This window comes from Melanotaenia boesemani, chromosome 12 (genome assembly GCF_017639745.1).
Source record: "Melanotaenia boesemani isolate fMelBoe1 chromosome 12, fMelBoe1.pri, whole genome shotgun sequence".
In the NCBI taxonomy this organism is placed as follows: domain Eukaryota; kingdom Metazoa; phylum Chordata; class Actinopteri; order Atheriniformes; family Melanotaeniidae; genus Melanotaenia; species Melanotaenia boesemani.
The window spans coordinates 11,816,594-11,877,541 of NC_055693.1; the positions used below are offsets into that span (position 1 = coordinate 11,816,594).

The following is a 60,948-nucleotide window of genomic DNA, read 5'->3' on the forward strand; positions in this document are numbered from 1 at the left end:
CAACAAACATACCTGAAGCTCACTTATCTATTTTGTTTATTTTGCACAAAGCAAAAAAAAGGCAACATTTTTTATGATGGTGTGCCGAGCCATTTTTTGCACAGAACTAGTTACCAAGCAACAAGCAGACACTTCAGAAAGTTCCCGGACCTGCGAAAAAATAGAGATGGTGCTGGTAGGCAAATTTAGCCACTTTTCTTTTTTAACCTGTAGCTCCCTGTTTCTCCCAATTTCATGCTTTTTTTTTTTTGTTTTTTTTTTTTTCTCTTTTTTGTTGTTGTTGTTTTTGCTAAGCTAAGCTGAATTACTGCTGTACATATATTTACTGATAGTATTTTGTACATACACATACTGATACTATTTTTTTAAGTTCAGTCTCTGCAAGAAAATAACATATTTCATAAAATGTAACTGCTTTAAAGAAGGCCCATTAAGCTTGTTACATAACGTTTTTTGTTCATGATACAGGTCTGCAAAGTTAAAGACTGTAGTTATTATCAAAGTGAGTCATTTGCTTGCAATGAATAAAAATAGCACATGAGTTTTTTAAATTACTAATTTGTGGTAGATCTTTTCTTCCACTATTTTTCCATGACAGCATGTAAATCATCTGTATAAAAGTCACGCTCACCATATCCAGGTGCACGTGTAACTGTTGGAACTATTACCGCAGTTTTTTGTTGTTGTTGTTTTTTTTGTTTGTTTGTTTTGTTTGTTTTGTTTGTTTTTTTTGGAGACCGCAAGACGAGCATGCAACAGGTTATAGTGGCTCAGGACTGTTTCCATTAAAAGAACAGATCATATTCTCTAAATGTTAAGAAAATGAACTTCCTTTATTATCACTTTTAGTATTTGATATTCTAGTTCATCTTTTGAAAGATCACACTCTGGCCTTCTTTGAAATAGCTCTTTTTATATAATTGAAACCACCACTTCGAACGTCTAACTAAAATGTAAGAACTAACAGCACAACATGAGTTGTAGTTGTAGCTGTGATGCTGTAATGCTGAAACAACAACACACTGGGGGAACCTTTAGGCCAATTCGAAACCAAAAAAACAAATAAATCACATCTGGGTGTTGGTTAGTGTGTTTTCAGGTCAGTGCAACAGAGCTGGCTGAGTATTACCTCATGCTGCACAGATGAAAATGATTACAAAGCAAGTAATTTAAAAAAAATGGTAATGCAATGTTTGAAGACATTTTGCTTTGTGTAGTGTTGGCAGAGGTCTCCTCTTTCTCTGTTGGTAACTATCAATGCAAGTGAATCTATTTAAAAGACAACTACAGTATTGTATATTAGACTGATATGGCCTCTTAACTTCTTGGTAGGGATATATAAGTGAAATAACTGCTTGATAATGTAGCTTAAAGGGACAAATACTATTTCTGAGCATAGATTTACCTTAGATCTTCATATATGGGAATTTTTTTGTCTTTATCCATCCATCCATTTTCTATACCACTTAGTCCAACTCAGGGTCTTAGGAAAGCTGGAGTCTATCCCAGCAATTAGCAGGCGAGAAGCTGGATACTGGAGGTTGCCAGTCCATCGTAGTGTTTCTCTTCATGAACACTCATATTATCTCACTTTATGCCATATTAGGAGAGGCACCATGGCTTCATGTCCACACAATGTGATTTTGTGGGTAACATATTTTGATATATAAAAAGAAAGATGGCCAAGTCTATGAAAGTAGATCAAGGTATTACCTTTTTAAACTGTAATAATCATATTTTTATCTGAGGGTAGCCTGTATAATAAGACAAATGGCAACACCCAACTCATTCATAACAAGCTCTAAATGGGTTTGTTATCCAATAAAGGACTGTTGGCTACTCAATAACTCTCACCTCCATGGCAAAGTCGGAGAGAAGCATTTAAAAGCACCATAACTAACTGAATGACTCCCAGAGGAGGCTGCTCTGACTGACGTTATGAGTCTTTGAGGCCTCAGAGATCTAACTGCACGGGGCTGCTGTTCTCCCTTGTCTGCCTGCATGGCCTGTTGGACCCCATACAACGGCTTTCCAGAAAGACCCCCAAGCGATCTTACAAATTCAGCCAGGCTGAGCAGCAAGCTGAAATTAAAGCTGTTTCACTGTGGTTAGTTAAATAGTTGGACAGTGAGAGCATAGGGTGGCCCCGAGTCAAGGCTGAGGCTGTCTGGGCTAGTGAGTGGAAATATCAAAAAAGGCAAAGTATTGAGGAGGGGAGTCAGGAACATGCAAACTAAAAGAGCTGAGGAAACTGTTTACAGTGTCCTGATTAAAAAGTTTCTGTTGAGGACAACTTAAAAAGTAGATATGGGAGTATTCTATAGTGGTGCTATAACATATACTGTCATTGTTCATTGCCTGCTATTGCAGCAGAGTGGAAAGGAATGCATTACATAAGATGATAAGATACTCATTCAACAAGACAAACACAAAAGTTTACTCATCTAAATGTACACATATTTGGCTCACAGATCTTTAAAATAAGATCTGTAAGCCAAAATATGAGACAGATGCTTAACTTTTACCAGTGACTCAATAATTAGTTGGTACTAATACTGAAAATGCTTTTCACTTTGTTTGCTGAGTATTAGGGTGGCCTGAGGCTGCATTTCAGCAACAGAGTTGGACGTGTTTGTTGAATTATGTAACTGTTCAGCATAAATCTGGGCTAAGGAGCACGGGGTGGCTCTACAAGGTCCCGTTACCCCCCATGACTCGTTGAGTTTCACCACATGTCCAGCCCACATTCTTGAGCCTCTGCTCACTGTGTTTTGAGGAGATCTGTATACTTTTCACGAAACATTAAGATACGAATCAAACCACGTCGACCCTGTCAGAAGTTATCTGACATATGATTTCATTCCCAAGACACACACTGAAAGTATCATGCGTGATCGTAATCATAATATTGCTCTAGCTTTTATTTTCTATTTTTATGCTCATTGGATGCTGTACAAAAGAAACATTTTTCCTAATGTTTCCAGGCTGCAGTGAATTGGCTATATATAATGACTGGAATAGAGGAGAGAAAATTCCTTAGCCAAGTTCCTTTAAATCCACAGGGGTTTGTGCAGCGTATGGATCAGCCCTCCAAAAGGGAAAAGGAGCCAAGACATCTGTGTGACTAGCAGGGACTGATCCCTTCAACCAGAACACTGGGAATAGGAAAACCAGGATTATCTGGTCACGTTGCATATCGTGGGCATGTATCTTCTGCACAATTGTGCATGCCCTGCTTCACCGCTATCCAAGTACACTGTGTCAAATTCATAATGCAATTTGAGTAATAGAACCAAATAAGCATACACTGTTAGATATGCACACATGTGTTTGTGAGGTGGAACTTATTGTTGACAGGCTTTTATAATAATGATTATAACTGGTGCTGCACAGGAAAAGGAGTGCTCAGCAACAGAGTGTCTTCCTCTATACTGTACTAATGTACTCTGTGTGGAGGTTCTCATTATCCACTATCCACTGTGTTCCTGTTCAGTGGGGTCTCTGAGCTCAGTTCAGAGTCCCACTTGCCTCAGGGTAAAAGGATGGTGATGGGGATGACAAGAGAGCAGGGCTTAACTGTTTCACTGCATTATGTTTTACACTTGCAATAATGCTGTAAAAGAAGACAACCGTTTCATCACTGCATGATTATGATGTCTGTCGTGCTTGTAGTTTAACACCGCTGGGGGAGGAAATAAAAGAGACACAGCACTGTGATCATCACTTAGAGAGAGAGTTGCTAGTAGACATGGATATTTCATTTAATGTTTTACGTGTACAGTACTGAATAAAGGACAAGTATCCATTACAGGAGATGGTGTTTTACAAGTAGGACTGTCAAGGAATGGACGCTTGTGTTCTCAAATGTGTGACCTCCTGTGTCCTAGAATGTTGCCTCCACCCAACCACACCCCCGTGGTACACACACTCACACAAATGTACAAGTACTCCAACCTAGACAGGCCAGGTTGCCAGAGCTACACAAACTCCCACCCATTAGCGGCAGGATTCCAGGATAACCATGGCAACCAGTCTCTCACCCCCGGGGAGACGAGCAGTAGAACTGAAAGGCTCCATTCAATTTCCACATCCCAGTACAGCACACACAAAAGGACCCACATGCACTCTTTTCACACAGTAACACACACTCACTTACAAGCACACTCACACAGATTCACTCACGCACTCAAACACACAGACATGGACACGTCCAACGCAACCCACTTGCTCTAACAGCCTCGCAGTCACTCCAGCCTTCCCTGCCTGCCTCCGCTGGGGTGAGTGGGAGCTTGTTAGAGAGACCGCACACTACATCCTCTCACCCACGGTTCTCGACAGCACATACACGCAGCACTAGTGAAACATTAATTACACCTCACTCATTGTGATTAGACACACTTTTAGAGGAAGATGACAGACTTTTTTGTATGCATAAGGATGATCTTTCTCTAGCCTGCAGCCATGAAGCATCTTTCCAAGCCCAGTACTGGGTCGTATCATCTGACTGCATCCGGCATGTGCAGGCTTGTCTACCACTTGTGTCACATGGTGGACTCAAGGAGGTGAGGCTGCTGTCATGTGCCAAAAAATTTCACTGACATCTCCAAAGTATCGCTTCAATGCAGAGACATAAAAATCAGGTTGTGAGAGAAACTGCGTCATATTTAACAAAATCTTTTTATTTGATATTAGAGAGCAATGCTGTCAATTCACTGGCTAATAGAAATGTAGATGAGACCTCCATCCCACTTGAATGAACGTTGTATGCTCCCCAAGTCTCCTCTGTATCAAACAGCAGAATGTACTCACTGGGTTTAACCAAGAGGAGAGAGAAAAGGCTAATGACGCACAGTGGGAAATCAACCTGTAAGTGTCACAGATATAGCATCACAGTAAATGATAGAGAGGTATAGGTGTGGAGGAGAATGGGTTGGAACAGGCTTTGTGAGATGTGTGAAAAACAGAAAGAAAAAACGAAAGGAAGGATTGGCACTAGGATACACAGAAACATAAATGACTGACAAAAAAGCTCAGAAACACAGGGTGTTGATTATCCCCTGTTCACATTAGAGCCCACACAGACCATTAGACGTGAGCCCAGCTTGAATCAATTTGAAAATTATCTATTCAAGAAAATCTTGAGTGGCAAGCACTCAGCCTTTTACCAAAGCAACACAGGTTGTTTTCTGCTCTCTCACTGGCAGGAAGTGGGGAGGTGAAGATGTGCAAGAGTGTCTTGTTAAGATGGATGGACAGGTGGGAAGACTCGCAGTGAAATGAGGTCAGAAAATATTATAAAAGGGTGTGGCGTTGTTTTAAAAACAATGTGGGTGGGAGGGAGGGAAAGAGGCACAGAGATCTGGAACATGGGATGGATGGAGGAAGGGATCAGTGAGGCTGGCACTAATGATGGGTGCGCCCAGGGCCACACAAGTACAGCTGTCTCCCCTCCCAACTTCAGCAATGTCAGATTGGCATAATAAAACCCAGTGTGTTGGTCTGTGCTCACAGGAACAGCTGTTTTTTGGTTGGAGGGAAAAAACAAAGAGAACAGGGAGGATAAGAACTCTGCAAGACCAAGTCTTATCATCACTGTATAGAACTTGTTGAGTTTCTTGAACAAATCCATGTTATGCCCAGAGAAACTATTGTTTGTACAAGAGTTAGTGGTGGTGGACACTTTAATTTCTGGCAGACTCTACCCTGAACAAATTTCTTTGCTTTCATTGAGTTTCCACAAGCTGACGTCAGCATGTGTCCAGAGTGCACTGAGTCACTCATATCCAGGCTCTGCCCACCACCGATTCTTTGTGTTTATGTCCTTTGTGGCCTTGTGAAAAGGTAGAACATACTTGCAAAGCATGATGTCAGACCCTCCATCCACATGTCACACCCAGTCCCTTATCACTGATACCATATGCCAAGATCTTACAGGGCTTGACCCTGAACATACAAACAGATAAAGTCAGCTCAAGGACTGTCTGTGCTGTACTTGATCTTCACGTGTAATCTGCACTTTTATTTGATGGACCCACATGTAGGAGGATATCTGCTCATCTGACTCACTCCATGTCTGTCTGACCACCCCCTCCATTCAGCCCAGCCAACACTTTCGTAGTGTCTTTCTCCTCCTCTCTAGCCTGTGTTTTTCTTACTCATTGCTGAGGTGATGTAGGCCAGGCATATAGCCACTGGATAATGCGATTAGAAGGGGCTCAGGCGCAAAGTCTCCACTCTGATCATTTCAGTCACCTGGGAATTTGGTCACATTTGTTGGGGATCCCCAGGTGGAAAAAGCCTCGATTAGATCTTCAGACATGTTACTTATGGTGTGTGAGTTTCGCCTCCCTTTAACCTTGTTTTTGAGCGTCAGTATGTGTGCACCAGCTCGGCTTGAGATGTCAGCCAGCGCGGAGGGCCAAAAGGGAATGGGGAAGTTGGGTGTGGGCATCGTGTCTGTTTATGGCTCAAATTGGACGTGTATGTAGCTACATATAAATCTGTGATTCCCCTGAGTAAAAGGGTACTAAATGTGTTCTTTAGGTCTCCAGAGGCTCCCCAGATGTTGAAGCATTTGATCAGGTAAGCCAGGCGCTATTTCTCAGTATGTGCTGCAGCTAGCCCAGGGGAATTTTTGATAGTGTGTGTGCCAGACCACTGGGGGAGAAGGTGAAGAGAGAAAGAGTGGCTCTTGTCAGAAAAGAGATGAGGAGGGTTTAGACATGACAGGCATGTAATTAAAAGCCAGGCTCTCCAGGCAGTATTTGTGGACCTACCTGCTCTCAGTGGACAGAAGCAAAGGAATGGACTGGACTGACCATGGGAATAGGAGTAGTACATGTACTTTCAGGTCTGTTTCTTCTATGGGTTCATTACTGTTCTATTCCCTCTGTCATTCCTGGCTGTGGCCGTGTACCATCACCCCTTCTGGCAGCTACATCCATGACAGGTACAGACAAAGAAAAACACTCTGTGGGAAGCAAATCTGTCACTGTGCTAACTAAAACATGTCTGTGTGTCTAAGCGCACCAGTGCCTGCGCTGTGCGGATAGCTGATTGGAATTCAGGCTGTTACTGTGGAGTGTTTATTTCATAGTTTCAGAGGATGAGGAGACAATGAAGGAGATTTGAAAGAGCTGGAGCAGCCAGTATATCTGCAGAGTTGGGAAAGATAGGGAGAGAAATCAAAGCACAACTGAACTCTGAGACTCAGTGAAATGTGCCTAAGTCTGTGAGTGTGTGAGTGAGTTCCTGTCCTCATGGGAGTGAGCCTGTCTCTCTGGACTCAACTGAGGCCACCTGAGTCTCTTTGTCCCACCCCTCCAGCTGTTTCCCTCACTAACTACCTCCAAATTTTACCCCAGTTTCCATCCTCCAAATTCACTACCTCTAGATCCTGAATTTGCAAGCCTGGTGCCACTCACACAAGCCCACTGAGGCGAGTTTCTGCAGTGTTGAAATGTTTACCCTTTTGCCTGAGAGCCACATTATTGATTTGAATTATGGATAAACATGCTGGAAAGTTCAAATTGAATTGCTGCAAAGTATTCTATGACCTGTAATACCTTGCACTGACAGCTTTGACCATGTGTTTTCAACTGAATTGACTCCAGCTTTGAGACTGCGCCACAAGCAGAGCAGTATAAATTCCCATATAAGGCAGGAGGACCCTTTCTAACCTCCTTCTTCCTCCTACTCCTCTCTCCCTCTCTCTCTCTCTCTCCTACCCTTTCACTCCTTTATTGCAACTAGCTTATACTGTCAGCTCCCTCTTCTCATTTATTTAAGACTGTGGTCCAATGCCCAAAGAGACACACACACACACACACACACACACACGAACACACACGCCCCATAAAAAGCTGCTTGGGAACAACTTTTTATTTTATGAACTGATGATTTTGTTAATTTTAGTACAGATACAGTTTATTTCTGGAGTATTGTTATAGATCAGTGGTGACATAAATTTCATGGTAATATTTAGCTTAAATTAATCTTTGATTAATCTTTTGATTATTGTTTCACGCATTGTGACCTGGAGTGTCACACACTACTATATTTTTAATAATACTGATACACACCAGGACAAAGTCAAGACAAAGGTTTAACTTCTCAAATGCTTTTTATGTACTGTTTCTATTATTCTGAGAAACAAAGTTTTAGCCTCATGTCTGAGCAGGTTAAAAGAAAGATGATAGTTTGATGTGCAAGTTTTAATTCATTACAGATTCTGGAAATAATGAAAGGGAAAGCATTCCACTTTCACACTACTATTCATTTATTAACTAGTGGTGAAATGTCTTTAACTTCTAATTTGTAATCGAGATATATATATCAAGCAGAATGACAGTCTGGCTGCAGTGTTGAGCTGAACAATTCTGCTTTACCAAAGGGGAGCTTAATGGATATAACAGGAATGAAGATTTGTGGATATAAGGATCCCCTTATTTGTTCTTTATTTTACAATGCTGAATATATTAATGCTGGGCCTGATAGAAGGAACAGCCCTCCTTTTTTCAGACCAGAATAATTTAAAGGAAATATCTAAAGATGTTGATTTTTAGTTTTCATTTAGTTTTGTATTTTGTTTTTGTTGTTGTTATTAAGTTTATTTTTTACTTTCTTTTTTGTGTAAAAAATTAATAAACAAAAGAAGGGGAGTGAGGAGCAGAGAGAAGTAAAAAGTGGAGAAAAAAAAGGCGACACGATACAAAAATAGAAAACAACAACAACGATTGTACAATCAAAACCAAAACAGATAACCAGGTGCAACACCGATAAAAAAAAAAAACTAAACCAAAAACTTCTTATGGCTTCTGTAAGAAAACAAAGTAGAGAATCATCAGGAGCACCTATAAGAGGACAAACTGAGATAAACAAGAACACCAGCAACAAGTAAAGTATATGAAAACATAACTGTAGCTATAGGTGATTAAAGCAAGAAGCTTTTCAGAACCTACACAAAGAGTTTGTTCGAGAGGGAGTATTGTAGATTTACACAGTTAGGAAAACTCAAGTAGCCATTTCCAAACAACTGCCAATATCAAGATCATCAGTTCCAAATATTAAAATGGATTAACAAATTAGTCCGAGATGTAGCAACTCTGTCAAGATCTGGAGGAAGACTAAGACTGCCTCTATCAGCTGAGAGGAAATTGGTTCAGATAGCCAGGAACAAGTCGGGAAGCATCAAGGTACAAGTCTGCTATGAACTGACCAACTGTTGCTACAGAAAGAAGCCCAGCTAAATAATCAACATCTTAAAGCTCAGCTAAGGTGAGTAATAATGTAGGAGGAACACTACATTCTCCATGATAGCTATAAACCATCAGCTAGCAAGTTAAAAACAGTTCAAAAACCTCAAATTTCCATCAAATTCGGCTGACATTCAGTCCTGATTCTATTGATATACAAATTTAAAGCCCAATGGGTTGTGCGATGCATTAGTGTATGTCAAATAATAAGTGGAAGAGTAATTGCCATTAAACAAAATATCTGTCTAGACACCAGCACTTTAGCATTTTTTGCTCGAAGTTGCACAGTGCAGTAATCATACTACCAAAGTATCCAATCAGGCCTTACAAATCCAATAGGAGGGATGAGGAGAGTGGGAAGAAGAGTGGGAGGTAGAGATGGGTTGAAGGATGAAGATAGCAAAGATGGAGAGCAAAAACAACACAAACAGAGCTGATAAGACCTTCGGCAGAGGAAGTGTTGTTCTGGGCCAATTCCCTGTGGACACCCAGTATCCAACTCTTCCCCTGCTGCAGGATGTGTCCTTGTGTGGGAATACACAAGGAATGTGGCCCCTTTTGTTTAGTGTGCGATAGGCTCCTGGTTGGCGGTCATTTGTGTGTCTTATGTGTGACAAGCTCCAGGCTTGGCAGAGGCTGATCAGAGCAACACTCAACAGTCCTTTCTGGGTTAGACCCCTATAGGAAAACAATGACTGAGCTTATGGCTGCTATCTTTCAAAGCCCCTCCTTGGGCCGATGAAACACTTCCTGATCCCCCCTGTGCTTCTTATTTATAAACTACACATTTAGAAAAAGCTTGAGAGGGAATCCGCGTTGGTGCTAGTCTTTGTTGTTCTTTTTTTTTTTTAAGTGTCTCAAAAGCCCAGTCAGATGAAGAGACCTTTTCCTTACACCAACCATCATGTTTGAAATGTGTTCAGGGCAGTTTTATTTACTGTATCACTATCAATTAAATTAACATTATCTGTGTTGCAGTTGTGTCTTCATACAACTCATAGTTTAAATGTCTGTGGAGTTAAGTTAGAGTGAAAATACTACATGCAGTCTCTTTTATGTAGTTTTTATTTATTTACTATTAATTGGTTTAACCATTAATCCATTATTTTTTAATAATATAGTCTGAATGAAATCTCTCATTTTAATTTCCTTAATCGCCGACTTCCCCTTGAGGTACAAACTTTGTAGTCATTGCAACACTTTCACTCTTTTATTTTGTTTTTTTATCCATTGTGTTGTAGATTTGCTGGTGCACTCTTCTAGGGATCATTGTCTTTCTTCATGACCCATCTGTGGTCAAGCATTAGCTATCTCACAGACAACTTCACACTGGCTGTTGTATATGTTGGCATACAGAGGAGTTCATAGTTGACTTAACAACTGCAAGGCAAGAAGCAACTGTGGCTGCAAAAGCTCAAATCCTCACCCTTCTACCACTGTGCTAGATAGTATGATATTTTAAGATACTAACTTTGGGGTAAAGTTGCTGGGATGTCCACTCCTGGAAGGTTTGGCAGCATATCTTGAGTTTTTTACTTCTGAATAATTTTTCTTATTGTGGAATGATGGACTCCTAGTAGTTCAGAAATTATTTATAACCTCAGACTGATGAGCAGCTGATGTCTTTCCTCTGTGACATTTTTTTAACACACACCTGAAGCCTCCAGAGTAGCAAACTGCCAAAACCTCTGCTTTTATAGATCAGATATTAATGATAATCAGTTCATCTAGCAGATATGCAGCACCCAGCTGCTACTCACTGTCTTAACTCCAGTAGAAGCAGTAAGAGTGAACCTGCTGTAGTTTATAACAGGCTGCTCATGCATTCTTGCCTTAGTGTTTGTTAATTTGTTAATAAATGATGGCACAGTGAACTATGTCATGTGTTGTTGTTCATCTGGGGTTAAAAGTAAAAACGTAAAAATCAAGACTATGATTTTTACTTTTGTTCTAATATGTAAAGGTATACTTTCTTTTTCATCTGAAAGTATTTATACAAATGTTTCTTTACCTTTTGATATTATGTTCATTTAAACTTGGAATTTATAGTGCAATGTAGTGAAATACCAGTAAGCTATGGTTTCATAAAATGACCATAACAGTATGCTGCAATAGTATTTCAATTAACTGCTGCATTTTTATGCTATTTATTACAAGCGTTTGGGTAAATTCTTTATTCCATTCACTATATTGTGGGTAATTCAGAAATGTACACAAGGTTTTATGTTTCTTTGCAGAGCAACAGTTTCACTGAGGATTTTTAGTCCAATAGAGACATGTAGTTCACTTTGCCCAAGGCATTAACAAAAGAACAATGTTTTAAAGGCCTTTAAATAGACTCTCTAAAACTGTCGAAGCTTACCTTGGCCTTTTACGCAATAATACGTCTACACAGAACATCTCAGCTTGAGGCTACATCCTACACTTGGAGTGCTAAAGAAACATGATTTCTTTATGAGAGCATACTGGGCTGGAAAGACATTTGGACATGAGTAGACAGAAAACAAGGCAAGGTGATGTTTATTGAAGCATTCATGACAGTTTCTTTGCTTCTGTGTAGCCCTCATTTTAACATTTATAACACAGTGATACAAGCACTACTTAGTAGTCAGGACTCAGAGCACCTGATGTAAAATACCTGACCACAACAATGTGCTTCACACAAAACTTATACCTCAGGTTTATAGAGAAGAAAGGCCTTTTTTTGGCACAAGAAAAAAAAAAAGAGCATTGATGATTTTATAGTGTCTCAAGTTTTTAAAACCAGTATTTGGTAGCTCTTCAAGTTTTTGTCTTTGCAGAAACCTAAACAATGCTGTTAAGATGTAGTGAAAAAAAGCCTTCCCACAATTATAATACAACACATTATTCTGGGTAAATTCATTCCTTAATTTTCTGTGGGGAAAAAAACACATCTTTGCTTCTGCTGATGCGCGAGTGCTGCCATCAAGCAAAATAAAGGCAAAAGCTGCATATTTACTGCATCTGACACGTCTTTCAACAGATTTTAAAATGAGCCATTTGATATGTTTTGCATTGCTGAATCCACACAGTTCAGAGATGACTGTCTGTATAAAAAGTTTGGTGCACACTTTAACAAAAGGACACGTTAATGACCAAAAAAAAAGCTGATTTACCTCAATGGGAAATATCAAGCTGTGAAATAATTGCTGTAACTTAAGTAGACAAGTGCACTGGGAGTGTGCTATGCTGCATGTGATTGCTAAACAAACATACTGCATTGGCTGGATGAGATAATGTCCTCTAGGACTAAAGCTTCTGAATAAAAACTTTACAATAAAATAGTCAAAAATATGTCACTGTGGCTTGTCACTGAGGCCAGGAAGACTGATAAATACTGTTACTTCTTTCATGTGTTTTCTGAAAGAGGAGAAAAGGCCGGGACTGTTTTGCCTTCAATAAAAAGCAATGATGGTGAGTCAGACATGGAGGTGGGATAAAAAATAACTGAGGAGGGAGCCAGGAATACTCTTTGAAGTCATATAAACTGTCTGTCCATATAGTCAGCCAGCTCAGTGCAGTGTGTGTGTGTGTGTGTGTGTGTATGCTGTATTTAATAGCCAGCATCAAGAGAGACTCATCATCACTGAAAGGAAACCTCAAGTGTTTTAAAGCTCCGATTCCCTGTCTCTCTACTCACTTCTTGAGCCAGACAACAACTACTTGTGTTTAGAAACTTCAATAGTAGTGTTGCTAGCTCTGTAAAACCTGACAAAACCAAAATGACCAAACCAGCTTTTTTTTTTTTTTTTTGACAGACGCATGTACATTCAGATCACTTCTCCACCTTACGTCTGTTTATTCTGCACCTCCTGGGGAGTGTGAGCTCCGCCTCAGAGTCTGAAGGTGGTTCTAAAAAAGAGGCGACTACACGGCTAGTCACACAGGAAACTGAAGAGGCAGACAACCTCACATCCTGCCAGAGCTTCGGAAGAAACGCTTCCTTTTCTGAAGAGAAGCAAATGCAAGAACCGAAGATCTTTCATGTGAAGGCAGTGGTGCGATGCTGAGACAAGATATTAAACAGTGTACAGACAAATGTGTGCCTAGATGTCTCTGTGGTGAAAAAAGATAGTCACAATGATCTTTGGAAGGATATTACATTCACAAAAACTTTCAAGTGAATAAAATGTATTTAAAAAGCATTGTAACTAGCTCAAGGCCATGCGTCTATCACAGACCCAAGTTCAAAGAGAATGAAAACTCCACGATCGCAGACACTGGTAAAGGCTGTTGGATGACCCTGAGGTCCAAAGGATTATCTGCCAACAGGCACCTTCTCTTTACTGATTTTTGTGATGCTTTAGATAAGCAGTAACCCCATTAAGGCAGTGCTGTAAAATATTTTCAAAGGCAGACATATTTCTCAAACATACTTGAGTCAATTTTGAAAAAAACCCTGTGACAGGCAAAAGTGATCCATATAGTGAAGGAGGATGTGCATCTTGATCCAACCTTCAAACAGGCAGTGAAACACATGAGACAAACGGAAGCTTTTATGCACAATGGAAAAACTCTTCTGTCTAATATAACTGAAACCGTCCTCCCACTGCTTGATTATCGGCGAAAAAAGAAAATATCACAAAGGTGTTTTCCATACAGTCTGTCTGTCTCACAACATCACAGAATTTACAAAATGCTCTTGCACAGCATCACAGAGCTGCAGCGGAGCTCAGCAGCCTTCCTCTCAGCAGTCTTCATTTGTCAACTTTAGTATCTGCCCATGCGCCTGCCCACCACAGCCAGCCCCTTGTTTACCATCAAGGCTTCTTGGCTGCAGTTTTGGCTTTCCCATTGGGTCCTGTTTTGATCTGGGTCATCTCCACATCTGTCAGGGCGTCAGGGGGAAGGCACGAGCGCATGCGTTCAATGGTTCTCTGGTAAGATGCCCTCTCCTGCTCCAGGGAGCGAATCATGTGCTTCATTTTGCTCTCCCGAGAGAGGAAGTTCTCCACACTCGTCTCCAGGGTCTGAATCTTCTGCCGTGCAGCCTGGAGGAAAGAATTATCAAGCCCCCAGTAAATACAGATACAAAACACACACTGGCATGTGTGTTACAGAGTAAACAAAAAACACATAAGTTATAAAGTGAGATAACAGAACTCTTGACAATATGACATTGCAACATGTGTGATCAAATATGATTAGATTTCATACACAATCCAGGTTTTGTGAGAATCTCTTAATAGGGAAATTGACATATTGTTTTTCTTTGTCCCATTAAACATGACAGCATCTCAATAACTTTTAAACCTACACTAAAATAAGCCTTATCAGTTGTGACTTTAACAGCCCTCCTCCATAGATTCACACTTCAATAAAATGATAAGAAGTTTCTGGAGAATATAGAGCATTTGTGTAGTTACCATTTCCTTTTTTCTCATTGTGATGTTAACTGGTGTTTTAGCGCCATCTATGGACAATCTAAGATACTGCCACAGAACAATGGTGCAAAATTTTTAATTCCACAGTTTCTCATTGGTTCCCCACATTACATAAAGGATAGTAACACAAATCATGCCTAACATTTGTTGTGGTATCTTTAAATCATTTAAAGTAATCATAGAAGTTAAAAATGTGAGTCTGCCCCTTCTCTTCCTTACTTGAAGTTTTTCCAGCAGATCTATATTCTGTTTCTTCAACTGAATGTTTGTCTTCTCTAATTTGTCGAGGCGGTCAGAGTCGTCTGGCAGCGGTCCAGCATCCAACATCTCATCCTGAAGGACGTGGTACTCCACTTCATATGCATGCAGCTGCTTTGATATGTCCATCTCCATGACCTGGCGATCAAAATGCAACACGGTGCCATCAAGAATGTTTTCAAATGACAAGTCATTGCACATTTGTTTATATTGCAACAGCAATGAGTCATTGCAACACAAATTTCTGCATAAAGACTTGTTACATTAAAAAAGCCATCACAACAGCATGTTTTGTGTAACTTCACAGTTTTACTAGATAATTAGAAATATATCATTGAGCTCCAACGTTGCAGCTCCTGCAATAACATGAACAACAATGGTAGCTAAACTGTAACCAGTTATACAAACATTATATAAAATTTAAGTAATGTTTGTTCATACTGTAATGCAGAAATTTGTTTAGTTGTTTTAGATTTTTTTAAGCTTTCATAACTGAAATGGAATAGTATCTTTTGTTACTGTTTTTAAAAAAATGCATTGCAGAAAATAAGCACAATGTGCATGCACTACACCCCCCAAATAGTTAAGAAGAAGGTAACTGGACTTGTTTTAGGTTTACAGACATTTCACTGCATATTCAAACAATATGGCTTCTTCAGTTCTGATTAGTGGGGAGTCACAGAGATCTAAACTCTTCTGGGGTGTTTTTTCCACCTTGACAGTCTTGAGAAGCAGCTGCTTGTATGTGAGGTGAAACATCTTTGAAGAAAACAAATCAGTTCCTTTTATTTTGTTTTAACATTAGTTCTAATCAGATGCTTGATGACTGCCTACCTAAAACAATATTTGAGGACCCTGTTCCCAAAAAAGCTGGGACACAAAGAAAAAAAATTAGGTTAAAATAATTATTTATAAGGCAATTAAACCTGTATTTAATTGAAAATGGGGAGGAAACACATGGAAAGCTCAAGGTATCGTCCTCATTTCAGATACATGCAGAATGTAGTTGAACATTTTTAGCTGATGCAACAAAAGAAAGAGGTCTGGACTGTAGATTTGTTTCTCAAAAACCTGCATAGTCATGTCACTGATGCACTTAATCACCCTTGTGTGAACACTGATAAGAAGCTGGGTGACTCCTCCCCTTCTCAGTTCTCAGGACAGAGCAGCCATGTTTGCAAAAATTTGTTTCAAGGAAAGAAAATTCTTAATGTTTGAAAAATGGTTGTGAATAAAGTTACTTTTTAAAAGACTCAGCTTCTCTGGGAAGCTCTTCATATTCACAATCAATTTAGCAATCTGTTGCTAACTGGCAATTAATCATACTCCAGAGATGTTTTGCTAGATGTTTTCTTATCGATATTTATTTTTCCATTCTTCTGTTGCCCCATTGCAAAAACATAACGTATAAAACATTTATTGCCATTTGATAAACTTGTGCGTAGATTCTCACTTTTAACACTTCACATAATATCTGCAATACTTTCAGTTAAAAAGTTTTGCTTTTAGTTTAGATCTTATTTAGTCTCTGAGACTTTTTTGGAAAGTGCATAGAATTTATGACAGGGCATGAAAATACCAGTATTTTTTATAATAGGAGACCACAGCTCTCCTCCATTAACACACATATACTCAAACATTATTATTTTATTACTTACAATTCAGAAAGTAATGAAAACTGTTCTCATTCTGAGATCAGTTTTACCAGAGTGAGAATATCACCTGACGTTGATAAAATGTCAATAAACAACTAAAATAGTTACTAAGGATGTCCAGATCAAGATGTTTGACCTGATCAGACTCATTTGCCTGATAATCAGCCAATACCCACTTCAGTCCAATACTTGCATTTTCCTACTACATATACTGTAATTTCAAACTATACACCCAAAGTGCATTGAAGTTATTTGAACATATTTAAGGAAATGTGAAAATTAATGCAAAAGTAGAACATCTAAAAACATAAATTCTAAAATAAAACTTTTAAAATAACCATAAAGTATCAACTGTTAATTGCTGAGTGGTGACACTGAATGCACCATTAAATGTATTTCTGGACTACTTTTACACACTCCATTGCAACATTCTGCTCTGTTGCTGTCTCACATTTTTCATTTCATTTGGTAAGTTGCAGCTGCTTTATTCATGTTGTGCATATCATCAGTGCAATATAAGGAAATGACCCCCAAATTGTGTACCTGGATTTATATGATAATCAGCCGTGTGTTAATCACATACATTGGAGGTATCCACAGTCATTTGGAGTTTAGCATACCCTGCTACATTGTACACCTGTCATTCAAAAATGCTTTGATTATTAGCAGAATCCAGTACTTGAAGCTGGATCAAGGTATAAGTAATGGTCAAAAACATGCCTGCTGTCAGCGGTATGAAAGCTGAAAACACAGTTTGAAGTCTCTAATGGACAAGATGTATGATGTCATTAGTAAACCAGAAACTTGTGACTGTATTTCATATGACTTCCCTTTCTGTACCTTGGCAATGGTTTGCTCCATCTGTGCTTGTGTGAGTGTGGGAAGTGTAGTTTTCAGATAGTCCACAATGCTCTCAAAGGTGTCACACTCAACTATCTCCCCCTCATGGCTGCTCAGCAGACAGAGGGCCACCTTAAAGATCACCTCAGTCCCCTGGACAAACACAAAATCTGTAACAACAAAAGAACAGAAACAAATTAGTCTTGTTAGTTGCAATTAGTTCCACATCGTAATCTATTCAAAGCAGAACTACACATTTAAGCATTTGGCTGTGAGCGAATGCAGAAGTCATTATTCTAAAAATCTACCAAAGATGCGGGACACAAATCCGAGAGGGAATTGTGATGAGAAGAGAGTGAGGAACCAGGGTGCTGCGTAGAGGCTTGGACAGATCTCGTGCTCCTCAAAGTGATTGTACAAGTCCCGGTGGTAGTCGTGCAACAGCCTGGAAAGCTGGTACATCTGAATCTGGGATAACGAAACAGATAAAACACGCTCATGTCAAAACATGTCAAACTAACTGGTAAATCTGGATCTGTAAAGGAAAGTGCATCTCAGAATAATCTAAGAATTACTGACAGATCAAGTTTTGTATTAGTGTTATTTAAGGAACTTGTTGAGACAAGCATCAAGGAGCTGTGTTAACGATATGTTACAGAGAAGAACAGCAGACAAAAAAGAGAAGTAGAAGTTAGCTCAGGCTTAAAATAAGCTTGCCATTGCTCTTACAGTTTCCTGACTGTTACAAGGAAAACAAGTAATCCCTTTACCTTGTAATGAACCACGAAGAAAAAAGCACAAACACCTCTCATAAATTCAAACTTTGGATTAGTCTTATGGGAACATAGCGGCAGTGAAGAGAGAACCAGGAGGAAGCTGCTTGGCTGAATGGTTACCTGATATAGATTAAACATTACCACGCCTGCTGGTGCTTCAACTCCAGCAAAGTCAGCTGATGTTTAACTGAAGCTAACAGAGCAGGTGGGGTTTGACAGGGAGGTGGAGAAACTACACTAATGTTTGCTGTTGCTTCCTAATAAAACCCATGAACCATCCTGCAGCACGCAGATGGCTGCTGAAAGGTGAATTTGCATCTCTTACTATCTGGGAAAGTTATTTTTAAACAAAACAAAAATACTGTTTTAAAAAGCTGAGAAGCTGTGTTCAATCATTGCTGACAACGATGATTTAATATCACTTAAATTCTGTAAATAAATAAATACAGAAGTTAAGCAGTGTGTTGCATCATCTTGTTTTGAAACATCATGAAGGTTTGGGGAACTGAGGGGAGCAGGTGCTGTGGTTCCTAACATGAGACAATTTTCTATTTTTGCTCAAAAATATGATTCAAACTGCTTAACAGTATAGAGCCTCCTTTCTTGTGTTTTTATTTTTATTTTATCATTTTTTTTTTATCATAATGCATTTTTTTATCATGTTTTTATCATAATGATTTTTCTCTGAATAACAGGTGTGGACTGCAGGAATGTTAGTTTAGGACCTGACGTCTTTCATGCTGTTGTGATGAGTGCAGAATGTGGCTTTTGAACTCCATGCTGATAACAAACTGCACTGTTCTCTTTTATGGGGAAGACACAGGATCCGCAACTTCTTAAGACTGAGTTCTAATGTGTCTAAAACCTGGACAGTTTTTTTGGAAATCGTTTACATAATCTCTTACTGCGTAACAGAGAATGAACTTTGCCAGTGTGTTCACTTAAAAGTGGTTTTTCATAAGAGTTCCTAAACCCATGCAGTGATTTCGACTTCATGCTCACATGCGTTTTTGATGTGTTGTCCTGAAGACCATGAACATTCAGTATCTGTATTTGATACAAGGCTGTAACAATTATTTTATGATGAATGTTACACAAGAGGGCCTGACGATTAATTGGCAGGCCGATTAAATTGGCCGATATTAGCCCTTTTCAAAAACTGGCAAAACAACGGCCACTGTTTCTTACTTTCTCATAAAACAGTAAATGCTGTTAAGTCATGCAGAATCATGTCCTTGCAGCGTTTGTCCAATAGATGAAGCTCTGACTCCATGCAATACTACAGTCACCCCCCTGTCTTTTCAACAAGGGTAGCTAGCAGCTACAGCCAGGTTACTTTACAGCAGTAGGCTGAGTGGAGCTTGCCAACAGGTACGTTTATAACAATGTTGTGAAATTAAAGACTCAGCATTTCTCCAGTTTCAGTTTAACTCTGTTTGCCATGTGTAATGATGAGTGACGCGTGCTTCGTTGTGTCGGTCAGCTTTTTCTTTAGTTTTACTTTGTCAGAAAATACTAACGTTACACAGGCTGCAACAGCAACTCACTAGGTGTTACAATTAGTGCCAGATCATTATATATAAAATACAACTCTATCAAAGATAAGCGTTAATGAACATTAATGAACCAAAAAGTTAATTTATTCTTTTTTCTTTTTTTTTTATTTTAAATCGGCCGAATAATCAGTAATCAGAAATTTTCTGCCAAATATCAGAATCGGTATCAGCCTCAAAAAGCCATATCAGTCAGGTCCTATTACGCAGATAACAATTTATGATCCCATATGATAAGACACTTTCAAAATTTTACTTATTTAAATGGCCCTTTTAAAGTTTACCAGACATTTATTGAAAGTGAATTCAGAAACATAACATACATGTCTAATATATGTCAAATTTAGAAAAATGATGTGGAAATTTTGTGTTTCTATTAGTTTCATCCAGTCATCATCATATAACTGGATGGAGATAGTTTATAATAATATGGTGACCTGCCTGAAGATAATAATTTCAATTAATTACAATTACAGAATTATCTATTAGTGTTAGCAAACTTACAGTATTTGCACAAGGATGGTCACATCTTTCAGAGTGGTGACAGAAGTTTTCTGTCCCAACTTCATGGAAATATGTCTCATCAAATTCAAAATAATACATTTTGTTTTTACATATTTTTCAAGAAACAACTAAACTGCTCAGTTTCCATATTTGTTGTGTTTTCTTTTAAGTATTTTCAACTAAATAAAGGGTTTAATTGATCGTTTAGTTTGGATTTATATGTTACATAGTTCCATAACTTCTCTGAAGGCAGAGCTGCATCTGGAATCAATAAATGTTTGTAATTTCAATTCATATTATTTTTCATTTACCCTTAACATCCCACACATTCTTATTGTGCATATTCCACAAGGTAGTGTCAAAGCCAGCATCTGGCACACCACCCTTAGCTTTGTTTTGGATTCCTCTACCACACCGACCACGAGGAATTCCTCATTTGAAATGTGCAGGAATTAGGAAAGAACCCACACATCATGGAAGGTCAAACAACTAAAAATAAATTTAACTCAGAAACAAATGGAGAAAAGAATGCATAACCTTTTAAACCACTTTTATTTGACCTGTTGTAGTTAATGCATAACAGTTCGTGCACATCACCATGGATGGCAAAGAGCATGCACAGCTAATGAAGGAATATCTCATGTAGTGATGACAACTGCATATAAAACACAAGTAATTCACAAGTTCAGCAAAACTGATTTGTTTCTAATTTGAGTTTTCTAAATTCAACATTGGTGCAAAAAAAAATAATGTTTGAGTTAGATTAATATTGAAGTTTGCTGTTTCACATCAGTAGTCAGAACCTTTATATTCAAATAACATGTTAAAGTGTATAATTCATGCGTGCACTGACCTGCAGAGAGATCATGTCAGGTCTGTACTGCCGCCTGATGCCAAGGTCATACATCAGGAATTTCAACATGTCAAAAGCCTGTTCTTCGCTCATGTGGAGCAGCAGCACCCCAGCCACAAAGCTGATACCCTGGCAGTAGCCAACCTACGTAGCACAAAAGAGATCACACGCCATGTACAGCCCATTTCATTTACTGATCATCACAGAGTGGCTTCATGAATTGGATTACAGTATGTACCTCTGTATCCAGCAGGGAGTAGGCCTTCAGGAGGTTGTAGAGAGAAAGTTGCCCTGCACCGAGCTGGGCTGAGAAGTACTGATGGGTGGGAAAGGTCCGGCCTAAAGAGGACACAAATCTATAAGCTTTCCTCAAGATAATAAGCTGCATTAAGGAAGAGCTTTGTAAAGGTATTCACTTAAGTTCTTTAGCTGTAGTTAAAGCCAAGGTTAACTAACTGCTTTCATCATTAAAAGACTAAACCCACACTGTTGTTGCAGAAGATAGTCAATCACACCGTCAAAAACGGTCTATCAAAAGGATCTATCATTAGTATGCTGCTGTTCACAATGCACATGAACACAACTCTTTCAAATCAATGCTTCATTGTTTATTTCTTTGCTGACAGAACAGGTAAACATTCCCAGGCTCAACCCCAGCTCAGGCTCTGTTTAGTCTTTCCAATTTACACTCCTTATCCCAAATTACTTTTAAATATGGTAAGACCAGATACACACTACAATCCACCTGTGACTACAACTATCTGTCTTGCCCATGGACAGAAGAAGGTAAGGAAAAAGGACTCAAATACATGATTACTAGGCAGGCAGGTGGAGGAACTGGTATTTAAAGAAACTAAAGGAGCTGCAAAGGCAAGATTAGCAAAGTACCAGAGAGCCAAAACTCATAAAGAACAGCTAAGGTGACACAATGACCATCTAGGACAGGATATTTGAGAATCTGACAACGAACAAAGGAAACCCAAGGACATTTGAAACAGAAATTAAACAGGAGCTAAACCAAAATCTGAGGACGATCACACTATCCTGCTGTTAAACCCACATTACCATCTCAGAGTCATACAGACTCTGAAAACAGGATCAACATATTTAACAAGCTGTTTGTGAGACTTTAATCTCAATGAGGCTGTCCAGATTATTCAAAGATCAAATCAAACGTGCACACCTAAATCCACCAGAATGGCATGCTGCTGTGCAGTGAGCTGCTTGAGTAGGTCATGGTAGGGAGTGTCCGGGGCGTGCTGACGCTGAGGCAGTCTGTGCTGCAGGCGGTACTGATGTGAAAGGAGCAACCAGACCTCGCCACGCCTGCTCTTTGGAACTCCTGGACACAAAGATCAAGTGGATTTTATCAGAAGCACAAAGAACACAAGTTATGTTAAATATTTTAACACCCAAATAATCAAATTTAGCTCCTTTAATTCTCATTTTGTTCTTATTTTTTGCATCAAATAGACATAAGCACATCCTTTACCTTGGCAGAGTGCACGATTTACTTCCTCCTTGTCTTGTAGGGTTGTCATTCTGCCTGGAGCTGTCAATTTTCTCTCCCACAATGCCTGTGCTTCTTTAAGGCATGAGCTCACTTCCTGGTAGTCGAGCTTCATCTTGCGAATGTGCAGCTGGTCTCTGCTTGCTGTAACACATTCATCAAGGTAAAAAACAGACGAGAGAAGAAATCAAACATTGTTTTATCAAGTAAAACTCTCCCGTAGTGCCACAAATTCCAGAGCAACAAAACAGGACCATATATGAATAATAAAAAGGAAAGCAAGTGTGGAAACAGACCCTAAAACCTTTTATCTCAACACACTGTCACCACAGATAGCTTACTATGTAACTGAAACACACAACACCCCACAATGACACCAAATCTCCAACCTTATTATGCTGAAGAAATGGAGAGGCCACATTGACACAATGGTCACAGGTTCACAAAAGGATAAAAGAAACACAAACACAGTGAAGTATGATCATCCCTTAACATGCAAAACAAAAAGTTGAACTGAATCACTGACAGCCAGCCACCAACATCATGCAAAACCTCTGCCTTGATGCCCAAAAGCTCCGTTTTCATTGCTTACCTTCTATGGAAAACAGTTATTCACAGTTAAGTCCTCAGACCAGCATTCATGTCATTGTAGCAAACAAAGGAAAAGAGACGTGTTGGTGTATAGCATGTGTGTCCAAAGGTTCATTTTGCACTGTTCCCATTCGACTTTTCCTGTCAGTGAGTAACGATTTGCATGCATAAAAAAATTTACATTCTGAAACATGTATCTTTTTTTGATTATTAGATGGATAATTGTGAAAAGAATTAGTACTGAAAGGCTTTGGGGCATACACTAAACTACATGCCCCATATAAGGTAAAAATGCACTTTAATAATGCTCCTACTGTTCATTTCCCATGAGGGGAAATTGCTTACATGTACTTTAAATGATCTGTTCTGCACATGCTCCTAAAGCAAAACTCATAAAGTTGTCCTTCAAAAATCTCAAACCAATTTAGCAACATTTGACCATTCAAAAATAAACAGAAATGACAACTTCAAGAGTCACTGCCTTCAAAGCCTCAATCCCTGTCCATGCACGTACAGCTTCAGTAAGTAATTACAAGATTTAAAATGCTGGAGCATGTTTTGAGAACTGAATATAAAACTTCACCCAAAGGTGAAGAAAACTGGAAAGCATTTCAGTTCTTACTGTAATAAATATCTTCACTGGGAGTTTTAACAATAGCCCTTTGTGTGAGCAAAACTCAACAGTAAGTCATATGATTGCATCTAATTACTTCATATGACAGTAACTACACAACTCATCACTGCATACTTCATGCTACAAGGCTGTGGCTCAAATGTTCTCTGTTTGTGTCATCCAAGAAAGGATTTCCTCCACAACAGGAATCACACTTAATTTGCAGCACAGTGTCGATTTATACTGACCCTCAAGTCTTTGATTCTCCTTTTCCATTCGCAGCAGTAGGATCTGCTGGTGGATGGCAGTCTTCCAGAGAGTCCGGTAGTCAGCTCCTGTCCTCTTAGGCCTCTGGTCAGACAGCTGATCATGTGCAACAGGCAAAAGGTGCCTCAAAGGGTCCAGGCTTGAGTCCACGGCATGAGGAGATAGAGGCAGCAGCTCAGCAGCATCAGAGTGGTCTAAAGAAAAAGCAAAAAATCCAAAGTAGACGTCATGTAGGGAGTGTAATAGTCATACTAATAATAATAATAATAAATGTAAGAACAAATTAGATTTTTCTGCAATGGTAAGTCTACAAAGTATTATAGTGCATAGCTCCTTTTTAAAATCTAGCTTTTCTTGTGGTTTAATGTTTTATTACACAAGATTTATGTCTCACTGCTCGTCAGGGCCGCTCACAGCTGCAGCAAACATGTTTCAAGGCAAGTTATTTTATTTTCAGGGAAAATAAATGTTTCAAGGAAAAAGTATTAGTTCACTGGCGAATAAAGGAATGCATTTTGTAGATAAAGAAAAAGAAGATATATATAGATATATATATATATATCTATATATATCTATATATATAAAAACACTGGACTGATGAGACAGAAATACACAGATGAGCCACAAAGAGCTCTGGAACAGCTTGTGAATTATAACAGAGGCCAAGCCCTGACCTGGCCTTCAAACCTCACAGATTCACGTAGGACTGGGCATCGAACCTACATGACCCAGCAAATTCACTGTCAGATGCCTAATTCAAAAGGAGGAGCTAAATAACATTAGATGGTTTTTAATGGCTGTGTGTTGTGTAACTCCTGCAGAGAGTATTTCTTAGAAAACACAACAGTTATCAGAAGCTGATGCTTGTTAGCCTACATGGTATTATTGCCAGCATATAAGCTCCCTAAAGTTTGGAAATATTATCTAAGAGGAAGAGCCATTTCAGCTTCCCTTCAACCCTTCCTGCTCTTTGCATAAATGTATACAATCGGTTCCAGTGACATTTATTCTTGTTTTGAACTCATATCCTGTGCACTTGTGGATTATTTATCAAGCATTATGCTGTGCCTTCCTTCTAAAAGGATCATGTTACCACACCTGTCTGTTGCATGGATGCAGATGGCTTATTCATGGGTGATGCAACCCTCAGGAAAATCTTCTGTCTCCAGGAGACCCTGCGTGGGGTCTGAGGGAGACCTCCACTCAATGAGTCATTGCTGCAACTAGACAGGGTCCTTTTCCTGCCTTCCCCATTGCTATAAGAGAAGACACCAAGTCAAAGACACCTTAAACAGGACTCGGGTGTCAAATTACACAGACACTCTTTTAGCAGTCTTGCACACACATAAATCCTTAATCACGCACGCACGCACACACACACACACTCAGAATTACCCACAAACAGCAAAACTAAGAACTGATGATAAAATGTTAAAGATGAGGAAAACAAACAGCCATACAGTGATTCCTAGAGTCCTTGTTAATAAAGCAGCAGCTCAATCAGTGTATAGACAAGCTGAGTCACATGCATCACTGATCTTAGTAAGAAAGAAGTTGCTTGTTGGTGAAGAATAAAAAAACAGTTGTTAGTGCATATGAACAGCTGCCTTGCATATTTAACACCAGCAGTAAAATTTCATATCAAACAATCTAACAAATGTGGGTTACCAGTAATTGTCATAAGTATCTCCATAAATCTCTCAATACATGCAAATAACAACTTAATAGTGCAACATCATGAGTTTACAAATCAGGAAAATGTCCATATTATTTAAAGACTGGGCTTCACATAGATAAGATTTAATTGTAAATGTAACACAGGCAAACCAATAAAACCATATACATTGCTTCTTATATGTCAATCATGCATCACATGATGCATGTATGCTAAAAATAGTTCTATGCATTTGTTATTTAAGTATTTTGAAACACTGCTACTGCCTGGTTTATTTGATTAGAACACAGTGCTTTGCAGAATTATTTGCTCAGTGTGGGTTTATTTATTTACTTTTGCCATTTTGTTTCTCTATAATTTTTAATTGAAATGTTTGTGTGGTTTGTATCATTTGATCAACACAGGCCCCTCCAAATGGGCAAATATGTGTGTTTATGAAAAGAATAACCTCCAAAGCTTTATTTTCACCCCAGAATCACTCATACTAATCCTTTTTAACACAAACAGCCCCCTGATCTTGCACGCCTCTGACCATTTGTGATAGGATGAAATATGAAATATGAGGCTTGTACCAGCCTGTATCTGGCTCTTGTTTTTGTTACAAGGTGCTGGAGGCTGTTTCTGATGGGTATCTAGTGCTGACTGGAAGAATGTCCCATCAAATGGTTGGACCAGTCTGAGGTCTACAGTGTTTCCTTTGACAATCCAAACATTTTTAATGTATTCGCCTAGAAATATTCATTTGGCACTGAAGCACCTTGAAGCTTAGCCAGCTCATCTTCACAGCAGTGGTATTCCATGTTCTCAAGGCTATAAAGCAGAGTTCCAATACTCATGATTCATTTGAGACATATGCATCAACACCTTGAAGCATGCTCTTAAGCCATGTAAATGGGTGTACAAACTGTTGCATAAATATGCAGTGGACATTGCTGTAGCTCCCAGTTTTTGTTTTTACAAAAAAAGCAACGTTACACTGCATGATGTCTGATTCGGGACCTTACATCTACTTTCTGGTGTCATTATAGCGAGTAAATGTACCTGCAAAGTATGCCATTTTTATAGAAAAGGCATTAGTCAAGAATTAAGAATAATTTCTTTAAAAAGAAAAAAACAGGATACCTCTGTATTAACTCTGTCTAATCTTTATGCTACATCTTAAAACACTATCATCACACAGAGTATCAATAATCCAGTAAATGTGTGTTTTTGTGCATCTGGTTGTCAAAATTTGACAAACTCAAGCTTAGCAAAGATCTCATGCCCCTCCTTTAACTTAGGGATGAACCCCAGGCTGGGAACCACTGCTCTACAAGACATAGACAGGTTTTATGAAAAAGACTTGCCTATATTTAGCACTTCAAAAACATTCCTTCCACCTTGACTAATATACAGGCCCTACTGATGGAAAACAAAACAGAAACATCAAACAAAGCATGATACAGCAACCACTTCTGAGGCTAATTGGCAGCACCGGATCATAGATAGGATAAACTTACAATCCTAAAATACAAAAGTTTGAATTCCATGAAACAACATGTTTCTTTTTGGAGATTGCTTCATTGTGGCAGTTGTTAGCCAGCTTGGTCAGCACACCAGAGGATGTCAGATCATGTGGGCAAAGAAAAACAGGAAGTGACCTTGGATTAAGATAAATGTCACAGAGAGAACGATTTGGCTCTCACAGCTGCTCTCCTTTGACATATTTTCTTATGATTTTTGTTAGTGAAGTCAGAAAAAAACCACTCGGTGAACGTTGTTTTAAATAAACATACTGTGATAATCAGACTTCAATTCTTAGCTGGTTGAGGTTTTTCTGTAAACTAGTCTAAATGTCTAGCTCATAATCAGAGCAGCTGGTGCTAAAATAATCATCTTGCTTCTTTTATTATCAGTGCAGACACTAAAAGTTCTGGCTGTGAAATAAAAATATTCTATTGAAATGATACTGCTGTGCAGCTGAACATTAACAGCAGCATTTAATTATTATAAATATATCATAGAAATGATTAAATTTAAAATAGCATGAACTGCCAGTCAGGAAAATGTTGTAGAACAGAGATGAAATACAGTTAAAATACTTTCAATCCAAGTAAAATATGCAGGAGTTTATTGCGCAAAAAGTTTTAAATGCACATGCAAATGTAAGAGAAGGGTGTTTAAGCATCCCCTTCTACTTCTGTGCAAAACAGGAAAAGGGTTGTTCCAACTGCAAAGCTGACATGAGGAAAAAAAGAAGAAATGGCTGGAAAATATTTTTTTTACGAATAAAAGTTGCTTGTGATTGGCAAGAAAAGATAGGAAGGAACAGGACAATAAAGCTGGGTGTTAAAAGGTTTTGACAGCCCACACAAATACGGCGACTGCCATCCCCAGCAAAAGATCAGTTGGTCCCTCCCACCCATCTCATCCAGGTTTTGTCAAGTCTCTGACTGGTGCATTTGAGTCTAATGCAAGGGGGGTCATCTGAGCACCCCCTCTCACCTCTTGAGGTTCCCACTGTCTGCCAGGGAGCTCAGGGAGCCCAGTGAGCCCTGGTAAAAGCTTTTCAGGAAAGTGGGAGCAGAGAAGGAGGAGGGGAGGCTGAAGGAGGACTCGCTCTCCGAAACACTGCGTGTTCTTGAAACAGGCACAGGACTGGGTGGGCCAAACATGTAACGCCCACAAATAAAAACAAACATTACACAAAGGAAAAAGCTTTTGCTGCGAGTACAAAAATAAAAAGGAAAAAGAAAAAGCACTGAGGAACTCATGAGGGATCAAAACAGTGGCAGGAAACTTGTGATGCTATTGTTTAAGGACAGTCGAGCAGGAGGTGAAGGGATTTTAAAGTGATCAAAGTGCTGCAAATAGATTACATTTTCTGTGCCAAAAATCAAAAGGTCATCTAAATATTTGGTTAGTGTTGAAATGATTGAGAGAAAAGAAACTGTTGGCATTAGTCATATCTTCAAACAAACTCAAAAGCTCACTCCACACGAAATTTCAAATTGCAAAATGACCAAAGGATTAACCCCTGCAACTCCTGCAACAACACTAAAGGGATGCACTTAAAATTCCTTTCTCCAAATCTAGAAATGCACTGACTACTCAGTTAGTTTGTTTTAAGTTACCTGTTCTGCAGCAGCTCTGGGTTAACAGACTGCTGTCTGCGCAGAGGAGCTTGTTTGCTCTGGCTGGTTGACTGGCTCTCAAAAGAGATACGCTTCCTCACCGGTGGATGGCTGAAGGTGTGAGCACGCCGACGGAATTGCATCCCAGTTTCCAGGTCATTGTCGGGGAAGGCAGGAGGGGAACCTGGAGGGGAGTGGCCAGGAGATTCCTCATCCTGCTGAGGTGGACAGAGAGGAAGAAAGATGTCAGGGAATATGTAGAAAGAATCCTTTTAGATTTAGGCACGTATTGTGGGTAACAGAAGCAAATACATAAAAGAGAATAAAAACATGAATCCAAACACAAATCCAGTGACAAATTCGCTTACACCATGCAAGGCAACAAAGACAGTATAAGCAGTCACATGTAATCTGATTCAAAGTCCTTGAAAATTGAGCCCCCACACAGCTTGAAACTCTACTCTAGGCACACAGCTCAAATAAAAACAAAACATTCAATGTCTCAGGTTAAATGTCTCAACTCACCCTATTCAATCAAGCAAGAATTATATCGATCCTCAACTTTGTACTCTACACTCTTGGACTCAGTGTTGCCTCATGCACTGGTGGTACAACTCCCACATCTATTGTATTCTAATAGGCAATGCCCTATGACTCACAGCATCACACACTATTGGTGGGGACCTCATTGGTGCAACACTGCATGAAAATCATCCAATCTCCTCCCATCGTGCGTCCACAGACCTCCCTCTTTAAGTTCTGACATGACTCTAGGCATGCAGTAATAATGGTGTTACTTTTTCCAATGTTCACAGATATGCACGTGCGAGCGCACACACATACACACTCACACACACACATATATATAAAGACAAGCTTCGTCGCTCTATCTCTATTCTGGATGGAAGTGTATAGTCAGCCACACTGTGAAAGGCCCTTTTGTGTGAGTGGTTGAGATCAGACACTCCTGGCTCTTATGGCAGACACAGCTTAACAGACTCATATCTGGACATCCTGAGTGGGGTTTCCTGCATGCTGGGAAATCACATCCGAACAGAATCCTCACCAGACTGTTTATTCATTTAATCACAATGCAAACAAGTTTCCATGACTGCTGAAAATCTATCTAAGGCAGCCGAGACTTGATTTTTCTGTCTACAGAAGGTAATTTTTTAATTTAAATCATTACTTGGAAAAGAACTATTACTTGAACTCCATAAACCATAAACTGTCTGTGTTAAATTTCACTATGACTAATTGATTTTAGCTGACAAATTTGCAGCAGCATTTACTGGTGAACCTGGAGAAAATAGCAGCGATAGCAGCTTAGTAAAATCCCCCATCACTTGAATAATTTTCTTCACTTGGCAGCTCAAGTTTCTTATAAATCTAACATGACAAGTTGGATGGCAAGTAGATCATATAACAGTTTTTAGGAGAGTCTACACAAAGGATTTCTTTTGAGACCCTCCAGACATTCATGAGTAGATTTAGCAGATTAAAGGGACTATATCCCATTTAAGGAGACTGCTGCAAATTGGGAGCTTGAGCTGGAACAATATATAAATGGCAGGACCCATTGCTGAAGCCGATCATTGCAATGCAACAAGATGAGTAGGTTTATTGAATTTTAAAACTCAAGAATGTGAGGGAGACATCTTCTGAGGACAAACTCCACCAACCTCAGACTTCAGTATGTTTATATGTTGGGAAGTACAACTGTATGAACACAAATGTTACCTACACAAAACTACTAAATTAACTCAAGTAATGTCATTTGAGTTTTAAAAAGATTTGAGTTTTAAAAAAAGGAATAAGAAAATGTTGAAGTGGAATTTAAAAGAATTAGCACAGTATCCTACAAATCAACACTAAAGCTGCTCCAAGGCTTCTGTTTGCATAAAACAGCTTAATCTGCAACCAAAAAAGTGAATTGCATGCTGGGTAATGTTGGTATAAGGGTTTAACAAGGGGGTAAAAGTCTGGATGTACTAATTGACTGGGTAATTACTGGAATCTGACAATTCTGAACTTGGGATTGCACAGCAGTGTGGTGGTTTGCATGTTCTCTCTGTGCATGTGTGAGCTCTCTCCAGGTACTACAGCTTCTTCTCACAGTCCAAAGAAGTGATAGATGGAATGGTGTCTGTAAATTCTCACTAGGTGTGAGTGTGAGTATGAATGCCGCCTGTCCAGGGCATACCCTGAATCTTGCCTATTGGCTGCTGGGATTAGTGCCAGCAGCCCACAAACCTAAAGTGGAGTAAGTGCATATAGACAATGGATGGATGGACTCTGAGCTCAGCTAGCTTAGACCTGTAATTTTTTCCCACCGTTTTGTACACAGTACTATAAAATATTTTTTTTTTTTTTTGCTTTATGTCCCTACCAATAAATCCATTCTTGTAAAAACACAGCGGCAGACACTTACCAGCAATCAGCTGATGTTTAAGGGATTGCACTGGCTTTACATTTGTTAATAAAATATTTTTTATGTTCTGGTACATTAATTTTCATTTCCAAAACTATAAATACAGAAGATTTATTAAAAATGCCTTAACTGTTCTCATATGGTTCATCATCTTTTTAATGTAGTTTAAAAACAAAATGCTACAGGAGTTAAATGTTAAATCAAGTCCACTAATCATCATTATTAGTGGCGGAGAGGCAGAAAAACTGCTTCACATACTCACCCCGCATTTTGCACAGCAGTAACAAACTGAAGCCCACAGTCCCAAATGGCTCGCTAACAACTCCAGAAACACATTCCCTGTAGTACAGTTTGGCCTTTTGGCCAAAGCAGCTTCATCATAAAACTATGTGGGAACAATGCAGCACAGATTTACATCTCCATGTGAGAAGAGCCCTGTTGGCAGTGCACAACCACTAACACCGATCAAAGTAAGATATGTCTTTCCTATTCTTGTTTGGCTGAGGGCAGAGTTGAAACATAATATGTATAAAAAGCTGCTGGGCAATAAGTGAGAATTCCCAGAATCCCATGACCGAAGCTCTGGGAATTCTCATGTTCTTTCTCAAGGACACTTACTCTTTCAAAACTGCTGATGCTTCCCATACTTCCCAAGCGACCACGCATTCGGTTGGCACCCTGGTGACAAAGGTAATAATACAATATGAAACAAGTTGTGCAAACAAAAATATACAAATAAAAACGTGACTGAAGCAGTTCTACATAAATACATGTTTGTACTTGGCAAAAAAAAAAAGAACAGGGGGTATTGTTATAGTAAATTCATAAGACATTGACAATAAATAAGAAAATGCTAAATAGCAAGATATAAAAGAAACAGATGCTTCCAGAACTGACAAGATTCACAGTTTCCTTCTTCTAAAGTCTCTTTAATAGTAACAGATGGCAGCAGAGATCTCAGATTGCCTGGATACTTCCACTGAGGAATTATTCTGCTGTCTCACTGGAAGATATGGGTCAATCCAAATCCCCCGGATCATAGAGACACAGAAACGGCAACTGATACAAAGGCTGAGCAGTGAGACAAATAAAGGTACACAGCATGGAGGCTTCTTCAAGTCAGGGGTCAAGAAATACAAGAAAATGATAAACTCAAAAGGAAAAATAGTCATGAGTCAGGAAATTTAACAAAGATAAATCAGGGGGAGATTAGGTAACATGTAGAAAAAAACACAGACAAAAGAAATAACCTCTCTGCTCAGACCTACTCTTGAAAAGATGTTCTCCAGAGAGCTGGTAAGGGATGTGCGAGCTTTATTCTTGAGAATATCGAGTTTGAAGCGACTGCTGGTGGCTGTGCCATCTCCTCCTGATGAGCTATTTGCAGCATTCTGTCGAAAAACAACAATGGACATTAAATATTAAATGAAAGTGCAATGACCGTCACAAAGAAAACCAACAGACCAAATGTCCAAATCTGTAAGAAACAGCATTTGGTTCTGGCTGCTTTAACAACTGCTGTTGGAGTTCAGCCATTTCAGTGATAATATTTAACATATAATCCCTCAGGCTAGATCATTCCACAAAGTAATAATCCACAAACCTGTCATACTTTAAATGCTATGTGTCCCTTGTGTAGGTTATGAAGTCTAACAGTGGTTTATTTGGGGCAACTGGCTGATAAACATTACACACTCAGGTTATCAGTGATGAATTTTAAGTTAACCAAGGCAGCTAAATGAGCTCTTTTAAGAACCTTCCCCAGGGACAAGTGAACTTTGCAGGCTCCTTTCCCTGACTCCTTACTCTTCCACCACAGGGACTAGAGTCTAAATAAAATGCAAAGGAAAATCCAAAAGAACTTTTAATGAATATATTGTAGGTGAGATTTGTGAATGAAATTTTAGTGCATAGTTCTACAAAGTATGCTGCAATGGGTTTCTCACTGACCTGTGCACATCAGAGGATGTGTGGGGTTCATTGATTTGGCCAAGGCCAGGTGAAATGAGAAGAAAGAAGAAAGGGTGGAATTAATGAGAACCAAGCAGAGAAATCGAGAAAAAAAAAGTGGTTAGCCTTTATTGCACAAATAAAAAGTCGCTAAACCTCAACACAACCCTCTAAGAAGGTGTCACATTACTTCAAGTCCTGTTTGTATTTAACAGTTCAGAACTGCTCCTCAGACAAATGCGTAAAAGCAGGGAAATGTCTCAATGGACTTGGAGTTCGCTTAATATTCACAAAAAAGGGGAAAAGATGACAATGTATAAATACATACAACCACATCTAAGGAAGCCTTTAGTTCTTCAGTTTAAGTACTTTTAGTTAAACTTCACTTCTTTTCAGTAAACTTAGCTATTTAAAATGAGGCTGTTTCAGCACAAAAATCAATGAAAGCCTCAGCATAATATTTTACTAAAAAAAATGGTAAGCTCTGAATATTTTACAGAAAAAAAGCCACTGATTTTCCTGAACCTTAAAGGTATGAATGTTTTTTTTCAAGGTTGACAAAAACCCTTGCAAACTATTAAGACAAATACTTGAAATGGCTGTATTTTTAGAATAAAATTCAATCAGTGTAAAACTATGAATATATGAGAAGTTAATCTTTGTTCTTGTGGCCACTACTTTTTTAGCTTCAGACCTTTTTGGACTGTGGTTTCTTTTTCATCTCCTGCAGAATAAAGGAGTTACCTGAGGGGCCTCTCCGATGTGGAGGTGGGATTTTTGTTTGGTTTCACAAAGCTGTCTTAGATGAAGTATCACCAGCTCATTCTCTTCTTGGTCTGACCCAGGCTTTAGTCTCTGCACAAAAACACATACAAAAGGTTTTAAAAAATGAATATGGAACAATTCCAACCGTAAAAAGTAAACAGCTCATAACAATCAACCACCATAGAGACTGTTAATGTGTCACTTGCACTGCCAAAAAAAAAAAAAAAAACATGCTCTGCTTAAGAAATACCAAACCTTACTTGAACTCGCTCAAAAATCTCTGCTTGCTCGTTGTCAGTCAACTGAGAGAGATATTTTTGGATGGTTAGCTTGGCTCTAGGCGGGTAAAGACCTGTAAACAGCGGAGAAACTATGAGAAACAGACCATGCATCTGTATATTCATGAGTAAAGTCAGAGAGAGGCACCGGGTGGGTGGGTGTGTGTGTGTGTGTGACTCAATTCACGTGGCTTACCCTCAATCCTCTCACAGAGTTTGTGCAGGTCATGCATGGGACAGGCTTCGCAGAGCTGGATCGGGGTCTTATTGCTTTGTAAGACTGCTGCGGTAGAGAAGGCCTGCTTCAGGGTCAGCATCACCTCATCAACCTGACACACATCGACAGACAAGCTCTTTGATCTCTTGCGCTTTCAGTTAACAGTCATTTTTCACTTGCATCATCTGTGCCACTCACCAGGGATTCACTGGCACACTGAAACACGTAGCACATATACTGACTGGGACCAGGCTCTGATTGGTCTCGACAGATGAAACCAAAATGGTCAGTCTGCTTTATACCCTGTGAAGCAAAACACAACGGCAACAACAAAGCAGAGTGAGCGTAGAAGAGGGTGAGAATGATTTTAGATCTTCACGCTCAGTTTAGAATTACAAATCAATAATAATACAAGTGCTGCTTAGTGCAACATACGACACCATAATGGCTCCTCACATTTCCCCTTTTTCACGTTATTTGTAAACAACCAACACCACAAGACAGTGCATTATCTTGATGTAAAGTCTGCTGAGAGATTTCTATATAACTGATAAAAAATGTAATTTGCTATCAGTTTAAATTTAAAATCATGCTATATTGTAAAGTTTGGCAATGATGCATTGTATGTCTCAAATGCATAAATTTAGTCTGAGTTTATCCTCCTGCTGGGCCTAGAGCAGACACCCAAGGCTTTCACTGTAAACACAGTGTAAAAATAAACCAACCTGGCAACATGATGAGATATCCTTGAAGTTCTTTTCCAGCACCACTGTTTTGCTGTCAGGACTTATAAGGTTTACTTCAAAACGTCCAACCTGTAGCACACAAAAGATACAGATAAATTAAGGGTACTCATACAAAAACAATGTCTTCCTACTTTTTGGAGAATCTTATTTAGCAGGCATAAACAAACTCATGCATGTTCCAAATCAAGGCCAACAAGTGCACACCAATGATTTTTCCCATAATTGACTGCTGTGCAGAGTATCATATTGAATGTTGTGCTCTAGTTTTTAAAATTAGCCTCATGAGGAAATGGGCACGGTGTGTGAGGAATGGCAGCTGGTTCATGCTGCAGACTGAATGTTTCTGATAAAGGGTCAGCTTTATGTTTTTGCAGGAATGAGTGTCGTCTAAGATCCTACACGAGTTACATTCTTAAATTTCTAAAGAGGTTATGAAAGACCTGCCAGTCACATGAACATAAAAATGATTTGGTGTAAGGTGAAGAGGAGCTGCCTCAGTGCATACAGAGCTTTAACAACTAGCAGTGAAACAGGTGAGCATTTAGTGAAGTACATGGATAAAGGGTATATATTTATACTGAAGTGTACACAGAGATGCTAGTGTTCACTGAGCTGCAGAAACATCAGCACTGCCCATAGACATCAATGTCCCTTTACTCTAATTAAACTCCTCTACCTGGAAGAGCATAGTGCGGTTCTTGTCTGAATCGGACGGCTGAACATTGTTTGGCGCGCTGGCGTGTCTGCGGCGTGTGGGACCCATGATGCCACCTTCTCCCGGTTTCCTCTGCAGACTTCCTGCCAAGCTGCTGCAGCGTGTGCGGAATTCATGTGGCTCCTCAAATCCAGAATCCTCAAGGATGCACTCTGGGAAAGCTCCTCGCAAGCTGCTCTGACTGGCACTGCTAGACAGACCTTTAACTGGACAAGACACAACAAAAACACACTCATTTTACCCATACTGTTCTGTGACCTGAGAGAGAGAGAGCGAGAAAGAGAGGCTTTCACCCTCACCTGTGCTCATGTCCTCCATTCCAAGACTTTCAGGGTCTTCTGCACTCTTATTCAGAGCCAGTGAGAGTGGGTCTCCTTCTCCCCCTGAGAGGAACTCAACAGGGGCATTCTCTGTGGACCCTCGTGGACCATTGAGCAGTCGAAGGCGCTTACGTTCAACCTCATGCTGTCGGAATTTGTCAATGCAGTCATCGATGAGGGTTAACGAAGCCTTCTTGTGGCCGACTGTCACCTGGATTTTTTTTTAAATGACATTAAACTCAACAACATTCATTTAAAGACTTAATCTAATAATATGTTTTTTAGGAATTGATACAGGTACGTACCTTTCCACAGTACAGCACTTCAAACTTTTGTGAGTTGTAGAAGGACTCATCAGCTTCCTGTTTGGGTTTGGCTTCTTCCTTTAGGGCTGATTTGGAAAGTTGCCGAATTCCACTGATTACCTCTGGAACCTGCAAGTCAGACAGTTGAGATAACAGACAAGTAATAACTAAACAACATAAGTATGATCAAAGAGATGCACTGAAAGAAATACAAAAAAAAGTTTAAAGTTTGGACAAAGCTTCTCAGAAAGTAAACACATTCTGCAGTTCGCAGATAATGATCCCTCATATAGAAGCACTGGAGGACTGAAAACATCAGACACTTGAAGGCAAACCTATTTCTTCTACATTGAGTTGGGTAATTTAACTTTTCCATGAACAACGTGTGCATTCATGTTTTGGCTGCATGTACCAAGGAAAAGCAGTACTTTGTAATGTGAAGCCATACCATGCTTCAAGCTCGGAGCATTTTCACAACTAAAACTGACAGCAGAATCCTAAAATCAATAAGCAATGAATTATTTTTGTGGTAAAATTTTTGCACTTTGGCCAACAGCCACAAAGTTCCATCCTCCTTCAAGCTTTGAGCCACAACCATAGCAAAGCCTGGCCAAAGACTGTGTTTAAGACAATGAGTGCTACAGATCAACAGATAAGAGATGCATGCAGACTGATGAACAAGATTATTTCTTATGTACACTGGGGAGGAGCGTTACGTAACGAAACACAGAGATGTGACCAGAATAACAGCATATGAACACTAGGGATGAAAAACAGGAAGGGGATGGTTGGTGAATGCAATAAAACATCCTGACAAAGTCAAACTCTGCTTTACATACAGAGCTCAAACACACGTCTGCTGAATTTCTGCTCAAGCTATTTTAAAGTCCCACTTTTTAGGAGTCTGCCTTCCTAATGGATGAATCGTGTCTAACTAGTGACAGAGATCTGTACTTGGGGAACAGCAGTCGTCTACCAACCGGAAAGTTGATGTTTCGATTCCAGGCTTCCCATGACTACTTGCCAAAGTATCCTTGGGCAAGAAACTGAACCCTAAGTTGCCTCCCATTGTGTCTATCGGGGTATTAATGTGTGTGATAAATAAAAAACACTTAGTATATAACAACAGAAGTGCTGCATGAGTGTATATATAGCACTTTTATTTAGAAAAATGATATATAAGAAAAGACCATTTTCATTTACTGAGACGAAGAAGAGGACAGGTGGTGGGGGCTGAAGGTGATTGGTCAGACATGCTTATTCAGAAATCCCCTCTCAAAAACTAAAAAGTGTAATTATTTTTCCAGCTGTTTTTTACATAGACATACTTGAAAACTTTTGATAATTCTGTGAGATGAAAATTTAAACTATTGAAACTTTTTTCTTTTTTTTTACAAAAGAGTTATTGAAAAAAGATCTTTTCTTTTTTTTTTTTTTTTTAATCATCATTCCTTACCAGGCCAATGCAACTTCAGGTATGTGTTTACACAATACCAATGTCTATAGACATCAGCGATGTTTTTTAGAGAAGCGATTGCTGCTGCCAGTGTCCATTAATCTGGAAAGGGTTATAAAGCCATTTCTAAAGAAATTTGGTCTCTCTTAGATTATTCAACCAGCAAGTTCACCCCCAAAATCAGACCATGTAATTCTCAAAGAAACAGCAAAGAAACCAGTCAGCTCACACTGGACTCTACAGACCTCAGCAATCACAATAAATGTTAAGGTTCATGGGGAAGCATGTGGATCAATTGGTTGAACAGTCGCTGCACATACAAAGGCGTCAACTCCTCGATGCAACTGGGCCAGGTTCAAGTCCCGGCCTGGGACCCTTTACTGCATGTCAACCCCTCCCTTCCCGTCGAGCTACTGTTGAATAAAGGCCACTGGAGCCCAAAAATCCCATTTTAAAAAAGTACAAATTTATGACCAGTTACATTAAATACAACCACAGACAGACTTAAAAAGTATGGCTGGTTTGGAATTGTTGTGAAGAGAAAGTTTCTTTTCTCTATAAAAACACGGATGCACAGTTTGAGCTGTATCTGAGCAAACCACAAGACTTCTAAGAAAATGTCCTTTCGACAGACAAGACCACAGAGAAGATGTCTGGCCATGATGCATATGCTTGGAGAAAAAAAGAAATACACAAACACCGAAACTGCCAAGCACGGTAGTGGAGGGCTAATGGTCTGGACTTGTACAGAAACTGGGCATATTGTAGTCTGTTAGTAAACCATGAAAGTCACTGTTCACCAAAGTATTCTATAGTCAATTGTTGTGCAATTTAGGACGTGTCTGACAGCTAACAAAAGTTGGGTCAAGTAACAGGACAATAATGGCAAGCACTGAAGCAAATCTCCAAAATGAATGGCTAAAAAAACAAAAGAATTGAGGTGTTGCAATGGTCCAGCCAAAGTTCAGACCTCAACCCGACTGAAGAGCTGTGCATAAATGAATGACCACAAACCTCGTTGAAGTGAAGCAACAACTGAAAGATGAGTGGACCAAAGCAGCCAAAGTCGGATAGCATCATAAGGAAAGGAATTACTTCAAGTTATTGTTTCTAAAGGGGGTTCTAATTAATCATGGGGTGTACTTTTTTCACACTGCTTCTGCATTTTGGTTACATTTTCTTAAATAAATTACAACAAAGTGTTACATGTTGTGCTGTTGCTAAACTTAGGTTGTATCTACCCTTTTATGACCTAGTAAAAGCAATTTAAAGATAATGTACTTCCATTGGCAGATGACTGCAGATCAGGTGTGGTGAAAACCCATTTGGAAATTAAATAAAACTGGCAACCTTTGTTAAGAAGACAGTGTTAGCCAAACAGTACCAAGGTAATTCAAAGGCCTTGGTGATGAAGAATCACAGCTGCACCATCTGTTCAACACAGAGGGGAGAAAAAAAATTACTTAACATTTTAAGGAACTGCTTTATTATGGATGAGTAAGATGACGCTACAGCACCATTCAGTCTGATTAATTATTTGTTGTCACTCAATGCAGACAGAGCCGATAAAGGGGCTTTCACCTTGGGAGGAGAAAAGCTCAGACAGACAGAGAGCTGTGGGGCAGTAGAGGAAAGCTAATGGCTGTTTTATTGAAAACCTATTCAAACATATCAACCTCACCAAAACTGCTCTTCAAGCTGGTTGAACTCTTATCCATCTCATCCTGGATTTATCAAATATAATCAGTGACACTGGGTGTGAGCTGGGCTTGTCCACATAAACGCCAGCAGTCAAGCACAGCTTTAGAGCTTATTGGGGAAAGTAAACATTAGGATCTTCCTCTCTGAGTTGGTGGAGTCCTAAGCACTCTCACATAATGTCCCACCTCTCTACAGTAAGTCCTTATAATATTAGATCACTCGCCGTTCTGTTGGCACCATAAAGCTAAACAATGGCAAACCAATGTGGAACGACACACTGGCCCACAGCATCTGAAAATAGGCTAGTTAGACTTCATCTACAGACACAGGCTATGACTGAGTCAATACAAGATAAGAATGGAAACAAACATGGAAGATAATACTCCATGTCAGACTATGAGCAATTGAACAAGACATGCCTCTCTAGATGAAAGCAATCGATACAGGACACTGGAAAAGTAGTCCATGTTTTGCAGAGCCTGAGAGAAGCTGTGCAAGGAAAACACATGCTATGGAAGCTAATGGTGATTTAACACTTGATCCATGGAAAATTCTCAAACCATGTTTTCAGGGAACCTCGTGTCTTATTAAGGTTTTGTGAGCATGAACCATGGCATTGGATGGAAAAAAAACCCTGTTGGGACAGTTCTGTGGAAGTGGTCTGATCTCTTGTGCACAAATGAACTAAAGCAAACAAAATCACAAGAAATGTTCAAATAAAATATGTAAAACAATAAAGACTGCTGTAATGTGCGCTGAATATGGTCAAATATAAACTCTACATGGCCACTTCAGGCTGGTGTAATATTTAACTCACCAAGGCAATAATTTCAAAACGGCACTGGGACACACTTTATGAAAGGTTGGGGTAAATACTGTTACATCTGTGTCTTTATGTGTAAGTAGGAGAAACAGAAGTTCATTAAATAAAAGGTCAAATATTATCTCAGAAGACAAACTGGAAAGCTCAGACTAACAAAGACCATGTACCTTAATTAAACAAAAAGGCCCTCATGTCACCTTAAGATGAGATGGGGGATTACATCACAATGTGCTAGGATAGCTGCAGTATCCTAACACGTTTGTGCACAAGTTCAGCATCAAATAATGTGTAAGTTTAAGTTATGAGTTACAGTTTGGGGAAAAAACTAACAGGAACAGTTTCCCTTTTTCCTCTTTTGGATTGTGTCATTGCACCATTAAATTAATTTAGCATGCAGTTAAAAAAATAAAAAATCTTTGTGCTCATGCTCAATACTTAAAGCAGTTCTAAGCAGTATTATTCAGTGTACAAAGCTACTCTTCATGCTTGAATGTGACATATATAAATTCATGTGTTAACAGATCGGGGCAACCAGATAAGAATTTGTGGTATTTAGTTTCCTGCTTTGCAAGGAATTTGATCAGATTGACAGACAGTGATTGGGCCATTTCACCTCCTCTAGCTGACATGTGCAAAGAAAAAAGTATGATAAAGAACAAGCTTTTCAACATCGCTCAATAGCACATAAAGGAAAAAGTAACGTCCGAATCAGCATTTGAGGAAAAGGTGCATTACTCGGCTCTGATGTGGCTTAAAACTCTGTAAATGAATTCATTTTACTGTCAATGAATGAGGATGAGAGCTGGCAGGATATTAGAGGGTCACCCAGTGAGAGATTCCACAGTGGCCCTGCTCCAAGTCAGAGCAGAGGTTGAAAATAAAAAGAGCCTGTGGCTTGTGCTAGGCAGGCTCACACCACACTGTGTATTGTTGGCTTGATATTGACACTATGGTATTACAGAGTCTCTGTTAAATTTTCACCTGCTGCTTCCAGAGCTTCACTGTCTATCCAAACTCTGGGCATGTCATGGTTCACGGTGTGGTTCCTGGTTCTTGTGTTTGGTTTTTGTCTGTTTTGGTTTGTTCTCGGTTTATTAGTTCTGGTGTTTGTCATGTTTAGTTGCTGTTATGATTATGGTCGAGGTTTTTGTCGTGTTTAGTTCTATCTTGCTCTTAGTTTAAAGTTCTTGGGTTTTGTCATGTTTAGTTTCCGTTATGCTCATGCTTTAGGTTTTCAACTTTGTCATGTTTAGTTCAGTTTTCCTGTTTTCCCTCATGTGCTCGGTTTTCTGTTCCTGGCTCGCTATTTCACCTGGTTTGCTTTCGCATTCACTTCACCTGCTCCTAATTACTCCCTCTGTCTACAAATACCCCATGGTTTTCAGTTTGCTTTGTCAGATCCTTATGTGGTTTATCCCCTGTAATGTGTGTTTCCATGTTTCTGAGTTTTTAGGAAAATAAACCCTTTTGCCTACACCAATTCTGCCTCCTGCCTTATCCGCCTACGTTTGGGTCCTCACCCCCACCAACACACAACAGGGCAGGTAACCGGTTACAATTAAACTCTAAATGATGGTTGTTTGGCCAAATGTCTAACATTTTATTTCATATTATTTAAACCAGATAAGTGAGTATAACTAATTACAACTCTAAATTTTATATATATATATATATATATATATATATATATATGAGGTTTGAAGCTGTTTTTCAAGTTAAGGAGGTCAAACCTGATTGAAGGGACCCAATCTTTTGAATATATTCAGTGAGAAACGTGCCTTCTTAGCAATTCTTTATGTTGGCTTTATTTCTTTTTCCACCCGTACAAAATCCATTAAGCCTTTTCCATCATACCCTTTCACATAATTTTGATACAAGCTCCTTCCTCATGCTTTACACAATGTGCCCCTGTCAGGTCTTCAACTAAAAATAGTTTTGCAAGCGTGCCTGTCAGCTAAAAATAAAAAGCAATATTCACTGTTTGGTTGAACTCAAATGGGACAAACAGACGATTTTCAAGGACCACAACATCTTCAAAATTCAACAGAGTATATATCTGACAAATAATAAAATCCTTAACAAAGACTGCAACAGGGTGTTGTGCTATACATGACAGCACGTGCACTGATAGACTAGCCCATGCATGCCACATGGTCCACCTTTCACATGTCACTGGCTGCCAAACCAGTTCTTGTTGCGTAATGATGGGGACTGAGGTATGTTCAAGATGCTTCTCTAACTGTAGACAGTTGGACTTCAGCTGTGAGGCCAGAGACCTCAACACTTGTTACCTCTCCCACTCTCAGCTTTCAGTATCAGAGTTGAGCACATACCACAGGAAACATGATACAACACAGGCATACTTCAGATCATTGCAAAATATTAACGTATGTGTTTGTGAGCATCATTTGTTGAGGTTTCTTGGGTCACATAAAAAGCAAAAACATAAGCAAGTGTGAGACTTCAGATAAGGTTGCAGGCAGAGAGGAACTATGTCAGTACAACTGACATTCATTCAGATATTTAAAATGTTTTTTTACTACTAATTTACAAATAAAAGAAACAATCACACCCATATGGGCTCAGGAAAGGACTTAAGGCACAGCTCTTTTTTAGTAAAGATCAGAAAGTAAGACTGTGCATCGATTGTCAAGCAATGACCCCCACGATTCTGATAATTGTATACATCATCTTCATTTATTACTTCAAGACGAGTATGCTCTTCAGCTTGTAAATGTGCTGACTCGATAATTTGCCGATTGAATTGTCAGTACGATGACAAAAGACATGTCTGGTCTATGCAAAGAAAATGCTTCTGCAAAGATGACAAATAAATCCTAAAATATGCAACAAACTCTACATTAAGACTATTAAGCAGTCTATGATCATTTTATGTAATTATTTCCATTCGCTGTACTAAAATTAAATGGGATTCATACAGATTTTAACACTTAACAGTGGGCGAATGTTGGGAATTGAAAAGTTCAACTTTCTACCAAAAGTAATGCTAGAAAATGCAACATCATATTCCTGTCACTGTCTTCTCTGGACATGTGCAACCCCTTCTTCTATTGTGCTTTAAATGGCACCACCTGCTTTAAAATCAATCAATAACAGCAGCACAGATAAAGTTGCAAAACCTAACACAGCGTTGTTGAGGGTGTATTTGGTATTTGTGACAAAAAGTTGCCCACAATTATTTTTATTACGTGATTCTGGCAGCACTACCAAATTCTGAATGGTGGTTTTCTGTGTTTGTTCAATGATCATGTTGTGGTACTGATATAACTGTACATGTCTTCTTAAACTCTATTGTGTTGACCTTCACCATTCTGATCCTCTAGAGAAACACACAGGTGGATTAGCTCTGTCCAAAAATCCGGCATGCTCAATTTATCATCCTCGTCAACCAGTGGCCTAAATACTTAATACCAAAGCAAACATGTTTGGGCTATTGACTAAAACAATACTGTGTATGTGTGTGCTTGTTCATATGTGTGTCTGTGTGTGTGTGTGTGTGTGTGTGTGTGATAGAGATTAAATGACATGGCTGTCACCCTAAGGAAATCTCCCAATCCTTTGTCTTGTGTTCACATTTAAAGCTAGACTCATTCCATCATAAATTTTAAACAGATGATCCTCATTGTAAAACTTAACAAAGGCATTAACTAATTGTTGGAAAGCACACTTCAAGTCTTAAGTCTGTTTTCATGTCTATAACAGTGAAAGCAACACATATTATGCGTTATTACACAGCTGATTCCCCTGGTCATGCATTTGAACTCGGCCCACTTTTTGACAAGTGTTGTTATACTTGAACAAGCCTACCTGGTTGGGGTCGGAGGCTTTAAAGACGTGACAGGACATCTCGGACTCCGGGTTGTCCGGCTGGCCCCGCAGCAGATATGCAAAATAAGTGAGGTCATTGCTGTTGTGAATGAAGCGAGAGATGAGCTGTGCTTTGTGCTCGAATATGAAAACCGACGAGTTGTTGCTGTTGGTGGGGACACAACGGACGAAGGGGGGGTAGAACAGCAGCTGAACTTCTCTGGGCTGCATCACTGGGCCGCAGTCGCATTTCTCGCTCCTCCTCCGGATCTCAGCCACGACCCACGGCAGCATGGGTAGGGTGGTCCGGCTGTCCAGGGAGCACCAGCCGATGTAAGTCAGGGCGAAACCCTTGTCCGTTCTCTCCTTCTCATTCTGACTCTCCATGTCGTCCCAGCAGACTTTCGCCTGACACCCGTTGACAGCGACTCGGACTAACACTGGAATTTAGGCTACTGTCGATGTACCATTCCCTGCACCCAAGACTAGACGTACTTGTGGTCACTTTGGAACAGTTTCCATGCACATCCACACTTAAAAAGCTCAATCAACGACGCTCTTTGCTACATACACATGCGCTCACCCTTTCGTTCAGCTGCAGCTATATCCAGTCTAAAAAATCTCTCCGATTGATGTTTTTTCTTAATGTATTTTAAGTAAATATACTTATATGGCCATGTATGTAGCCTGATTTCCTGCTCTGCGTCTGTGTTTGCAAGGACAGAGTCAAACAGCTAAACACTCCTGCACAGTAGGCTGCTGTCCACACCAAGGTTGCCTGCTAAAACGTGGCTTTGGATGGTTCCTGTGTAAACACAAGTCACCCAAGGAGATCTGATTTCTTAGACGCGCTGAACGTCGTTCCAAAGCGCACACAGCGGAGCGCATTTACACCGTCCCAATCCAAAAATCCAAAAACAAATAAGCTTGTCTGGTATTTTTTCTTTCCCGTCAAACTGTAGGATGCATTTATAAATGCTTGTTTATCGTCTTTAAGTGCAGTCTCACATTTGTGATCCTTTCTTCCCCAACGCCTTGGAGGCGGAGCGGCTGTGTGCGCTGACGAACCGCCCAGCAGCCCATGTGCTGAGGAACGGGCGGGGTACGTGACAGGACAAAGCCCCGCCTCCATAGAAAGAGTTTCCCATGACAGTGTGGAAAGCGTTTAGATCCTCTGATGCACAACTCACCCTGTATGGAAGTCCATAACAGCTACTGTGACAAATAAATCAGCTTAAAAAAACTCTTAAAATCTTTGTACACAGAAATGTTACCCCACGTTCTAAACAACATCCATTTGTATCAGTCATTTTTACACAATAATTCAAAGGATTTGTCAGTATTCACAATTTTTTTAGAAAAGGTTCACACAGAAACTGCATTGCCAGCATAGTATCAAACTGGACCATGACTTTCTGAAGTTTGTATTTGGTTAGATTTAAGATTACAGCAGAAAAAAAATGTCAGTCATCTATGGTATTGTCCATGGTGGGTAAAACAAGAACAGCATGTTTTGTCTTTGAAATTTTCCATCATTTTTACCACTGTAAATCCTCAAATTTTACAGCCAGGTCAAATATGGCTCTACACTGCCCTCACAATTTCTAAAGATGTGCACAAACGACACTTCAACCCAGCCACGATGAACACGCATACACGTATTTAAAAGCAAGTAATTTTTTTTGCCTTATTACAAGGATTGTGTGACAATTTGTCAGATAATAGATTTTTATAAAATTAAGAAAAAAAGGATGAAAACTAAAAAAAAAAGGACTGTGTGCAGATGCCTTTATCAATGGGTGCTATGTTGTACTGCCAATATCATCATAGTTTTTATTGAGCCAAGACAATTTCAGGCTCAGTGGGAACATCAGGTCTGTTAGGATGCCTCCTGGTTCCTCCCTTTGGAGGGTTTCCAAACTCATCCTACTGAAAGGAGACCCCAGGGCTGACCCAGGACCCACTGGAAATGATTATAAAATCAGGAAAACCTTACCAATAAATTTATTTAAAGATACCCTTATGGAAGACCAGATGTGAGGGACTACTGGTGAACAGGGCCGCCCTCTCATTCAAACCTAAAATATATCTTCAAGTCATGGTACACACTCTGTAATGCTGAGTAATGTCAATAAAATTCATTAGTGGAACCCACCGAAACTCCTTCCTGTAAAGTTATCATGGCTGCCTCATACATTCTGCGTGTGTTTGAAACGTTGTCTGTGCATGTCCTCAGAAACTAACACTATTTGTTTGCTAGCTGTAATATACAAGTAACCCATAGGGGCATTATAGGGACCAATTTGACCCGATGTAAAGTCACAGGGTTGACAGCAATTAAAATTACAAAGTTTTAAAGACAAGAAACAGTGCACTTGGTTTTGGCTTTACATATGATAACACTGCTGTCTCTCTCTCTCTCTCTCTCTCTCCCATGATCTTGAAAATAACAAAATACTAAGCATGTTTTATGTTTACACCCTACAAATGTGTCAGCTCTGTCCAGTCCAAGTTCTCTAATGTGTCCCCCAGTGGAATCTTCTAGTTTCAAGCATAGTACACAAGTAGTTGTGAACAAGTATTTGAAGTTACGCTCACAACAACGGAGTTGCTTGCTTGAACAAACATGAGGTTAAAAAGCAAGTATTTTCTAGGCCTAAGTGCTACAAAATAGAGCATTCCATGCATAAACATAAAATAAAACACACTAAACCAATAAACAAACTGATGCAATAAAATAACTTTATTTATTTATTTATCCCCATTACACTGGCACCAATAGGCTTCCGTACATCCAAACCTCAGAGCTCATAACTCGGTTGGTAATCCTAATCCCCTAATAAAGTCATGTGGGGCAAAGACAGCTTTTACAAAATACTATGTGTTATAGGCTCGTGTTTAATTCTTCTCTTGGACATTTCACTTCTGTTTACAAGCAGACTGTCATAGTATTAAATCACAGTATTAGCTGTAAACACATTTGATGCTTTATGTACCAGGGAACTTCCCACCTACTAACTCCACCTATCCCAAAAATAGTACCTTTGCTATATATAACCTCATCACTGAGTTAGTAGATCCTGAGGCTCTTCAGACTACAGATCCTCACATTACTGTTGTGTATTTCTTTTGACTGTAAAGAACTAATACTGCAGGATCTTCACTTAATAGATACATAATAGATGTTTATTTAATTACATATTGTGGTGTGTTTCAGTTGGAGCTGAGAGATTAAATTATACATGACAATGAAAATGTTATAACCTAAATCTGTGGTTATAAATGGCATAATTATAACCACGTGTTTAAAAGATTGCTCAGAGTTAATGATCATTTGAACTCTCAGTTGAATGCTTTCAGATCCAATGACAATAAATCACTTGATACTACAGGATACTATAGAACTGTCCACAATTAGGTCCTAATTAATCCTGTGATCACTCCTAATTTAAAAGGATTATATTGATTAAATCTACATCCAAGTAATTGCTCTGACTTGTAAAACGTAGATCAAATGGAAATGTAATTAAGGTTTACACTTACTTAATCACTGCAGTGGTGGGGATATAAGCTCTGTTACTTATTTACAAGGTCTGTCAGTACAATGATCTAACACATAGCTATGTTTAAAATCAGTTTTAAGTAAAAGTACATAAGAAAAAATAGAGAAATATGTGTAGAAGTTTCAAAAGTAAGATTATTCAACATTTTCAAGCTTATTTGCATAAATGTAGTTATAAATCTTTTGTAAACACCAGAATTTTCTCAGTTTTTGATATATCAGCCATGTTTATTTCCATGTTTTGCATGTTCGCTCCACATAGAGGAAAACTGTCGGAGGAAGTGAAAAACACAACTTTTTGTGAGTCTTCACAAAGATGAACAAGGACAGAAAATTTGTTGACCAACTTAGAAATATTCTGAATACTGCTGTTGTAGGCATCTGGCAGCGAAGAATAAGCAATGCTATGATAACAGCGGCTTCCACTCCAGTACTGTTCAATCTAGCTTGACCAAACAGATGGGTGAGTGAATCTGATGTAGAACAGGGTTTATCAGGAGAAATCTAAGGTTTTGCTACAGTTCAGACAGTGAAGAACATCCTCTATGCAGGTTGCAGATTTAAGAAAATGCCTTTAATTGAGCATAAGGCTCCACTAAAAAAGAAAAAAAGAAGTGTAATTTCATAAAAATCAAATAATTGCAGCAAATTCTGTTAGATTTTCTTAAAGGATGATATTAAGATACAGATTTCCAGCTTAGTTGGAGTCCAGAATGTTTTTATTATATTATTATTTGGCCAAGACCCTGACAGTAAGCATAGCATCCTGGCAGAAAAAAAAAAAAAAAAAAAAAGAGGGGGAGAAGGGTGATGTCAGGCTAAATAAATTAAAAAAGGCATTGATACCATCATGAATATCTCCGTATATGCGAAGATTACACCCAAACTCCAGAAACTTAAGGAAAATACTGAAGTAATTGCGATGACAAACATGAACCCAGCTGGCTGAATCCATCTGAATATTTATTTAGACAGAGCACAACAGCTCCTGTACAAGTTAACCCTAACGTTGATGCAATAATTGAGGAGCCAGAATTTGAAAATATTACAAGCGTTATTTCACAGGGATATATTCACTTCTACAGCAGTTTTACAAAGTGAATTTGAGAGAATAAAAGTGGAACATGACAGCGTGGTGTTAGCGCTGATGCTTCAGTGGTTCCTGGTTCCAATCTTGGCTGGAGCCTCTGTGTGGATTTTACAGGCTCTCCCTCCCCTTTAAAATAAGTATTCATTCAGTAAGAATTTGACTGAAAAATTAACTAGTTTTTGTTAGATAAATGCAGTAAAGTGAAAAATAAAATATGTGGTGGGTTGTAGAATATAAGGAAAAAGTGTCTAACAGAACTACAGATTTACTGTATGTAAAGTGCACAAAGATGGATTATGTACATTGTTCCAATATATAGATTTTTTTTTACATAAGATGAATAACCAGGCAACAAGAAGCTCAAAATGCTAACATGGACCACTTTTCTTTACAATCTTTCCAAACATCTTATTGGAAAGCTATTATGGGTAGGGTGCGAAAGGTTTATCAATTTTTTAATCAATCTGTGAAAATAAAGCAACAAGATTTATATTTTCATTCTGTACAGATCCAAAAGCAAAATAAAAAAGAAATTTAACACAAAAAGTAATTTATCAGACCATTTTACAGAAATTTTCTAACAATTTTGGTTCAATTAACCATTTTACTCAAGATCCTGTGTTGTTAGTATAAATATAAACCACAAAATGCTGTTATTAAATACCTTATTCAGGCTTAAGAAAAGGAAGACAACCTTTAAAAAATAATTTTAAAAAAGCTATTTTAACAGCATGAAGTCCTGAAAGTAAACCATGTAAGAACTTATGTAACTCAAGTCACACTGACATTTCAAAACACACACCACACACTTGTGTCAAGCTGTTCCTTCGGTCAATTTCATACAAACTCGGGTATAATGGTAACAAGCACTTAGGCATGCTAACCATCATAGAGTCTCCATAACAGCCGCTATTTCCTTGAACTGTTTGTGAAAGTTCTGCAGGAGAAAAAGAAAACAAGAGATGGTTTAAATCAAGCCAAAAATAAACCGCAGCAACATTCATGTCAACAAATACAAACCTGGAACTGTGGAACGCTCATCTCAAAAGACCTCTGGCAAATCTGTCCGGAGGGCTCAACAATCTTCAGCCGTAGAGTTACATACGGTGAGTTGAGAGATCGACAGCTGTCCGAGCTCACCGACATCCCCAGCTTCCACTCCATGTCCACCAGCTACGACAAAACCAGCAACGTCAGCTCAACAATTTTACTGAACTGGTTTAAAAATAAATGCCACTGCTCTAAAACGTTAAATGTGAACATGCCTGCCCGATGCTGAGCATGGCGCGGGCTTCTTGCTGGGCGTGGACAACTGCACCGTGTTCACTCCACAACCTGTGCAGCACCTGAAGGGAAGCTTTAGACCACTTGTTACTGCTTTCTTCCAGTTTTGTCACAAGATCGTCTGCAGAGAGGTTGCTCTTCCCACCTGACCTGGTGATATAAATTATTACCGTTAAACATCACAGCAGTGCAGTTTTATTCTTCGTGTCCTTTTATGATTTGGCATTGTGTTTGGCTGAATCATAAATACACAATTATCAAGTTAAAACTGCTTTTAGAAAAATGACAAAAGATACCTGAAAGTCACCATAAGAAATCTAATGATCTCTTCTAGAGCTTCATGATCTAGTCTTACTCCAGCCCTCTGCAATATCTGAACAGATGAAAAACAAAACAAGGAGTTTTTAGAAAGGCAGAGATCTGTTGGTGGATTGCCCCTATCAAATCTTAAGCATTACTACTGGGCTGCTAATATACATAAAATGACTTAATGGATTCAGGAACCAGAATTAAATTGGTGTGACCTCGAAGCCAAATCTTGTTGTACCACTTTGGATCTGGTTCTTTTCACATCTGCATTTTCTATGCAGCCATAGGAATCATAGTCTCAAAATAACCATCTTTCTCTTCCTCCATGCACTGATGGGGCATTTTCCATGTCAGACATCACGCCTGGTCAGATTAAGGGATCTTTACATTAACAATGTCTTTGCCAGTTTTACTCATTCATGTACTAAACATAATCTACCAAAATCCCATTTATTTCGATAATTGCAGGCTGACATGTTTGTCAATTTAAATAAAGATTTTATTTTCCCCAGCATTCCTCCTGACACTGTAGTCAATTCAATTTGGGACATCCCAATAAATCAGAAACGGCTTATATTAAAATTTTATACTTTGATTTCTCCACTTACTGAAACTTCCTCGAATAACATTAAAAACATTTGGGAAGAAGAACTTGGCAGAGCTTTGGATGATTGGGAGACTGCACCAGGCTAATTGTTCAATGCACATAGACATACAGACACCCCCCGCAGTAATCTGTGCCCCATCATGTAAAATAAGCTTCTCATGGAGTATGAATTGACCAGACCAAAGCAAATCCTTGTTCTTGCGGCCTTGAGAACGACAACAAAGATCAAATCTCGCTTCTCGTGGTGTATGTAACAAGCTTAACTCGAGTAAATAATAGTACATGTTTTTCTAGATTACCAGCAAACATGACGCACGTTTTGGTCATTTTAAACATGTCTCTGTGGCACTAAACACAGTGTTGACATCATGTGCAGACATAGCTATCTTTGCAATATGTTCAAGCAGCCAAGTAGGAGGACAACAAAGGACAGCATTGCTTTTGCATCTTTATTAGCATTAGACTGAAATCACCATCTTCCCCCAAAGTATCTTCATGGTTTCAAGATCATATGCATTTATTGAATTTGGGGGGAAAACAAGTATACCTTCAGGGGCTTATCAAAAAAATTTGAGACTACTTGCGACCTTGGATTTGGCATTGCTTTGTCGCTACTGTGGCTATAAGTAGGACTGAGGGTGGGGGAGGAGGGGGAATGCCATTGATGTTCAACAAACTACACCGTATTGAATTGTATTGTATTTACCTGTGGGGTGTACAAAATAAAATTGGGGGGGACAAAACAAAAAAAGAGGAACTCACTTGAGAGATTTCAGCTGGATCTACTCCACTCCTCTGCCCTTGAAGATAAGTTAGTATATGCTGACACTGTTTAGAAAATAAAAAGAGTTATCAGACATGCAGTGTGACCTCACTCCATCCTGATGGTGGAGGTTTATGACACTAAAAATGGGTACTAATGAATTATATTTTACATGTTATGGCTGATCCGACCACATGTAGCAAATCTCTAAATTGGCCCTGTTAAGCAATGTGCTGTTTTTTTGTTGTTGTTTTTTTCTCTCCTTCAGAAATAAAATGTGTCCAAGTGGAAATTGACAAAAGGCTAATAATACCAGCATAATTGGTAATTCCCAGTATAGGGCTTCTTATGTATACTTAAACATCACTAGCTTAAATATCAAACAGTGATGCAGTAACTTCATGTCTTTTTGTAACTCCTTTTTGTACTTAAGAGAGAAATATAAGCCTTACTGTTTCAGTTAACAGATCTGGAGGGAGCCCACAGATGTTGTCCACAACATTGTTAATGCCTGAAACACAGAAGTGATGTAGGTGATTCATCACAAGATTTCCCATACTTTTAAGACCAAACACCTGAGGTCAAGATGCTCAGTAATCACATGGTCTGTAAGAGAGTGACCGTGGTAATAATGTGTTCTTGCTCTTTTAATAGAGCAGCCAAGCAGTTACAAAAACATTAGTAATATTACTTACTAGCAAAGACCAGTTAGACAGAACACAACAAATAAACTGAATAAAACTAACTTTAGCTAAATATAAACCTAATATTGAAACATTTTTATTGATGTTTTGTTGTATTTTGATTGGTTTTGTTGTATTTTTTTATGCTTAGATCAATAATGAAGGTACGTTTGGGTGATGCTTGGCTTTTCCCCTCAGTCACCTTTTATTGCGGATGACAAATAATTTGACTAATAAGTAACAACATTAATGAAAACCTACTAACTGGAACTTGGGGACATGGGGATATTAGTATACATTTTTATTTTATTCACACGATTGAAATTGTTGGAAATGTCGTTTACAAATACATTTTACTAACGTTTTACTGATGTCAACGCGAGTTAAAAGTGGAGTCAAGACCACAGCACCACTGGTTTAGTGTTGAGGGCAAACACAAGAAAGTCCAGGGTTAGCTAACTCTATCTACTGAAATAAACAAAGAAGGTTTTCTGTGAAATTATGGTATATTCTTGCTTTCTATTTAAAACACTACATAAAACAACGCTGTTTGGTCCGACGTCACCCACCGTGTGATTCTTCCGCTACTGGCATCTTTGACCGTCAATCAGGATGTGGATTTAGGCTGCCAATTTACCGCCTTCGTAGCTAAATGTGGCAACTTTTCTATCCCCTTTATCGATTTTTTAGCATATATGGTGTAAGTTTCGATTTAAAATTAAAGTCCGTCTTAAAACTGCGTCTTTTCCAAAGCCTCTATACTGTGAAAATCCAGTGATAAGTTCCTTCATTGGCGCATGCCGCTAACCATCCTGCACAGCGTACAGCGCCACCTGGTGTACCGGAGTGTCCAATCTTTATTACTTAACCACGCCCTTAATTTTGGAACGTTCCATGTTTTACTAAAACGTAGTTTTGACATAAAAATAAATATTTCATTTTACCAACAAAATGCTCTAAATATATTAAGAAGAGTAAATTAAGTGTATAATTTTGTAAGTTCTATATGTATAAGTTTCGTAACAGTCATGTTAATCGGGCTACAGTGTGTCTCTAATTTATTAAACTGGCATGTCACCCCTTCATGTTAGGGTGAACTTACTAGAGACGGAAGCGATTTCTAGCTGTCAAAAAGATTAAAAAAAAAAAAAAAAAAAAAAAAAAAAAGAAAATCAGAGCTAGCTCTTGTTTGACAGGAGCCATACATCCAACGTTACATTAAAATGGACTCTCCACGCTGGTTGCCTCTGGAGTCGAACCCAGAAGTATGTACTCTTGGTTTTCTTTAACCCACATTTATCGAAGTCATTCATTCTCAAGTATGGGAGGTCTGGCTAACTTGTAGCTAGCAAAGAACAAAAGCTGTAGCCGGTGTGGATGTTTTGCTAATACAACAGGAGTTTGATAAATGTTTCCATTCTTGTCTTTTCATTTCAGGTAATGACTAAGGTAAGTGTTTTTCTTTGACTGTTTAAAACTTACATTTAAACAGACCAGGAAAAATTAGTTTTAAAGCGGTGTGGAGAAGCAAAAGGCCTATTCACTAGCGATGCTATGCCTGATGTAACATAAACATTACAAATAAATGTCACAAGGTTATGTAACTACATAGAAGTAATTTGCGTGTTCATTGACTGCGATTCTTAAAGAAATTGATTACATTTTTAACGTTTGGGCACATTTATATGGCAGTATAATAAGTGACTAACAGTCAAGCTTTGTAGCCAGTAGAAATTTAAAAACCCAACTAAAACCCTCGAGTGACACCAGGTTTATTACAGTACAATATCGAAAGGCTTCAGTATCTCATAGATGACAAGTAAACACATGCTGAATAATAGTTTACTAATGGTAAATTAACTGAATTTTGATTATACAAATTTTAAAGGGAATATTTTGTGAAAGTAATTTTAAAATGATAGACCTCCGCTGCAGTGTTTTCTTAATTTCTATTCTAAGGGTTCAGCAGAAGTTTTTCCAAAACTTTATAAGAGAAGTTCCTGACGCAATCCATTCAACTTAAAAACAGTTAGACAAAAAGTAATTCTTATTTTTTTATTTTCATTATTATTATTATTATTATTATTATTATTATTATTATTATTATTTTACCTCTTTTCAGTACCACTTGATTATGACAGTACTCAGGAGTCAGAAGCTTTGTGCAATTTATCTTTAAGTTAAATTTGTCAAGTTATCTACTTGTGCACACCTGATAACTTTTAGCTTGCATGTAGTTTGTCAGTTGTTTGGGGATGAAGTCAACCTGGCAGTTTGGGGATGTGTATGGACTAGACCCAGAGCTCCTCAGCATAGTACCAAGACCTGTGTGTGCAGTGCTGCTCCTCTTCCCGGTCACAGAGAAGGTACTTCTTCACGTATCTTATCACTTACAATGGATGTGTTTACCGCTAGATATTTAGCTTCAGATTTTTATGCATGTTGGTTAAAATCAACATACCTGTACCATGAGAATATTTCTTCAGAAAATATTAATCTTCTGCTACTTTTGTCCAGTATGAAGCCTTCAAGCAGGAAGAGGAAGAGAGACTCAAGCACAAGCCACAGAAAGTTTCTCCTGATGTCTACTTCATCAAGCAAACTATTGGAAATGCTTGTGGAACAATAGGATTAATTCATGCAGTGGCAAACAACCAGGCACACCTGGAATTTGGTGCGTATTTACAATGTTTACATCATGTTGGACTGACAAGTCAAACTGACAGAAAACTGACATTTTATTTGGTGAGTTATTTCTTTTAGATGTGACAATATCAATGTATTGTGATATTGCTCAACTAGCAATACACTAAGGTACAGTCCGGTGTAGAGGTCGACCAATTCATTGGACTTTTTAAAAACTTTTGGAATTTGTGGCCAATGGCTGTGCTGCCCCTTCTGTCTTTGTCAGTCTCACACACACACACACTAATTAAACTTAGTTACGTTAGTTAAGTATGTCCATTTTAATTATTAAATGTACTAACTATCATCAGCTTTTACAGAAGAGTTTTGTCTAAATTCTATTGCATGCCATTCTTTGTTCCAGAGCATGATTCTCCTCTAAGGAAGTTTCTGGAACAAACATCCAAAATGACCCCAGAAGAAAGAGCCACCTTCCTGGAAAAAGATGAGGTAATAGGGTGATGTAGAGTAACTTTAATCAAGAGTATGTTGACAAAATTTGTACTGTAAATATAGACATGTTACCACAATATTACGTTAAAAGTTCAAATCTTTTCTAGAGATTGGCAGCAAGTGTCACAATGCAGGACTTTAGGAAGCAGTCCTGCCACAGTGTTAAGTTTCAAACCAAAACAGTGGAACAAAATGCTGCTGGTATTTACACCGCAAGCACCATCAAGTTATGCTCAAAATTAGCTGGAGAGATGGGTATACACAAAGACCAAGGCTGTGTGGATGTTTTATGCTGGGTTCACACCTGGAGCATAGTGTGTTCTTAAAGAATGTGGTGGTTTTTATTTCAGCTCCCATCTTAACAGACTAGAGCATCCCCACTGACTGCGTGAGGTGCAAATTTTAGCCACAGCTCAAGCCACTGTGCAGGGGCCAAATGTGGAATTTTAGCATGGTAGGATTTTAGCTAAATGCACAGTAAAACATTTGCTGGTCATTAATTTGAGTTCATATGACAAATAGTACAACTTTTACCTTAGTTTTAATGTGGTAGTAAGTCGGATATTGAAAATACAGCCTACTTGTTACGATGATGATTTATAAAGTTGATAAATGTATTGATTTGAGATATACACACACACACAGTATCTCAGAAAAGTGAGTACACCCCTCACATTTGTGCAAATATTTAATTATATCTTTTCATGGGACAATACTGACGAAATGTTAATTTGGCACAATGTAATCTGTATACAGCTTGTTTAATAAGTAAATCTACTGTCCCCTCAATATAACTCAACACACAGCCATTAATGTATAAACTGCTGGCAACAAAAGTGAGTACACCCCTAAGTGAAAATGTCCAAATTGGGCCCAAAGTGTCAATATCTTGTGTGGCCACCATTATTTGCCAGCACTGCTTTAACCCTCTTGGGCATGGAGTTTACCAGAGCTTCACATGTGGTCACTGGAATCCTTTTCCACTCCTCCATGATGACATCATGGAGATGGTGGATTCTTAGAGACCTTGCGCTCTTCCACCTTCCATTTGAGGAGGCCCCACAAATACTCAGTAGGGTTTAGGTCTGGAGACATGCTAGGCCAGTCCATCACCTTTACCCACAGCTTCTTTAGCAAGGCAGTGGTTGTCTTGAAGGTGTGTTTGGAGTCATCGTCATGTTGGAATACTGCTCTGCAGGGGAGAGGATCATGCTCTGCTTCAGAATGTCACAGTACATGCTGGCATTCATGGTTCCTTCAATGAACTGCATCTCCCCAGTGCCAGTACCACTAATGCAGCCCCAGACCATGACAGTCCAACCACCTTTCTGACTGTAGGCAAGATACACTTGTCTTTGTACTCCTCACCTGGTTGCTCCCACACACTCTTGACACCATCTGAACCAAATACGTTTATCTTGGTCTCATCAGACCATAGGACATGGTTCCAGTAATCCATGTCCATCCATGTCCATAACCTCTGGATATGTGTACTCAGTGTCTTTGGTCTACCATGGCGACGCCAGTTCTGAGTGAAGCCTGTCCTGTTAAACCTATGAATGCTCTTGGCCACCATGCTGCAGGTTATAGCTGAAAATCTTAAATGTTAAGGGAAAAATTCAAATAAATCTGACGAACATGACAAAGAAAAGTGAATCTTTTTTTAATTTTTCTCTTGCAGAGTATACGTGTTACGCATGAATCCAGTGCACAGGAGGGTCAGACTGAGGTTTGTCTTAATTTTTCATTTATTTCCATAACGTATGTTTTCTGTTCAACTTGATATGCTTACAAAGTCGTTTCTTGTCATCTGGCACAGGCTCCGAGTTTAGATGAAAAAGTGAATCTGCATTTTATAGCTTTTGTCAATGTTGAAGGACACTTATATGAACTGGGTGAGATAAATCCCAAAACATTAATATGTTTAGATTTCTGTCATAATTTTTATTGGAGTTATCATATTTAGAAGTCACAAATTTGAATTGATTTTTTTCCCTAGATGGCCGGAAGCCTTTTCCTATTGTCCATGGAAAAACTTCAGAAGATACTTTCCTTGAGGTAAGTCATCATAGAACCGCCATATTTGTTGTTAAAAGACAGTCCACCTTCCAAGTCAAATATTCATGGGTTTCCTTAATCCTCAGTGTCATTCATTATCAAAATTATTTTCTTGTAAGCTGATGTAGCGATGTCTTCCCTCTCTTGAGTATAATGGAACTAGATGGCATTTGGCTGGTGTGGTTCACCAGCTACATGTCAGTCTAAAAGGAATTAACTGTTTACTCAAGAAAATCCACCAACTATAAAACAAATTTCTTGTTGGAACTTTTTTTTCTGTCATTCAAGTACTCAGCAAGGAGAAAAAGAAACACTGCAGACCTAAAGGATACTTGATTTGGGAGGGTGGACCACTGAGTTGTAGCTAATCATTGTACTTTGTGTTCCAGGACGCTGTAGAGGTTTGTAAGAGCTTCATGGCTCGTGATCCTCAGGAGGTTCGTTTCACCATTATTGCCCTCTCCAAAGATTCATACTGAGGAAACTCCTTTGTTATCCCAGAAAGCAAACAAACGATTACTGCCAAATATTCTTAAGTGCTGATTTTATTGGATTGTTTTGTTTTTTTTTTTTGTTTTTTTTTTCAAAACATTACCGCAAATGATCTACATAAATTTTTTTTTTGGGGGGGAGTTAAATGAATTCTGATGGAATCCAGGCGTTCTTGTTTAATTACCACTATTTTTTGTTAAGATCAAAGTTATCCACCTGCCTCCTAATCAAACATCTGTAACTGCAATACAAATATCAAGTATATTACCTTGACACTGCACAGTGGTTTGCATACAAACTGGGTTTGGTTCTAAATTAAGAAGGAAATTTTACATCCCAGGGGGTACTCCATCTATGCTACATGGAGTTTGATGCTAAAAACCTGCTGTACTCATTTGCTTTTAATGATCTGTCCACCCACGAGGTGTAGGTGAGCTGAACATGTTTGCAAGGCTTTTGTTTCATTCTTAGCTTTGGAAACCCAATATTGAATGCAGTACTTGTGTTGTGAAAGGCTTATTTGAAAATGCATCTCCTTTACTGTAAGTGAGGTTAATTAAACATGCAGACTGTAAATCCACGAGGAAGGTGCCTATGTTTTTTTGTAATTTGAACTTCTGCTAAATAAAGGGCAAATTTGTTGAACATTTCTCTTTTGGGTCTGTCAACCCTGACCTTTATCAGTTTTCCAGTGTTATTGTTTTATGTATACACGTTGATAGGGTCTGAAGACTATTTAAACTGTAAACTTGGGTGTTGATTTTCCACATAGAGTAAATCAGACAGCTTCCCCGGAAACAAAGGGAAGCAGGGAATGAACTCTATAAATTGCTAAACTAAATTATCCTTCCCAGCCATTTTTTAAAATGGGAAAAAATAAAATGTTCTACATGAGGTTGTTTTACATGCCTCTTATGACTGAAATTTCATGGTTTTCAAAGTTCCAGCTGAATATGAACTTAGTCTTTTTATTTGACGAGACGTGTCTTATAAACCAAAAGAATATACCAAAAAAAAAAGCAGTTCTTGGAAACAAAATCCATCTTACTGAAGACTTTTTCTCAATTGCAGCAGTTTTTCCTATTATTAAAAAGTTTTAATTCATTGTGAACTTAACTGCTTTTAGGATCTCCTGTTTAATAATCAATTTTTAACCAGTAGTTTTTATTAAAGATGTGCTTGTAGAAAATGAGAGCACTCAAATTGGATCTGGTTTTTGCATAATTTAGTGTCTCAATTTTCAGTTTATACTGATGTACAATGGCAGACATTTCAAGTCATGAAGTTAAATTAAAAGGAAATGGGCATTAAAATGTAGTTGTTTATTCTTTGGTAGAGCTAACCTGAAGAAGCCTCTTAGTGAATGCTTCATTGTTTCATCATTGCATTGTGCAGAAGGTTTGAAGGATTATTTATTATGTTAAGGCAAAATGTTTTTAGCTCACCCTTAAGAGACAAACTCAAAAACAGTAGCTGTAATATTTTCTGAAGCTTATTTTTTGTTGTCACATCACAATACATTAAGAGAAAGACATAATGACTGAAATGGTGGACCCGCAATTGCTTTGACCTTTCTTATTTGTATCATTAATCAGAGAGGGAGTTAAATAAAAATGATGGTCTGATCTGAGCCAGGACTACATCAGTGGTCCAGACCAAGGACCACTACAAAACTACTGTGTAATGAGTGGTCCGTGCCACTGGGAGGCATGAGTGGTCTGTGCTACCAGGGGGAGACTAAATCAGTGATTCCTGCCAGTATATATGTATGTATGATGTATGTTTTAACAGAGTCCGTCATAATTAAAGATGCGACCAGTATGACAGGCCATTGTTATATTTATTCAAGGCACAACCCCCTCTGTACTTCTTTGTAAGATAGCTGTCATATTTTATTCCTGTATTTAAAATATTTTTACTTGTCAGTATTGTAAATAAAGGTATCCTCAATCATGTTCTTGGTTAGAGAAACTAAATTTTAAGATACACAGAATATACATTGTTCTACTAAGAATTAAGCTTCATATATGAGCTTTAAAAACCTTGAGTTAATATATATTAGCTTGATAGGAAAGGTAATTGAGATAATTCAGTTCTTCCTGGTCAGAACATTCCAAACATCTAAAGCTGCATTAACCAAATCTTAAAGACTGCAAACATCATCCTTACTAAAAACAAGCTATGTCACTTTTGTGTTTTGGGTTTCCACTTCCAGAGATTCAAGAATGTGAATTTTTTTATACCAGAAAAACATTTTGAAAAGGAAAATCAGAAAATCTCAAAAATTCTTGAACAATTAAACATATGGATTAATAAAAACATGATAAACATATAAAAAAGAGAATCACACACATTTCATTTTTTGTAGTTTATTTAGTTTTTTAAAAACAAATTTAAAAAAACATTAAAAATAAGCAATTCATTCTAAATATAAAAATACAAATACTCATTAAAGCTAAATGAACTAATTAATTAATGTTACAACTGAATATATGGGTATGAGAAGGCGTAACAAAAGGAAAGAACTGTGGACAGATGTTAATAATGGAAGCTAGTTATT

At 38.6% G+C, this 60,948-nt stretch overlaps 3 protein-coding genes across 11 annotated transcripts; 1 reads left to right on the plus strand and 2 right to left on the minus strand.

Moving 5' to 3' along the window:
* Window positions 1-11,756: 11,756 nt before the first annotated feature.
* Window positions 11,757-45,434, minus strand: tbc1d4 (TBC1 domain family, member 4). 7 transcript variants are annotated; one of them, XM_042001808.1, is made up of 24 exons: window positions 44,403-45,434; window positions 36,595-36,723; window positions 36,269-36,500; window positions 35,931-36,175; window positions 35,234-35,323; window positions 34,707-34,811; window positions 34,488-34,620; window positions 34,274-34,365; window positions 33,993-34,103; window positions 32,567-32,689; window positions 31,917-31,976; window positions 28,868-29,082; window positions 28,239-28,391; window positions 25,178-25,335; window positions 24,061-24,273; window positions 23,201-23,203; window positions 22,591-22,752; window positions 22,282-22,440; window positions 21,337-21,437; window positions 21,099-21,242; window positions 17,721-17,880; window positions 17,413-17,582; window positions 14,879-15,055; window positions 11,757-14,266 (listed from the first exon to the last, which is right to left on the minus strand). In XM_042001808.1, the coding sequence occupies exons 1-24, from the start codon at window positions 44,787-44,789 to the stop codon at window positions 14,036-14,038; spliced, it is 3,753 nt and encodes a 1,250-aa protein (XP_041857742.1). In that variant the 5' UTR covers window positions 44,790-45,434; the 3' UTR covers window positions 11,757-14,035. The 7 variants fall into 7 exon arrangements, with proteins under 7 accessions (XP_041857742.1, XP_041857741.1, XP_041857744.1 ...); XM_042001807.1 differs by having other exon boundaries at window positions 28,868-29,085; XM_042001810.1 differs by lacking the exon at window positions 28,239-28,391 and having other exon boundaries at window positions 28,868-29,085.
* Window positions 45,435-48,909: 3,475 nt separating this feature from the next.
* Window positions 48,910-53,517, minus strand: commd6 (COMM domain containing 6). Of its 2 annotated transcripts, XM_042002592.1 has the most exons (8): window positions 53,270-53,517; window positions 52,470-52,528; window positions 52,017-52,082; window positions 50,635-50,711; window positions 50,320-50,488; window positions 50,075-50,227; window positions 49,939-49,991; window positions 48,910-49,180 (listed from the first exon to the last, which is right to left on the minus strand). In XM_042002592.1, the coding sequence occupies exons 1-7, from the start codon at window positions 53,292-53,294 to the stop codon at window positions 49,941-49,943; spliced, it is 600 nt and encodes a 199-aa protein (XP_041858526.1). In that variant the 5' UTR covers window positions 53,295-53,517; the 3' UTR covers window positions 48,910-49,180; window positions 49,939-49,940. The 2 variants fall into 2 exon arrangements, with proteins under 2 accessions (XP_041858526.1, XP_041858525.1); XM_042002591.1 differs by having other exon boundaries at window positions 48,910-49,991.
* A 329-nt stretch (window positions 53,518-53,846) lies between these two features.
* uchl3 (ubiquitin carboxyl-terminal esterase L3 (ubiquitin thiolesterase)) lies at window positions 53,847-59,033 on the plus strand. Of its 2 annotated transcripts, XR_006012339.1 has the most exons (10): window positions 53,847-53,965; window positions 54,138-54,149; window positions 54,938-55,066; window positions 55,218-55,374; window positions 55,750-55,835; window positions 57,520-57,567; window positions 57,658-57,733; window positions 57,838-57,896; window positions 58,286-58,528; window positions 58,649-59,033. XR_006012339.1 is itself a non-coding variant. In XM_042002588.1 (9 exons), the coding sequence occupies exons 1-9, from the start codon at window positions 53,924-53,926 to the stop codon at window positions 58,373-58,375; spliced, it is 699 nt and encodes a 232-aa protein (XP_041858522.1). In that variant the 5' UTR covers window positions 53,847-53,923; the 3' UTR covers window positions 58,376-59,033. The 2 variants fall into 2 exon arrangements, 1 of the variants encoding a protein (XP_041858522.1); XM_042002588.1 differs by having other exon boundaries at window positions 58,286-59,033.
* The last annotated feature ends 1,915 nt before the right edge of the window (window positions 59,034-60,948 follow it).

Coding starts and splice junctions, on each gene's coding strand:
- tbc1d4 (XM_042001807.1), bottom strand. CDS start 44,789: ATGGAGAGTCAGAATGAGAAGGAGAGAACGGACAAGGGTTTCGCCCTG. Junction 35,324..35,930: donor ACCGCACTATGCTCTTCCAG/GTAGAGGAGTTT, acceptor TGTGTGCTACAG/GTTGGACGTTTTGAAGTAAA. Junction 31,977..32,566: donor TGGAGAACATCTTTTCAAGA/GTAGGTCTGAGC, acceptor CTTTGTCACCAG/GGTGCCAACCGAATGCGTGG.
- commd6 (XM_042002592.1), bottom strand. CDS start 53,294: ATGCCAGTAGCGGAAGAATCACACG. Junction 52,529..53,269: donor AGTAGCGGAAGAATCACACG/GTGGGTGACGTC, acceptor TCTGTGTTTCAG/GCATTAACAATGTTGTGGAC. Junction 50,489..50,634: donor TTTCTTATGGTGACTTTCAG/GTATCTTTTGTC, acceptor TTATATCACCAG/GTCAGGTGGGAAGAGCAACC.
- uchl3 (XM_042002588.1), top strand. CDS start 53,924: ATGGACTCTCCACGCTGGTTGCCTCTGGAGTCGAACCCAGAA. Junction 55,836..57,519: donor CCTTCCTGGAAAAAGATGAG/GTAATAGGGTGA, acceptor TTTCTCTTGCAG/AGTATACGTGTTACGCATGA. Junction 57,568..57,657: donor CACAGGAGGGTCAGACTGAG/GTTTGTCTTAAT, acceptor CATCTGGCACAG/GCTCCGAGTTTAGATGAAAA.